The sequence below is a fragment of the Chenopodium album genome, chromosome 19, assembly GCF_948465745.1.
Source record: "Chenopodium album chromosome 19, dcCheAlbu1.1, whole genome shotgun sequence".
In the NCBI taxonomy this organism is placed as follows: Eukaryota; Viridiplantae; Streptophyta; class Magnoliopsida; order Caryophyllales; family Amaranthaceae; genus Chenopodium; species Chenopodium album.
In genome coordinates, this window is record NC_137852.1 from 16981544 (window position 1) to 17039574 (window position 58031).

A 58031-nucleotide genomic window follows, 5' to 3' on the forward strand; every position below is an offset into this window, starting at 1 on the left:
TAATTAGAATAATCATTCTATAGGTTTACATTACAACTAAATCAATATCAAACACAATAGGAACTCCTTTCCTATATTTAATCAAAGCACCTACATCTACTTGAACATTAGAGAAATCAATGAACTTATTAACACCATTTCTAATGGAACATTTACTGATTGCTCCCCGTTTCTTTAAAACTTTCAGCTGCACATTAAACCGAGTATCGACAAGCTGAAGAATGACATCGGTAGTTTCAGGGAAATCAATGAAATGTCGTTTAGCAAAATCGAATGGAATATTCGGTCATTGAAAATAAAACACAAAATCAAATAATTATGCCAAGAGATAGAATAATAGAATGGAAAAAAAAAACTTTAAGATAGTTAACAAAAATCATACTATAATTTCTTGATCAACATAAGCTTTGGTAAAAGTGAATAAGAAATGATGTTCACGACAAGCAGCTGCATGCTTGGCAAGGCAAGCATTAGTTTCGATCATTTTAGATGAGAGCCTTTCAATAGCAGGTTTCCTTCCACGCCTTTTACCTGAAGTACCAGAACTTCCACCATATCCATTTTCCTCAACTCTCTTACCTCCTCTAGGTCTGCAGATTTCAACATCAAATGAGCTTTTCCCTAAATAAGTAAATGTCAAAGCATCACCAGCATCTACACCATTATCCTCTACAAAATCAGACCACCTAGCTTCAAGATATGTTCCCCATCCACTACCACACTCTTCATGCACTAAAGTAACAAACCGTGACTTGTCATTACCATCCAATGACAACTCTATGTTAAAAAAACCATCGTCCTGGACATCCCTGAAGCCATCTGGAATACGCTATTTAGAGGCACACAAAAACACATACACCACAATACAAGCACAAAATCAAAATCCAAAAAACTAATCATCAACAAATATGAATTAAATAGCACAAATTAGCAATAACAATACAACTACAATAAACAAAAACAGAAACAAGAATGCATACCAATTTTTCATGTTGCTCAATAATCATTTTCATACAGAATGGTAAACGAAAGAGAGATTATGTCCATGGAAATTTCTAATGACAGAATACTTATAACTCAAAAAAAATTATAATGTAAGTATATATAATAGCTTAACTCAAATACTTCACATCCTTCACAAGATTATTCAATATATAGGCTAAGTCAAAACTTTGAAACTACAACACCATATATTAAATTCAAGTCTGAACTAAAACTTACACTTCTTCAAGTAACCTTTACAATACAAATGTAACTTTAGATTCCATTTCACCAATAATAACAATAATAAAAACATAAAGTCAAGTAAATGCCATAAAAGTTAATTAAATTTTCATTTAACTTACAATAATACAAATAAATGCCATAATCTGTATTCATGGAAAAATTGTGATGTGAGATTCAATCAAAAAGAAATTACAACATTCATACAAAGAAGAGCAAAAACACTCCTTGTCAGCACATTCACACACAAATCACACAAAACAATCTAAATCAATGTTATTTTTTGTATAAAACTAAGAGTTCTGCACTAGAATTAGAAATCAAGGGTTACCAAAATCAACTCTTTTAAATTATCTTCACACTCAACAAACCACTAATGTGTAAAGCAAATTGACTTTACAAATTCGAATCCCTTTTTTAACAATCTTTTGATTAGGCCTCACACTCTAATTATCAAGCATACATTTCTAGCATTACCTATCAACAAGCTTTCCATTAAGCTTAACACTCTAAACTCCTTGTTAAACTTATAGCTCCTGACTACTGCAATCAGACAACATATAGAGGAGCCTAATTTGAAGATATTGACACCTTTGACAAGTTATTTTAAAGACAACCCAAACATTAATGTTATAGATGTCATCTAAAATAACCTGAATATTTGAAATGCTTTTAATATTTCACTAAGTTCTTTCTAGATTTTTGCATGCATTTATATCACCGTCATATATATGAGTTCAATATACCAATTTATCAGAAAGTACTCAGATTTGCTGACCTTAGATTCTGCAAGCTAACAAACTAACAAACCACAATAGGTACCATTCAGCCACCATTTTTCTGATATTATACTTTCTAATCCTAACATTTCTGAGTTCTTACTTACCGGTAACCAACTCTGCCTTCTTCCCCTTGCTATCTTGATGTTGTGGATGATCAAAAACCCCTCAATATGTTGATGTTCCATTAATTCTAAATTATCACTAAATCCCTCCTTTATCTCATGACCTCTTTTTTCTCCTGGACCATCACTACATCTCTTCTTTTCTTTATCTCACAACCTCTTTTCCTTCCTTTATACATTTCTATCTCTCTAAATCTCAAGTTTTCTATGTAATTCGAAACTTAATTTAAAACAACTCCTATTTATGGACAGAAAAAACAAATACTACAATATGAACTGTAAAAAAAAGGATAAAAGCTCAAGGCATCCATAACTTCGACCAAAATTATTCCAAAATTTAAGTCGACATCTTACATTGAGAACAAGTCATCTAAATACATCCTTGTCAAAGTTGTCAATAACTTCACCTAAGTCCCTACTATCAATCTTGCCCTATTTGCACCACTCATCAAATGTAGATTTGCCTCATTTGCGCTACTCATCAGATGAAGAGAGATGCCATGACAGTCAGCATTTTTATCATTTTGACAACAACTAATCACTTAAATTAATTTGATATCAAATAGTTTAATTAAAGCCATTAAATTTTAAAATAGACCAAATATTTACAAAGGTTGACATTCTATATCCGACATTGATTTCAATAGCTTTAACATCATGCTAGCAAAATCTTGAAGTTGACCTATCACTTAATCTTGATATATTGTCTCCTTAAACATAAAAGGGCACACCAAAAAATTATTTCAAATGTTAATCTTTCAAAGCCTTTAAAATCTAACTTTTCTCAATTTATGAACACCATTACACAACTTTAAATTACGTCAACACTAATATTCCATATTCAAAAACTTAAGTGTAAAGAACCAACTTAAAACAGTCACTCTAACACAAAAATAAATCCAAACTTAATCAACGATACAAATTTTGCTTTAAAAACAGAATCAACATCGATATTGCTAAGTGTCTAACACAATAATACCAAGAAATGGAAGACATTCAAAAAACAACAAATTGAATACTAACTATAATTTCATTAACTTCAATTTTATAATTACAACGAGCTACTTAATATAGCTACATATAATTACAACTACAACTATTTCAAAAGCTACTACTGAGTATCAACAACAAACTAACCCCACATACTTACATTAAAAACCCCCTTAATAAAAACAGAGAAAACCTAACACCTTAACTCCTAACAATCACTAAGGCGAGGGAAACTTGTAAGCTTCATAATCTACATTAGAATCGCCAGGGGAGTAGTGATATATGTTACCACCAATTTCATCCTCGGAGTTGAAATCCCACTCCCCGAGATCCGCTTCTTATCCTTCATCATCCCACCCCCCGGGATTTGCTCCTTCGCCTTCATCTTCCTAATCCCCAGCCTCTTTTATCAAACACTTCCCCCTACACTTGCCCCACTTCTTGTTCATTCTCCCCATTCTCCTCATCTCCACCCTCTTCTGATTCACCCCCCTCATCCCCCTCATTTTCTTCTTCCTCATTTTCTGCCTCATCTTCATCCTCTTCCTCATTCTCCACATGTTGCTCTTCCACTTCAGGCTGCACTTCCTTGTGAACCACCAATGGTTCCTCGTGAACCAACACACCAGCCCGTCTATCAACTTCTCCTTGCACCTCCTCGATGACTCGATGAGGCACCTCTACAACAAATTTAACATCCTCATCATTTGTAGAAATCTCCATATCAACAACCCCACCCTCCGCATTAGCCACTACACCAGATTTCTCCCCTATGTCACCCACAGACACAGCTTCCTTAACTTAGAACCAACTTCCATCCCAACATCTTTATCGCTATCAATTTCAATAACACCAACACATTCACTATCAACCCTAACCCTTTTATGTCCTGTAATTTTTTTTCTACCATCCTTAAATTGAAATAATTCAACCTCCAACTTCGCCAACTCCTGCTGTAAAAACTGACATCTCTGATCAGCCTCTAAACAGACATGCATACTCACGGCTAGAGAATCTTTGAGTTCGGATTTTCTTCTAGACAATGATTGAAAATATGAGTTCTGATGTTCGCTTTGAAAACCAAGATACTTAGACGAAGAACCACCATTAAATTCGGCCATTTTTTTTAAAGGAAAAGGAAAATTGCGAGCAATTTGAGGTTATTTCTCTTTAAACTCGCTTTTACAAGGTATAATTTGATGAAGAAAATCGCTTTGAGAAGAAATAGAAATCAGATTGAAACTAATATATCACTTTTATGCGGTGCTACCATCAAAGGGTTTGTGTGTCCACCAATATTAAGCCTTAGCTACTGCCACTTCTAGTGTTCATCACCATCATAAGTCATGCACCCATCACTAATGCTCAAAGCTTTGAAGAATCGAAGAAACCCAGCTAGGTGCGGCCGCACGCGCGGGTGGTGCGGCCACACACTAGGGTTGTGCGGCCGCACACCATGGTTGTGCGGGCGCACACCATGGTGGTGCGGGCGCACATCCCCTGTTGTGCGGCCGCGCCGCCGTGGGTTCTTTTCGCTCGGTTTTTGACGATTTTGCACCTTTATATATATCTTTTAGAACCTAATTTTTGGAAGCAAGTTTCATATTACAATTAAATCATAATCTTAGCTTAGTTGAGAGCTTCTCTCTCTAGATTTAGGGGGTTAGTTTTAGGAGTAGATTTTAGAGAGAGAAAGTGAGGAATTTCAATGGTGATTGAGAGATTGAAGATTCAATGGTGACAATTGTATTGGAGATCTTCTCTATTATCAATGAGCATTTCTAAACTCTATCTCATTTATTGTTTTGTTTAGTATTCATGTTTGGATTACTTGATTTTGATTGGAATTTGATGATTTGATGATTGATATTTGATATTCATGTTTGTTTGGTTTGATATTGATATTTGATCTTTGATTAGTGGATTTGTTCTTCTTAGATTGTTGATTGTTGATTTTTTTTAGTTGTTTGTTGGTTTGATGATGATGTTAGAGTAGTTGTTTGGTTAGGGGTTTGGTGAAGCTTATATGAGGTAATGTATTGATGTAATTTGGGGATAATTGATGGAGTTGATGATGTGATTAAACTTGGTTGATTGATCATGTGCATGTGTGTGATTAATGAAAGAGTAGCTAACTTTGATTATTGCACTAGATTGCATTGTAAGTTCACATTGATACGGACCATTGATTTGTGGCTTGCATTTACACGATTGATGTGTCTTGTGATGTTTCCTAGCTAGAGTTTATCGTAGTTGACGCTAGTTAGACCTCTAGGAGAATAGCTTGATATGCTCTTTTGGTTGCATGATTGATTTTCCCTCACATTGCTTGACTTAGTCGACTTTCCTATTCCAATTTTCTATGTTCATTGTTATTATTTGCGGATCCTAATCCCTAGCTCTTTATTTGTTTGGTTTCTTCGTCATAGTAGTTGTTAGAGTCACCTTTTACCCTTTGTCTTCGACCTAGCTTAGGCACATAATTGGAAGCACCAGACATTACCGTTCCTTTGGGTTCGACCCTTGACTTACCTCTATACTTGTATTTAGGTTCATTGAGTGTTTATAAATTTTGTTTGGCTTAGGGAGGATTAGTCCAACGACCTAGTTCACCCCACGTCAAAATGGCGCCGTTGCCAAGGAACGGTGTCTATGTTTGAGTGTTTTTGATTGCTTGAGTCTAGGTTTTTGTGTATACTTTTCTTTTATTTGATTTTTGCTTGTTTTGTATAAAAATGGGAAATACCTCGTTTCCTCAATTTGAGAATGAGCCATTTTGGGTTTACTTTAATAGAATAGAGGACTTCATTAGTTACCATGGTTATGATCTTTGGGAGTCTTGCGGGATTTGTTATCATAATTTGACTAAGCAAACTAGAGACATTGTTGAAAGCATGTTTAATGGTAGATTTCGGGCATTGTCAATTGATGATGCTTGGGATTTTTATGTATGGTTTGCTAGAGATAGTTATAATCGTGGTCATGGTTGTTCAAATGCTTCTATTGATGATTGTTATAGTCCATGTTCCATGAATAATGAATCTTGCATGCCTTCTTGTGCCCCCACCCCCCATATTGATGATGCCACTCATATCTCTAGTGTTGATGCTCGCATGCTTGCACATAATTCTTTTCCTTATTATGCTCCTCAACTCTCTTCACCTTTGAAAACTTTGGAGTCTAGCATTGAGTCTTCTCATGATCAAATTAGATATTTGGAGAATATGGGAGGCCAATTGGAATTGTTGAAAAGGATGGAAGAGAAAAGTGAGGACATTCTTAGTAGAAATGAGGCGATGAGAAATGAATTGTCATCGATGTTGAATGTAATGAAGTTTCTACTACATTTGTAGATATGGAAGATGAAGATGATGATTGTTTTGAGAGGCCTAAGGTGTGTGAGGAGGGCGTTAGAGAGCCTATGAGTGAGGAAAAGGGTGTAGAGATGGATGTTCCAAGAGAGAGTTTGCACTTTGAACCTCCTTCCCAATTTGAATTTCGTTCCATTGACCCTTTAGATGGAGTTGAAGAGAAACTAAAATGGTTGGTTTCTCTTAAGTTTGAGGAAATGTTATTTCAAGTTATGAAGGATGGGACATTGCAATTGTTGAAGAGTGGAGAAGTTGTGAGGAAAGAGAGTGAGGATGAGAAGGATGAAGTAGTTTCATGGGAGATTGGATGTTTGAGGGTGATGAGAACCAAGAGGTTTTGACTGTTGAAAAACCAATTGACGAGTAAATTTCCCCACCCACCTCCCTTGATTGCAATTTCATTCCCCCATTCCTTAATTTTGAAGACCAACCTTCTTCCACCCCATCTCCTTTGTATGATGACCATGGTTGCTTCGAGGGTGAGGCCTTGAGCTTAGATTATTTTGATGAAGAAGAGGTTCCATGTGATAAGGTTGAGGAGGTAGAGCTTACTTTTAATGATTATGAAGATGAGAGTGAAGTGTTTGGTGAGGTTAAGTCTCCAAATCCTATCTCAAATTTTCAACCATTACCCTCCTCTTTCACCTTTGATGACCCTTTCTCTTCTACATTTTCCACCATTGAGATGGATGAGGCCTTTTTAGAGGGAGATTGTACTTCTCATGATTATTTTGAGCTACCTCCCAAGTTTGACCCTCAACCCTTTGATGAACTTCCTTTGAACCTTGATCATGATTTGAAGCTTTTGAGAGCTCACTTAGGGTGTGAAGTTTATGAGGAGGATGTGATTGAGAATGAGCTTGATTTGAATGATGATGAGTTGGAGGAGAGCCCTTTGGATGTGAGTTCATTGGATGAGAGAGCTTGTGTTTCAATGGATAGTGATGTAAGTGAGCAACCAATTCCTATTCCTTCACCTTACACCTCATTTTCAAGAAAGCTTGATCTTGTTCCCTCCTATCCCATGTCATTACCTTCTTTTCTCATATCCCCTCCTCTTGAAAAGCCTTTAGTCCCCCAAGTGCCTCATTTGATGACTTTTGAGGATGATGGTGGGATTTCCAACCAAAAATATTTTGTTGGGAAGAGTATGCCTTCTTCTTTTTCTTTAATTTCTCTTCTTTTTTCTTATATTCTTGTTTTTCCCTTCTCTCCTTCTTCTTCTTGGCATACTTCTTCTCAACTCTATAGGTGTGCACTAAGCTTGTTGCATGCCTTTATTTTGTCATGTGCATACTTGCTCTCATATGAAATGTGTAGTAGTGCATTTGACAAGCTCTTGCGATCGTTGCAATATTATTTTACTAGAGCGGTCAAGCTTGGACCTTAAGCAAACCTTTCTCGGGAAGTAACCCGTGTTTTAGATTAGATTTTCCTTTTCTTTTTATAATAGATTTTCTCTGATGGAAATGTTTGTGTGCCTTTTGTTAGGTACATGACTTGATATACTTCGGTGCTTCGATTTGGATCAAGAATCAAGGAAGTTTGACTCTTATTTTTGCTAGCATATGGAGACAAGGTTCAATTCTTGAGAAATTAGCTTTGAAAGGTTTAATTTGGTCATTTGCGGGTATTCACACCCACCTCAAATCCGGTAATATCTTTCCTTGCTTTTTCTCTATTGGTTGGAGACTTGTTGGACATATGTTGGTTTGTTGGATTGATCTCCTTGTTTTCCCCTCCCATGGATTATTTGATTTATGATTTGAGTGTAACGTCTCATTCAAGCTTGGGGGAGGGTATTCTATCATGTTTGGTGGGATGTTGATCCATATGTGTTATGCACCTTTGTATATGCTTTTCCATGTTTCTTATATCTTGAAAAACTCCAAAAAGATTTTTGTTTCTATCAAGGAAAATTTGCAATGTGTTTTGTTTTGTTCTTGCTTTTGACATAATAACATTTGGACTTGTATAATTGAATGCTTTTCTTCTTAAATGGTAACGGTGTGCACAGTTTGAGAGTATGCTTGGTTGATTCTAGGATAAAGCATGCTAAGGTAGTTGGTTAGAACTAGTGGGAACATGAAACCGGATTCTACTTATTTGTGGCATGTTTGGTAGTTGCTTCCTATAGTCGATTTGACGCCAATAGTGAGTTTTTGCTATATCCGTGTGAGTTCTTTGTTTTTCAAGCCTTCTACCTATATTTGCATTAGCGACATGGATCCTTGACTTTTTGCAAACCTAATCTTGAAACTTAACTTATAGATCTTGAATCCGAGACCGAACCATTTTGGGAGGACAAAGGCACCTTTTTCGGGGTGGTATTTTTCTATTTTTAGGTTAGTTTTATTCATTTTTGTTATTTTTGGGTTTACATTTGCCTTATTGCTAACGAATTTGAGCCTACACCTTTCTTTTCTAGCCACGTACTTAGATTCTTGAGCCTTTTGTTTCTTTTCGTTCCATTTTTTGTTTTTGTGAAGAAAATGGTCATTTTCTTTTGGAGTTGTGGTGTTTAAGTTTGGTTTTGGTTCTTAATGGAAGCATGTTAGTGTTTTGTATATATTTTGTGAATAATGGCAAATGAGTATGAGTAAAAGCCGTCCTACATTATAAAAGGCAAGGATAAAATAAGTGCAAAATCGGAAAAGTCGTCCAAAGTTAAAAGAGGCGAGGACAAAGCACTATTGAAAAATGAAAAAAAAAAAGAAAAAAAGTGAAAAATGAATAATTCAAAAAAAATTTGATGTGAGTTTTCTCCCTTTTTGAGCATTGAGGACAATGCTCCATTTAAGCTTGGGAGGAAGCGTTCTCACGCTTTTTGTGTATATGCTTGTGAGTATAGCTTCGAATAAGCTTGGGGGTGTTAGTTTGTTTTTGTTTGGTGACTACTTGATTGTGATCCTAAGAATTGGCCATTCTTTTGCTTCATTGATTAGGAAAACTACCAAATTTTAAATTTTAGCCTACCTTCACCCTTTTGCCTTAACGCTACAACCTTTGGGAAAGACCTTTTGACCTAAGTGGTTGAGTCATTCATCGGTGGAGAGGAATGTGAGTTTTATAAATAGGGAGAGGGGATGCAAAAGTCAAGATTTTGAGTAGCCTAAAAATTCTTTTTTTCCGGTTCCTTCGTGGAATCATTGTGATGCTCACTAGAGGTTGATTTGAAGCTATTAGGAAGAACGCGGTAAGATCGTTTGGGATGAAAGTGGATTGTGAAAGCTAGTTCCTATGCTTAGCATATTTATGTTTCAATCAACCTTGGGTATCTTGGAACGTGCACTCCCTTACTTGTTTAGAAAGATTTGCATTTACTTGTGCTTGTACATTTGGAAAAGTCCTTTCATGAACATGTGTTTGTTTTGCTTTTCACTTGATTTCTTTTCATGCTTTGCCTTGTTTGTATTATTATGAGAGTTATGCGTTAAACTCTTAGGATACCCTTACGAGAGCATCACTCGTTGTAAACACCCATTTGTGTCTCCCCAAAACCAAACCCAGTGATGAATACCTGTCACGTCAAAACATAATCAAATGAGGTAAAAGTGTGAAAAGTCAAGTGTTGCGGTTAGTTTTTATTAAAAATCCTTCTTTCTGTTTTCGAAAACACACTCTATTTTATGAAAACGTCCATTCCAGTTTAGTTTGGTCCATGATAAGGGTCAAATAATAGTGTAGTTGGATGGGGCTTGAAAAGACCTTTCCAACGATATACTATAAGTCCAATTCCGATGAATAATGAGGAAGTTATGGCCAAAATACTAAACTGGGCCCAAACCGGATTTTACCTACAACCCAATGATCATGAGGAGGGTCCAAAGGTTTTATCCTATTCCTAAACTAATTAGGATTGATTAGAACCTTCTATAAGATTCTAAAATATCTTAATTATCCTTTTTGAAAAGATAAGATTAAAGAACTTGATTTGAATATAAACTTTCCTTTTGAATATAAACTTTCCTTCTTTAAAAACTTTCCTAATTCTATTCGAATTTAAACATGTTCAAAGACAGGCAGATTTTATTTTTGTGCCTCATATTTTTTATCCAAATTTTATATGGTTGGATAGATCTTGAAATTATCTTTCCAATGATATATTATAATATTAAATCCAAGCTATAACGAAAAAGATATGAAAGATATACGAAACTTTATCCAAAACTGACACCTTTCCACTATTTCGGCCATATCTTTTTATCTACAAAAGATTTTAATCTGATTCTAATTGCATTGGAAAGTAGACTTCAAGATCTTTCTAACTACATATTATATGACTTATTTGGACTTCTGGATCAAAAGATATGATAAAAACAAAATTTACAAAAACTGCTGTCTACGAGTTTTATTTCGATTCGAATTCGGATTCTTTTCTTAATTCTTCGACCCTCTTTTTTCTTATAAATAGAGGTCTTATCTCCCCTTTTTTAGTCATCAATTCTCTCAATCAACTCTCATCTAGAATTACATAATTCTTTCTCTCTCTCTTTCTAAGCTAGCTTTTTACAAACACAATTTCGCATTCACAAGATTTAGAATCACCTAGCCAAGTTCGAAGTTGCCTTCGCCCTAAACGTGCAAGGTTTAATATTTTTTGAGGGTTTGGTCCAAATCTAGTCAAAACTTTATTTAATTTGATTTTAATTTAATTCTTTAATTCTTTATTATTTTCATTGAAGTTTACTAACTTGTGTATTTTGTTATTAGAAAGAGGTACGAGGCTTCAAAGTATGTAATCTTATTACTCTCTTTCAATGTAGAAAGCATGTTTATTATTTATTAATTCCGAGTATCATGTCAGGATGTTATTTATGCTTTCTAGTATCATGTTTAGGGTGCCTTTTATCGTTTCTAATATCATCTTAGTACCATGTTAGGATTAAATTAAAGCTTTGATCTTTATTATTTAGTGACATGCTAGGATTTGTTATTAATTTTGTTAGTATCATGCCTAGGATCTTGCTATTATATTTAAGTTTTATTATTAACATGATTGTTATTATGATTATTATTATAATTATTATGATCATTATGATGATGATGATTTATGTTGCTTGATATTATATTTTATTGTTATTGCTTGATCACGCCTTTTATGCATGTTTAAAGGGAATTTGTACTTGAAATCACGCTTAATAAGATAATTAATAATTTGGTTTAGGCTAATACGATTTTAATTCAAGTGATCGCCAATAATAGTTTTATTTGTGCATTAATATTCAACCAACATAGATTAAACAGGTTAGGGTTAACCTATTGTTTGCATGTTAGTCGAAAAGCGCACATGAATACGAGTAGAACAAAGTAGAGGCCTATTTTATAGGGCGGGTCCCTTCTTTTGTAGATTGGATTCGTACCATCATCCCCGAACCCTATTTGGTTCCTGACCTTATGGAGTTGACGATCTCCTAGATCGTTTTTGGGTTTACAAGTTCCTAAAACTTGTTGGCGACTCTTTTGCTCTCTTTTCTTTCCCTTTGGAACGCCACCATACTTTAGTGTATGATCACAGTGGGGTTCAAGCTTGGGGTTATAGTGCTTGAAATATTCCCTACACTCGTCCTCTAGGGCGATCTAGGGGTTTAAATGGCTTGTCTTTAGTTGCTAAAATTGACCGTGATTCCTACGAAAGTGAGTTAGTGTATATTATTGTCTCCTCTTTTCTCTAGTTTGTTTTAATAAGCTCGTCACTTTCACTCCTTTGGTTTTGTTTTGCTCGAGGACGAGCAAAAGGTAAGCTTTGGGGTATTTGATGTGTGTCATAAATGACACCCATTTGACGAGCATTTAGGTCCTTTTTATCCTCTTTTCATGGCTTTCATGCTTAATAAATGCTTAGTTTTATGCTTTGTTGCTTAGTTTTACCTTTCCTCTCTTATTTTGTAGTTTTCGTGGATTTCGTTGGTTTTCTAGCCTTTTCTCCTTTATTTGCTCTATTTTCGTGGTTGTAGGTATTGAATGAGGTTCAGGTCGAAGTCTTGGCTCTTCTCTTGCGCTAGCATGCGGTGCTACCATCAAAGGGTTTGTGTGTCCACCAATATTAAGCCTTAGCTACTGCCACTTCTAGTGTTCATCACCATCATAAGTCATGCACCCATCACTAATGCTCAAAGCTTTGAAGAATCGAAGAAACCCAGCTAGGTGCGGCCGCACGTGCGGGTGGTGTGGCCACACACTAGGGTTGTGCGGCCGCACACCATGGTTGTGCGGGCGCACACCATGGTGGTGCGGGCGCACATCCCCTGTTGTGCGGCCGCGCCGCCGTGGGTTCTTTTCGCTCGGTTTTTGACGATTTTGCGCCTCTATATATATCTTTTGGAACCCAATTTTTGGAAGCAAGTTTCATATTACAATTAAATCATAATCTTAGCTTAGTTGAGAGCTTCTCTCTCTAGATTTAGGGGGTTAGTTTTAGGAGTAGATTTTAGAGAGAGAAAGTGAGGAATTTCAATGGTGATTGAGAGATTGAAGATTCAATGGTGACAATTGTATTGGAGATCTTCTCTATTATCAATGAGCATTTCTAAACTCTATCTCATTTATTGTTTTGTTTAGTATTCATGTTTGGATTACTTTATTTTGATTGGAATTTGATGATTAATATTTGATATTCATGTTTGTTTGGTTTGATATTGATATTTGATCTTTGATTAGTGGATTTGTTCTTCTTAGATTGTTGATTGTTGATTTCTTTAGTTGTTTGTTGGTTTGATGATGATGTTAGAGTAGTTGTTTGGTTAGGGATTTGGTGAAGCTTATATGATGTAATGGATTGATGTAATTTGGGGATAATTGATGGAGTTGATGATGTGATTAAACTTGGTTGATTGATCATGTGCATGTGTGTGATTAATGAAAGAGTAGCTAACTTTGATTATTGCACTAGATTGCATTGTAAGTTCACATTGATACGGACCATTGATTTGTGGCTTGCATTTACACGATTGAGGTGTCTTGTGATATTTTCTAGCTAGAGTTTATCGTAGTTGACGCTAGTTAGACCTTTAGGAGAATAGCTTGATATGCTCTTTTGGTTGCATGATTGATTTTCCCTCACATTGTCTGACTTAGTCGACTTTCCTATTCCAATTTGCTATGTTTATTGCTATTATTTGCGGATCCTAAATTCTAGCTCTTTATTTGTTTGGTTTCTTCGTCATAGTAGTTGTTAGAGTCACCTTTTACCTTTTGTCTTCGACCTAGCTTTGGCACATAATTGGAAGCACTAGACATTACCGTTCCTTTGGGTTTGACCCTTGACTTACCTCTATACTTGTATTTAGGTTTGTTGAGTGTTTATAAATTTTGTTTGGCTTAGGGAGGATTAGTCCAACGACCTAGTTTTCCCCACTTCAATATCGCGCCAAAAATTCACTCAAATATTTTAAACTTTTATTTTTTTATATTATACAAAAATAGATTTCGTACATTTCCACTCTTGGGCTAATTAAAACTAACAAATAGTTTACAATTACCCATAACTAACTTACACATTATTAGTTCGACCATAAAAAAACTCCCTCCGTTTCATAATATAGGTCCCGTATAGAATCAATCACATGAAATAAGAAAAGATGAATATTTGGAATCTAACATTAAAGTAAAAACTAATTCATAATTAATTTACCTTATTTAATTTTTTGATTATTTTTGGAAAAACGTAAATTATAATTGCATAATTCAAGGTAGATATTTCCACAATCAATATATCCCAAAAAAAAAAGGTTAAAAATGAAACATTTCCAAATGGGTATAACTTTTTGAAACGCCTAAATTAGTATATGAGACTAACATTATCAAACATAGTAGGTATCATTATTGTCACGTTACTTCCTTTTTTACGACTTTATAAATAACAATTCTATGGCTTTTAAGAGCATAAAGTTACCTAAAAATTAACATAACAAAAAATCTTTTCTGCAACTTATAAAAGCAAAAAAAACACATAAAATTCTATAAAATAAAGTAAAAGCAAGAAGTTGCAAAAAAAAAAACGTAACCTTTCTCATTTCTTAAAACAAAACTATCTCACTATATCTTTCCTTTATTAAATTAAAATGTTTGTACCTTTAAATAATTTAAATAGGCAAAAATTATCATTCACATATACATTATTGATTGACTCTTTTACTATAACCCTTACAAATCAATTGAGAATACAAATTAAACACCGTATCTATAGTTATGAATTACAATTTCGATATCAAGATCCTTCTCATTAATTCACTTTAAATTCCAAGCCATAGGAATGCAATAAAAGATTTCATTTACCTTAAGTTCCATAATTATTCCTACAATAAAAAAAAAAGTAAAAACAAAAGGCAAATTATATACTATAAACTCATAAATAATAATATTTTAACATTTCCCAAAAAAAACAATACATTGCTATAGCATGAACTTTTGATATCAACAACCAATATTTCCCATATTGAACTTAAATCATTCCAAAATTTTCCATATTCTACTCAACTTTACAAAAACTAAAATCTATTAATCATTTCAAAAATATACAATACCAAAATAAAGCTTTAACCGAGAAATCCGATAAACACTATCGACACCCGATATTTTCAATATTGGCCGATCGCGCGTCTGCGCGCGATGGGACGACTAGTGTATTTAAAAACACAAACCACCATTCCCATCATACCATATGTAAACTTTGTTTTTCACCAATGCCACATGTCACCTCATATTTTCATCAGTTAATCCCCCTTCTCATTTTTTTTTTAAAAAAAACACTACTCCCTCCGTTCCTAAATTACATTCCTATTTCTAGCATTTATTACTCACATAATAGAGAGAAACAGGAATGTAATTTAGGGACGGAGGGAGTAGCTTTTATGCAATATATTTATGAATGTTGTTTGATTCACTTTCCCCCAACTTAATATATATCTTCTACAATTACATTAAATTTTCACCCCTTCTTCTCCTTTATAAACTATTCATTTTCCAATTAAAACATAGTCCAGCCGTCCCTTAATTAAATTCCTATTTCTAAATTTACACGGGAATTAAGGAACTTGGAGTAACCTTAAAACCCATTATTAGAAAGTACAATGGGAATTACAAGACATTTATTGTTGTCTTTGAATAAAACAAAGATAGAATGATATTAATATATTGAAGCACATGTCATCAATCCTTTGAAAAGAAAAAGGGACCAATCACATTTGTTTATGAAAAATAAAAGGACCAATCATATTCAATTATAATGCTGCACATGGATTCAAAAATGTTATGAGTGAGAAAATATGAGTGAGAAAATTATGGATTCTGAGCAACCAATAATTGCTAAACAGAAAAATAATTAAAGTAATGTCACATCACAACTGTTTCGATATTTGGTAAAAAAATCACTTACTAAAAAGGGAAAGTAGAAAAGTAATTTTGAAACGCTCAAAAAGGAAAACAGGAATGTAATTAAGGGACGAAAGAAGTTTGTATACCTATAAACATCCCATGCATTGCACGGGCTAGAAGGCTAGCTGGCTAGTTCACTATTGAAGGCTAAAACGATGTAGTGTAGATGAGGGTGTAGGGAGAAATGCATAAACTAGAGTCTAGGGAAAAATTAGGGTACTTGGGCTTGCTTAAGACTTTATAAATAAATTATATAATAGAGAAGTTGCCTATGTTTTTACAAGTGATCATAACTTGACTGTGCACCAAGCAAACAAAAACCCTAACCCTCTCTCTCCTCTCCTCTCCCCTTGTGTGTGTGTTGGTGTGTGGTGGTGGTATAGTGGCCGCGTTTTTCCTCCTCTCTGCAGAAGGTGTGGTTCAAAGTGTTTGTGCCCGATTAAGTAGCATTAGTGGAGGTTCAATCATAGTCGTGAACCAAGTAGAAGAATCGTGCTTGAGGATCTTATTTTCCTAGTGTACGTAGTTAACCGCTTGTGAAAATCACGCATCAAAGGTAGAATTATGTGATTCTTTATGTGTTATGCTTGTAGATCCTGATTAGGTGTAAATGAATTTGATTTGTGAAATTCCGCAATATAATACCTAATTCCCTACAATATATACTCTGTATATGGGATTCAAATTCCTTTGTCCGAAATGGTTTTAACCGACAGTTTTAGGCCATCAATGACATCGACTGATCTTAAAACCATCAGTGTTTAAAATCATACCGGTGGCTTTTGACAGTCGATGTTACCGATAGCTCTAAAACTGTTTGTAATTTACGATAACTTTCTAAACTGTCAGTGGTAAAGGTCAAATCGACAACTTTTTATTTTCCAACCGCCTTATAAACAGTCTTTATCCCAAGAATCACTGATGGTTTTCTTTGACTGTCAATGAATAACTATTGGTAAAACGCTTGATTCTTATATTGAATAGAAATTACTTTGTTATTTTACAAGCAACCACTTTAAGTGCTAAGTAATTGTTTAGATTATCGCACACACTCCGCCCACTACAACGTCGTAATAAAATATCAAAATATCGTCAAGTAGGCTGGGAATATCCGACCCTTGAGCATCCGGTAAAGTCTAGGGTTTTGTTCACCCCCACTAGTGCACTACCCAGCAATATAAGAGCAGCTGTTTCACAAAACCATCTCTTCTTTTTCCTCTTCGTTTTATTTTCTGCCCTCTTTTGGATCGCCAACAAACCCTAAACCGCCTTCTAGTCGGCGGCATTTCTCTTCTTCTTCTCAGGTAACTTTCGCAATCTTTGTCTCTCTTCTCCATTGTTCATGATGAAGCTGTTGTCATGGTGTATTGATTAATGTTTTTCTATTGTATCTTTTGGTTTGTTTGTTGAACTGGTCGGTTGAAATTGGATTGTCTGTTTTTGAGCTTATTTGATTGCTTTTGTACTGGTTGCTTTGCTGATTTGATGTGATATTAGCTTTGGAGTAAATTTTTTGGATTGTGTATTGCATGAAAGATCCATTGTGTATTGCATGAAAGATCCATTGAAGTTTGTAGCTTGAATTACTTGATGATGGAATTTATTTTATGAGTCTGGATTTGATGTTGAAATGTTATGAATCTGGGTTTGATGTTGAAATTTTTTGGGATCTGGAATTTTTGTTGCAGTTATATATTATTCTTAAACACATAAATTTTTATGAATACATTTTAAATAGTCAGGGATCTTGTTGAATTTCTAGCAATTTGAGGCTTATATAGTTAGATGCTATTCTTATATCATTTGGAATTGTGTTTAGCTTAATTTTTACATTGATTGTATTATAACCGTCTTGTCATTTTTCATCTCAGTCTGACCCTTAAAATTGATGTGCAGGGTTTGATTAGGAGAATTTCATATCGGCGAGCTGCCTGTGATTTGTTAGAGTATCGAAAATGGTATGTATATGTATTTACTGAAGCCTGTTGTAGTTAAGTAGTTGGTTGATTGAGTTGTTGATGTATTGACTTCATTTATACTATTTTTGTGTTTGCAGGTGAAGTTTACAGCCGATGAGCTCCGCAGGATTATGGACTGCAAGCATAATATCCGTAATATGTCTGTCATTGCCCATGTTGATCACGGTAATGAGCTATATTCAGATATTGTTATGTTGTTTTTCTGCTTAATAATTCTGTTGGTTCAGTCAGGTTCATCATGCTTAAAATTTTGCTAGCATGCTGCTAATTTGTGGGATGACATGTAATCATTTCTGCATTGAATTTGATGAAATGTTCTTTCTTTTTTTCTGTGAAGTTTTTGTACTCATGTTTTGTTTAATACTCAAGTGTTTGTTGCAAGTTCTTGTGTGTTATCCTGCTGGCACCTTTATAGGTGCAGTTAAGTTGTTCATAAGCTCAAAAAAATATGCAACTGCTGAAATGTTGACGTATTTGTAACTGTGTCATGTTTGTCTTGAACTGGGATGAAATTTTGCCATATTGTTATGTTGTGAAGATCCTTAATATTTGCTCATGTGCTGGTTGCAAGTCCTTGTTATTTTCCCTGTTGATTATTTCTATTGTCATCATCAAGGATATTTTTAAGTTCAAAAAATATGAAGTCTGCTTAAACTGTTGATATGATTGGTAAAGATGTCATATCTGTATCGAACCAAGCACATTGTTGATGCATTTTTGTCATGATAACATATTACCCTTACACCTCTTTGCTTAATTCTTATTTTCAGGAAAATCAACCCTCACCGATTCTTTGGTGGCTGCTGCTGGTATCATTGCCCAGGAAGTTGCTGGTGATGTACGTATGACTGATACTCGTGCAGATGAAGCTGAACGTGGTATTACCATCAAATCCACTGGAATTTCTCTGTACTATGAGATGACAGATGCAGCTTTGAGTGCATTCAAGGGAGAGCGTGACGGCAATGACTATTTGATCAATCTTATTGATTCCCCCGGGCACGTTGACTTCTCATCAGAGGTTACTGCTGCTCTCCGTATCACTGATGGAGCTCTTGTTGTGGTTGACTGTATTGAGGGTGTATGTGTCCAGACTGAGACTGTCCTTCGCCAGGCTCTTGGTGAGAGGATCAGACCTGTTCTTACTGTTAATAAGATGGACCGTTGCTTCCTTGAGCTCCAGGTTGATGGAGAGGAGGCTTACACAACATTCCAGAAGGTTATTGAGAATGCTAATGTCATCATGGCTACCTATGAAGATCCCCTTCTGGGTGATGTCCAAGTTTACCCTGAGAAAGGAACAGTTGCCTTCTCAGCTGGTCTCCATGGGTGGGCATTTACTTTGTCCAACTTTGCTAAGATGTATGCATCTAAGTTCGGTGTTGATGAGGCTAAGATGATGGAACGTCTCTGGGGTGAGAACTTTTTTGACCCAGCCACCAAGAAGTGGACCACCAAGAACACTGGGACAGCTACATGTAAACGTGGTTTTGTTCAATTTTGCTATGAGCCCATCAAGCAGGTCATTGCTACTTGCATGAACGATCAGAAGGATAAACTGTGGCCCATGTTGACAAAGCTTGGAGTCCAGTTGAAGGGTGACGAGAAAGAATTGATGGGTAAGGCGTTGATGAAGCGTGTCATGCAGACCTGGCTCCCAGCTAGCAGTGCTTTACTTGAAATGATGATCTATCATTTGCCGTCACCTGCAACGGCTCAGAGATATCGTGTGGAGAACTTGTACGAGGGGCCCATGGATGATGTCTATGCCACTGCCATCAGGAACTGTGACCCTGAGGGACCTTTGATGCTCTATGTATCAAAAATGATTCCTGCACCTGACAAGGGTAGATTCTTTGCTTTTGGTCGTGTCTTTGCGGGAAAAGTTTCAACTGGTATGAAGGTTAGGATTATGGGACCAAACTATGTTCCTGGTGAGAAGAAAGATCTTTATGTTAAGAATGTCCAGAGAACTGTCATTTGGATGGGAAAGAGGCAGGAAACTGTTGAGGATGTTCCATGTGGAAACACTGTTGCTATGGTTGGTTTGGATCAGTTTATCACAAAGAATGCCACACTTACAAACGAGAAGGAAGTGGATGCTCACCCAATCCGAGCCATGAAGTTCTCTGTATCACCCGTTGTCCGTGTTGCTGTGCAGTGTAAGGTTGCGTCTGATCTTCCCAAGCTTGTTGAAGGTCTGAAGCGTCTGGCAAAGTCTGATCCTATGGTTCTTTGTAGCATTACAGAATCTGGAGAACACATTATTGCCGGTGCTGGTGAACTCCATCTGGAGATCTGTTTGAAGGATCTGCAAGATGACTTCATGGGTGGGGCTGAAATCACCAAGTCTGACCCTGTTGTGTCCTTCCGTGAGACTGTACTTGAGAAGTCAAGCCGCACTGTGATGAGCAAGTCTCCCAATAAGCACAACCGTTTATACATGGAAGCTCGTCCAATGGAAGATGGGCTTGCTGAGGCCATTGATGAAGGGAGAATTGGCCCAAGAGATGATCCTAAGGTTCGTTCCAAGATCCTGGCCGAGGAATTTGGCTGGGACAAGGATCTTGCTAAGAAGATCTGGTGTTTTGGTCCAGAAACTACTGGTCCCAACATGGTGGTTGATATGTGTAAGGGAGTCCAGTATCTCAATGAAATTAAGGACTCTGTTGTTGCTGGTTTCCAGTGGGCTTCAAAAGAAGGTGCTTTGGCTGAAGAAAACATGAGAGGTATCTGCTTTGAGGTTTGTGATGTGGTTCTTCATGCTGATGCCATCCACAGAGGAGGTGGGCAGGTTATTCCGACTGCTAGGAGAGTCATGTATGCTTCCCAGCTGACTGCCAAGCCCAGGCTGATGGAGCCTATCTATCTTGTTGAGATCCAAGCTCCTGAACAAGCTCTTGGTGGTATCTACAGTGTTCTTAACCAGAAACGTGGACATGTGTTTGAGGAAATGCAGAGACCTGGTACCCCGCTCTACAACATCAAGGCATACCTCCCTGTCGTTGAGTCATTTGGATTTTCAAGTACCTTGAGAGCTGCAACCTCTGGTCAAGCCTTCCCCCAGTGTGTGTTTGATCATTGGGAAATAATGACTCAGGATCCTCTGGACCCAACATCACAAGCTTCAGCCCTTGTTGCAAACATCCGTAAGAGGAAGGGATTGAAGGAAGCAATTACCCCACTTTCCGAGTTTGAAGACAAGCTGTGAGGAGTTCTTGAAGTTACTCTTGGTAGTTTTTTTTTTTTTTTGGTGAAAACAATTTATGGATTCACTTGTTGGTTACATTTTCAAAGTACACTGTTTCCTTGTCTGGGATGTTTTCCCCTTTTTTTTTTTGACGTTGCAATTTTGTTGGTAGTTGGTCTACTAAATGAACATCTGCCGCTGTAGTCTCTTTTGCCAGTTCTTAAATGTAATGAGTTCGCGCTTACTTTGGGTAACTGAGATGTCTTATGGTATTTGGTTTATTTTCATTGCCTGTGTTGTACTGCTGTTTCCTATCTGTGTATATTGTTGCAGCTTAGCCCGCTCACTTTTTATGTAACAGTTGCAGATTATGCAATTTGCATGAGAATCATTTGATTATTCACCACAGGCATATAGTAAATTGAATATCCTCAGTATTAGTCTGGTTACCGAGACTAAATATGCAGCATGATTTTATGCTCTGTTTCCGTTATTGTATGAGGTTGAATGAAGTGCAATTCCAGAGGTAAAACTCCCTTTGCAGGAAGTGAAATAGAACTGGAAAGTTAGTTTAGTTTCTATTACTCCTGATACGTAGCGCGAGGGGTTGTCAGAACCAGTAAACCCCTGAGGCATTAAACTTATTGTCTGCTGTATAATTCATGGGTTGAAGAGCTGAAGCAATGTAGCGTGAGGGGATGTCAGAACCAGTGAACCCTGAGGAATTAAGCTTATTGTGTGCTGGATAATTCATGGGTTGAAGAGCTGAAGCAATGTAGCGTGAGGGGATGTCAGAACCAGTGAACCCCTGAAGCATTAAGCTTATGGATTGCTGGATAATTCATGGCTTGAAGAGCTGATGCAATGGTGATGAATTCGCTCGAGCAAAGAAGTGCTCAACCAAAGTTGATGAATTTGCTCAAGCAATTGCATATTACAAAAGAAAGGTCTTAGATGGCCAATATATTAGCTAAACAAATTTGGTGAACACTTTAGTGTCACATATCTAGTATGCCTAGAGCTGTCAAAAACCGACCCGAACTGGTGAATCCGAACCGTTTCGAACTGTTTCGAAAAGGAACCGAACCGCTATAAACCTGTTATTTTAAAACCGTAAACCGACCCGACCCGATTTTTTAAAACCTGAAACTGAACCGATCCGAATGTTTGAGAACCGTTAATGAACTGTACCCGTTATTAAGCCGAACTGATACAACCCGAAACCGAGAACAACCTGAACCGAGTACTTCCAAACCCGATAGCAACCCGGCTCATTGTAAACCGAAACCGATTAAACCCAACAAAAACCTGATAAACCCAAATCGTTTACAACCTGTAACTTAAAGACGAACACTATATTGTATTAAAAAAAATCTGAATCAAAAGCTAACTCTAGATTTGTTATTATTATTTGATCTTGAAAATCTTTATGCATAAAAGGGACTTGATTAAAGCTAAACAACTAATTAATACTCCATTTGATCTATTGGAATAACTAATTATAGAATGTTGAGGATATACTAGGATATATACGTTAACGTAACCCGTTTAAAACTGGCAAAACCAGCTGTCAAACCGACTATGTTCAACTCGAGCCAATTATGACCTGAACCGATTACAACCCGACCTGATATGTTTTGACCCAAAACCCGCTTTTGACTGACAAACACCGTTTTTAAACCGAACAACTTTAACCCGAACCGATTATGACCCGAACCAATTATAACCCGACCCGATTAGAATCCGACCCGAAAAGAAACTGTAATAAAAACAAACCTAACCAAACCGACCCGAAATTATTTAAAACCGATCCGAACTGAACCGATAATAATTCCAACCTGTTAAAAACTGATCCGTTGTAAACCGAAAACCGATAAACCGAACCGCAAAACCGATTGACACCCCTAAGTATGACAATTGACAAACGTGCGATATCTTTTCCTAAAAAAAGTGATGATGAGTCGATGATGAAATGAAATTTGATGAAAAGCTTGTAAAGGCTAAATGTTGTCCACTTTAGTAAGGCATCACATTCCTCTAAAGCAAAACATTTTCCTCGTGATAACAATGAATACTGTGTAAGATTCTGAAAGTTCAGTCTTGGATGACAACATAAAACCTCCTGAATTCCAAAGAAGACGAGGAGCGTTAATTTTGCAGTTGAGATTGAACAACAAAACTAATCATTGTACAAGCAGTAACTGCACAATATTGTGTATAGGCTGCAACGACGTATTATAACAACCAAGACTTCAATTCTTTAATCGCAGTATCAATCAGGAAAAACCACCTATTCATGCCACTTAAGGAGTGACTACTCATACATACTCTAAATATCCTGACTACTCTAAATATCCTGACTACTCATACATGACTGGGCCAATGAGACAACAAACACCCAATGTGTAGATGGCTTCTGTTCTTTGATGGGCTAAACATGCATGGATCAACAACCAGCCATTGATGCTCAAACGCCAATGACTCAATCAAAGGTGTAGTGACTGGCTTACGCACTATTCTTCGGAGTTGATCCAACTTCCTGGTAGCCTGTCATTATTTTGCCATCAACAATATTTTCAAGCATGTGTATGAGCACTGAATAAAAATAACTAAATAAATATAATAATATAAAAACTTAAAAAAAAAAAAGGGACGATGAAGCATGAACGGAATAATATGTATGCTTTTGTAAGTTTGTTTATTTCATAGGAAAAATTAGAAATAATAATCCTAACTTTCATCAATTTTGGTAAAATAATCCTAACTTTGGATTATACTAGAATAATCCAAACTTTGGGGTCATCTTTTTTTTCAATCCCTATCCGGTCAACAAAAGTCAATGACCTATTATATCAGGTAACTTGACACGTGTCAAGTCTTGATTGGTCCAAAAAAAAAACCAAAAACAAATAAAAAAAAAAATCAGAAAAGCCAACCAACCTCCCCTCCCACACCGTCCCACCCTAACCTGCACCAGACCACCACCACTTCCCAGTCCGCTGCCGATCGCCGACAGCTGTTCTTCCCACGTCGATCACCTATTCCTCAAGCCGTTTTCCCCCTTCCCCGAAATACCCCCAAACCACTTGAAAACCCTTAAAACCTCCTCCATCTATCCCGAAAATCCCCAAAAACTCCTCATCCACCTCGAAACCCTAGCGACTAGGGTTTTCAATGGTGGGGGAGGAGTTTTTGGGGATTTTCGGGACTGAGGGAGGAGGTTTTAAGGGTTTTCGAGTGGTTTGGGGGTTTTGTGGAGGTCGAGTGGTGGTGGTGACCGGAGTAAGTCGATAGTAAAGGAGATTACGAGGTTTGAGGGAAATTTGAGGGTGGTGGTTCCAGGGGAAGGACGACTGGGGTTTTCTGGGATTAGTGGAGGCTGGACGGCGGGAGGAGGGTTGTGGATGGCAGGAGGAGGGTTATGGGATAGTGGTGGCTACTGGCTAGGGTTTCGGTGGGTAATGGGGCTGGGCTTCTGATTTTTTTTTTTTTTTTTAATTATTTTTGTTTTTATTTTTTTTTTTTTTTTTTGGCTAATTAGCTCGACACGTGGCATTTATATATATATAAAAAAAAATTAACCTATTCAACAGGTAACCGACAATTGGGATTGAAGAAAAAAAAGACCCCAAAATTCGGACTATTCCAATATAATCTAAAGTTGGGATTATTCTACTAAAATTGATGAAAGTTGGGATTATTATTACTAAGTTTTCCTATTTCATATCAAATATTCTTTACTCTTATTACACAAACTCTCAAATTTTGTGTCTCTCTCTTTCATGACACAAACTTGCAAGTATTAAAGTTTAAAGAACTGAAATTAATCATTTGGGTATTCTAATAATAAAAAAATGAACAACTCATACGACAATGTAATTTAGTAGTTGGGATTCTTTACGTTTTCCTTAAATCTACTTTAAGCCATAAACAGTCTTACATATGCTGTCATTTGAAAAAAATTGGAGAGGTTGAGTTCATTCTCCATCAGTTTGATGATAACACAAGTTCTCTACCAATCCAAGATCATCCTTAGTGAGTTTTGTGATTTTCAATCACCTCCATTAACAATTACAAGTTATTATACATTGTACACTGATCCATATCCTTCTCCATCTAATAAATTAAACATCTACTTGCTGCAATCAATCAAATACCACCAGATCTTCATTACTGATTACAACGCCTATCAAAAACAAGCTGCTACAGCCATGCTGATTTTTCTAGCTGATACTACACATGAAAGTACACTACTTACATGTAATGATTGTATCACAACTTCCTATTGAAAGAATTTTACCCTTTCCTTCTATTGCTTATTTGATTGCCCCTCGAACAATAAGTCGATCATTTGGGTTGACTGTCTAAAAGTTATAATGTTGGTCCATATCCTATAAGTAGCTACAAGATGAATTTTTATAATGTTGTGAAGCCCTTTCCAACATGCCACTCTTTGAGTTAAAGGTGAAAAAATGAGCGAGTTGTGGAAGTGTCATAAATTCAAACCAGAGTGATTATCTGCAAGACTCAAAGACAAAATTGCCAAGTTGAAAATTGAATGTAGGAAATAAAAATTGGAATTGAGCTGATTAAATGGTACTAGTCAACAATTAAAGGGTTGAGCAGAGCTTTTGATCTTCAACTTGCTGAGCCAGGGAAATAAGTGATTAAGATGGCTGCAGCCCAGGAAAAGCTTGAGGACAAATTTGTAGCAGCCGTTTCATCAGACATGCTTGTGCAAATAACCCAGCATGCGCAGAAGACTCAGGTTAGCTTAACAAATTAGACACTACGATGTGCAAGAAGGTGAAGCTGAAAACATACAGTTTAAGATTTAGACTAATTAAGAGAAATAATGGATAGACTAATTCACACACTGGGTATGTACCTGCGTTTAGTTTGGCTTCACTCCTCACTGAGTCACTGACTGACTGCAGGTCTGCAGGAGCTGTTTACATTATGAAACACCAAATAGGGATTGAGCATTTTCACACCTGAAGCTAGAGTATAGCTTTCCGCACACTAGACTCAATAGTAGCAGTACAACTCATCCTAAAGAAGAGAACCACTCTCAAGTGTAATGCATCCGAATTAATAACTCTACAGGTTTCTATGTCTAACAGACTGTAAACGAGGTTCTATAAGAGTCACTCTCTACTGTAAAGAGTACAATCCGTTCCCACCTCTTTTACCGAGTTCCTATTTATATTTCCCCTAACTTCATTATGAAGACTCTCTACAGCAGATGAACCCAAAATTCCAAGGTAGATAACCAAGATATCATTATGATTTATGAGGATATTAAAATGCATGGTTTTTAATTTAGTAGGGTTTCCTTTAAATGTTTACTAAGCTTTCTCCTTTAGATAAATTGGTTCTCCTTTTTCAAGAGGTAGTTGGTTTGCTAAGAATCCACAGTTAGGTAGTGTAGTGATAATTCAACTTCTAACAAGTGCTGTCAGAATTTAGCAGCCAAAGCTTCCTTAAGACTAAATGTAAGGACCTAAAAAAGCTTGATGGATGCCTCTATAATTAACAGCTTCTCTTCTTTCTGCTTTAACCTGTACTTTGAGTTCCAGGTCGTAAGCTACATCTTCCAGCTTGTTGAGATTGTGGTAACAAGCCCTGCCTGATGTGTGGAGGTAGAAATATGGGTTCTTCTGAACTCTTCTTTAAGATATTTTCCTTATTAGTCATAAGGCCCCGTTTGGTTTGATGTAAAACATTTTCAATGAAAAATTAGTTTTCATGGAAAACATATTTTCAAGGAAAACCACACTTGCAAAATAGTTTTCCTTTGTTTGGTTCTTATAAGGAAAGCTAAAGAAACATAAAACATAGGAGTGGAAATGTGGGGATGGATAAAAGGAAAGTAAGCAGGAGATAAGCAGAAGGAAGGAAAATGTGGCTTCCCTTGTTTTGTGAAGGAAAATATTTTCCACCATTATGGATGAAATTTTCCACCATTGTGAATATTGTTATTCACCCCTTCACAAAGCAAACAAAGGAAAATGGAAAATAATGGGAAAACCATTTCCATGAAAACATTTTACATCAAACCAAATGGGGCCTAAATCTCATCCATTTCTTCCATTTTCTCCACTTCCAGTTTTTTCTCAGGTTGTTGTATCCTAGCTTAATTTTACACCTTTGTTGCCTCTTAAACTAACCAAGGCATATGCCAGTATGAGCATGGTCTAAAGGATCGAGATTCTCATATATTTTTATTCTAGCGCTTCAATTCAGTTTGGGTGGTCTCTGCTCTTGACTTGGCTTGTTCTACCTCAGTTACTTGGTTAAAAAGCTTGTGTTGTCACTTAGACAATGCACATTAGTTTTAGTTTATACTGGTGTACTTAATTTTTATAATTCTTATGGCTCTTTTTTAATTGCTCAGGGAAGTTATTTCAATACTATTGAGAGTGACCCATTTGATCCAGTTCAATCCAGGGTTACCCCCTCATTTTCATTTGTTGCAGTATTATTTTGTAGTCCTGTTTCAGGAATTATGTTTCACAGATTGTTGATTGCATACATGAACCTTCTTTGTGGAAACTTGAAGTAAAAGGTACCCCAAATTCTCATAAGAATCAGGGGCCTACAACAGTTTTTCTGTATATTTTCTAAGCTTCTCAAAGCTTGTTTCACATTACCCATAGAAAGGAAAAGTCGACGATTTATAACTTTACATTTTTAGATCATTAAAGATTTAAGTTTTCACTCAACCTAATTTGACGATTTAACCAGCTTCACATCTCAATGATTATTTTATTTCTTCTACCTATACAATAACAGGTCCTTGGAGCTTTTTTTTTCCTGACACAAATATTCATAAGAACCAGGTTCTCTTTAATGACAGAAACTGACAAGAGATGTCTGACCATCACGACCAGAATTAGTGTTGATAAATTCAAACAGTGTACAAATATTTCACATTCATACAAAACTAATACAATACATGAGATTAGAAACTTTGCGTCTGGCAGTTTTAAAAAAGTTGGGAAAGGTTAGAACATTTACCGTAATAATGATTAGAAGTAGAACTTCATTGATCAACCTTCGTGCTCAGGAAAAGCAGGATGCTCCATATACAACTGTAAACCTAGAGGTTCAGAACTCAAGGACTTTATAGGAGTTATCAGTGGAGCTTTCTGCCATTGCTTTGTGTCTGTTGGTATCCATAGCTCCAGATCATTGCTTGCGCCAATCTGAGCTTCAGAACGGAAGAAAGCGGTTACTTCCCACCTGCAATCTGGACCCACAAAAGCTTAGAGATAAAAAAAAAAAAAATTCCTAGCCAAAAAGACAATGAAATAAAAGTAAATAAATTGTAGAAATGTTGAGTTTCTGAAGTAAAAGAACATTGACACTTATATATAGGCAGGCAGACTTCTCAACTCATACCCCTAGGGAGAACCCTAACTAGGTCCTTAGACAAAGAGAGCTTGACAAGAAATGATCTAAGAGAGAATTCAAGGTCATCTTCTTCCACATTCGATCCATAAGATTGATTCACTTGAAGCTTGAAATTATATCTTTCCAATGGATTGCCCTCGCAATCAAAGAATATAACTGCTACTCTGTCAACAGATCCCTAAAATGCAGAAAGAGCTTAGTTACTGACTTAATGATGTTGTATTCAAACACACACTTTTTTCAAACAACTTTAACGACCTGTTTGGTAGCAGGTAATAAATGCTGATAATTGGAATGGATTTGAAGTGTAAATTAGGAAGAAAATTTACATTGTAATGCAATTTCATCCTCAAGCATGTATTTTAATCATGATTTTAATTACCATCCATTACCGCTTGGGGAGGAGGTATTAGGTACGAATGAAAATTTATATATAAAAAAAAAAAAAGGACAATTTAGGGGTGAAAACTAGCATTATCACGAGAATGAACCTTGGTGTTCCTTACAAATTTACATACAAATTCATTCTCATTCCCATTATTTAGGCCACCTACCAAACGGCGGTCAAAGGCAAAGTAAATACATAAAATCAGAGAGAAACCTTTTCAAGGAATGGAAAGAGTCCATTAACAGCAGAGTGAATGTACTCTTGCAGTTCAGGATGCTTTGCTTTATGAACCACCATATTCAAGTATCTTCGTCTTTCGAATGCTCCTATATCATTCAACACAACCATGAAAAGAAAAGACTTATACATCAAACAAAATAAACCATCATTCCACATAATACAGATTACAAATGCATTCACATAAGTAAAACCATCATTCCACATAATAAAGATAATAAATTTGTTCAAATAAATTAAACCATCATTCCACATAATACAGATTAGAAATGCATTCACATAATACAGATTAGAAATGCATTCACATAAATTAAACCATCATTCCACATCAAACAGATTACAAATTCATTCACATAAATTAAACCATCATTCCACATAATAAAGATTACAAATTCATACACATAAATTAAAACATCATTCTACATAATAAAGATTACAAATTCATTCACATAAATTAAACCATCATTCCATATAATAAAAGATTACAAATTCATTCACATAAAATAAACCATCAATCCACATAATACAGATTACAAATGCATTCAAATTGACTAAACCATAATCTCACATAATACAGACTACAAATGCATTCAGATTTTCAGAAGAATGTGATTAATTATTGAAATAAATATCCTAGTTAAGTAACTTATTTCTTGGACAACATACCAGAAGGGTAAACACCTTTGTGGAAAACAATGGAAGTAATGGCCACTTCCAGAAAATCTACCAGAATTCGAGCTATATGTTTCGGGTCCATTTTTCGTGCTAAATCAATGGCTTCTGTTATCACTTCCCAAAACCCTTGGCATACTGCGGCTCTTCTTCAACCTCTAAAGTCTAACCATTGTAAATCAATGGCTTCTCTTTCTCTCTATTCATTTTCTTTCATTTCTAATTGCTTTTGATTTTTCTGTACCAATAACACGGGCTGCCCTATTGATCTTTTTATTCTTTTAGATTATAACAACAATTTTTTATTTTATTTTTATTTTTTATATATATACTAGACAACTTTACGCAAACCAAGGCAAAATTTTTGTAAGGGGCTTTAAGGGACAATGTCACAATGATACACATATATTACCAATAAAAAATTGACAGCTCATAAAGATGTGGAGTTGGCTTGATGGTAGCACTCCCATCTCGGATCCTTGCCCCCAGCATATGCTCAGCTCATCATTAGCTAAAAAATGAGCGGGAAAATTGAGAGGGAAAATTTTTTGGTTTTTGACGCCATTTACTATAAGAAAGCGGGAAAATGCTCGTTTACCCTCACTAATCGTCTCCTAAAACTATGTGCCTAAAAGGTGTGTTGCAAGTAAAAGAAAATGGAGGAAGTACAATTTTATTACCAAGAAAATAGCATCTTAGGCAACGTCACTAATGAAGAGACATGTTTTTTTTTATAAGAATGGAATAATACTTCATTTGACAATATTTAACAAACTACAAATCAAAAAATTATTATAAAAAAACTAATAGAATTATTTTTTGAAGATCTTTTTATAGACATCCATATCGATATATTTTTAAAAAATTTATGAGGTTGGACAATTTTAACCTTACTATGTTTGTTAATTTTTTTAAAGAAGTGTTAGTAATTTGTCGTTATTGTTACTATAAAAATTTCAAACATATCAAAAAGTACAAATTATTTTTATTACATATAAAGAATTATATAAAATTAAATAGGTGTTAGCTACAATTATACAACTATCAAGTGTTGTACGGATTAATTCATACTTGGATGGTTTAATTTTATTCAATTCTTGAAGGTTTTTAATCAAATAATTTAGAGTTAACATGAAATCACAAAGGCTAAGGTCACACACAAGTTATTATCACTTATTGCTAAATACTCCTGTAATACCCCTCATGATTGCTTTAAAGGAGTTTGATATACTACTCATATCAACAAGATGCATCTTCCTTTTAGGAAGTTCATATGCTAAGAATACTCCATAGTTAAGCGTGCTTGGCTGGGAGTAGTCTTGGGATGGGTGACCTCCTGGGAAGTTTTCCCGGGGTGCGCATGAGTGAGGACAAAATGCGCCGAAAGGACTTGTATTGGTTTGTGGGGACAGTTGTTGGCCCTCGATGCGCATTTCGTGACAATAGGCCCCTCCCTAATTTGTTTGGGGTCGGGGTGTTACAAATGGTATCAGAGCAACCTTGCGACCGCGTGCTGACCGTGGATAATTGATCCTATGTCAGTCGTCTAGCGGGGGAGAATTCTGGGGCCATATGGCCATAGCCAGACTGGATGTAACACTTTGGCTACCCAGTTGCCATTAGGCGTAATACTGGAGTCCTCAGGCGCAACGGGGGCGTTGCCGTTCTCAAGTGGGGGTATATGTAATACCCCTCATGATTGCTTTAAAGGAGTTTGATATACTACTCATATCAACAAGATGCATCTTCCTTTTAGGAAGCTCATATGCTAAGAATACTCTATAGTTAAGCGTGCTTGGCTGAAGTTTTCCCGGGGTGCGCATGAGTGAGGACAAAATGCGCCAAAAGGACTTGTGTTGGTCTGTGGGGACAGTTGTTGGCCCTTGATGCGCATTTCGTGACAATAGGCCCCTCCCTAATTTGTTTGGGGTCGGGGTGTTACAACTCCCATGTGTTTATAACTTATCTTTTATATTTACGTTACTAAATAAGTTGGTTTAATTTTGTATTTGATTTTATCATATTTATGTACACTAGTTTATTCATATTATGTTTGAAAAAAAAAATACCCATATTAAATATGTAGAAAAAGACTAGTTTGCTTATAGTATTAATAAATACAAAGTGTTAATAAAAACAAGTAGTGTTAGATACAAAGTCTTAATAATATATATACAAAGTATTATTAAAAAAAGGATTTTTTTTTTTTTAGAAAAAGGTTGAATTATATGCTTTTAACATCAAAACTGAAACATTATTGAGGCCTTTGAGAGTTACAATCTAAGTGCAGTATATTTACATTATAGATTTAAATATAATAATTAAGAGTTTAAATCGAATCATGATTGGTTACACACAATATAATTATTGTCACTTATTGCTAATTAAATATCTCATGTGTTCACGACATATTTTTTTAATAATAAGTTATTACTTTTTGTTTTTTAAATAAAGGTTGGTACTAAAAAAGTGTCATATACGAATAAGATATATAGTTTCAAATACTATATTTTTATTTTTTTTGTTACCATATAATTATGTGATTGAGGAAACTATACTTAAAAAACCCGCTGTGATTAAGGATGAGATACGAACCCGATACCAAATTTCGAGTATGTAGGATTTTTTTTTTTTTTTGGTTAATAATAAGTAGTGCTACGTCTCTTATATTTGGTTACCAAACATAACTGCTTGTGTTACTAAACAATCTGCTTGTGTTACTAATTAAATTAGTAAGTTAAAGTGTAAAATATTACCGAGATTTTTTTTTCCATTTTCGCCGACCTTGTATCTTTTTCAGCCATTGTTGAGGTCATTACTACTACAAAATAGGCCAAAGAGACCTGTCCAAATAAGCCAAAAAGACTGCTTTTTAGGGGTGGTCCCTAGAATGAAAAAGTGAGACTGCCTATTGAAGAAAAGCGGTCTCTTTTTTGAGAAAAGAGAGACCGCTTATTGAAGTTAGGCAATCTCTTTTTTGATAAAAGATAGACCTTTTTTCTTTTCTTTTATTTTTTTATTTTTTTTAGAGAATCAAAGACCGGTTATTTAATAAAACAGGTCTCTCTTTTAATAATTTTTTACTAAAAAAGTTAGGAGAGACCTGTTATCTTCAATAAAGGGTCTTAATTAATTTTTGACTCCTAAAACTACTACCAAAGAGACCCGTTATTTGTAATATTGGGTCTCCTGAATCACAGAGACCGGTGTTTTGGGTGTTTTTAGTCCCTCAGGAGAGTTACAGCTCGAAGATTGGTCCGGTGCGGCCTGTACCTGCAAAAAACGGAAACTCCTGTTGGTTGGAGTTCCGCCTCCGACGATCAAGTTAGAACGTGTAGGAGTGAGTAAAAAGTGCGGAAAAAGATAAAGATGAGATCTTTACAGATCCCGAGATCAGGTGTTTTCTCTGATGTGAGAGAAATGCAGGTGAGGTAATAAATGATTGAATAATCTTGTCCCCATAATGGGGAATCTCTCCCTATTTATAGGGTCATGGGAAAATGTGCCCTTATTCTAGGTCAGGTGACCTAGATTTGGTGGGCCATAACAAGTTTATGGGGAATTGGGCCTGAAAGCCGCCATTCCATGACATGACAGTGGGGTCCACATGTCAACATTCAATTGGTCTTGTTTAGACCAATGATGGGCGGACAAGTGTCCTAATCTCATGCAACCACGTGGCAGGGTAATTTTACCCAAAACAACCGGTTATTGAATAAAATGGTCTCTTAGTTTGGGTCCCTTTGACCATTTTTGTAGTAGTGATTCGACTCTCCATTTTTTTTTACTAACGAATACGACTTTGACCACTTTTGTTACATTAATATACTCCCTCCGTTTTTAAATACTTGCTCCATTTCTCCATACGCGGAGTTTTAGAAGAATTGGAGAAAATAATAAAATACGGAGATAGTGTGATAGTTGAGAGAATAAAAAATTGTAAAAAGCAAAAGTAGTGGAAAAATAGGAGGAGATAGAGTATTATGTTAGGTCCACTAAGTGTGAGAAATGAATTAAATATTCTAAAAGCTTTCCAAAAAAGGAAATGGAGCAAGTATTTAAAAACGGCCAAAAAAGGAAAGCGGAGCAAGTATTTTAAAACGGAGGGAATATTTTATTTCTACACAATTCCAAAATTCAATAGAAAATGGGAAGAAGAAGAAGCAGATGACCAATTTCAATTAGACCCATTTCCTTAATTAGAGACGATTAATGGAGGAAAAATAGATCATTGTAATTGCAAATAATTACACTAGTTTCCACAATTTCGTTCTCTTTCTCTCACCTTTTTTTTTTTTTTTTTTGGCTGCTCTGAATCTTTGAACTTACTTAACAAATGAAATATACTAAACAAATGAGATATACTAAACATTAGCATAATAATTAATGGCAGATGACTAGGCCATTAAACTGTGTGATAAGCATAAATCTGATCTTAGTAGTATAGGACACATACGGATACGACCACATACTTAAAATTCTTCAAACACAACTACACGTACATAAGTAAGTTAATTGCCAAGAAGAAAACATAACAAGAGAAATTAGAAAGCAATCAAATTAAAGGTAGAACAAGAGAGAAATGAACAGTTTTTTTTTTTAAATAAAAATAATAATATATTAAATTACTAGCTTTGGAAACGACAAAATATTTGAATTTTAAACAATACATTAAATCAGAAATTTCAATTCAAATTTGAATGAAAATTCATAACTAGTGGAGTTTGGGGTTCATATTAACTACCAATAAAATGCTGCCATGCAATAATGTATGTGTAGCTTTTTCAGGCCTTTAAGCATGTGTAGATTATGTAATTAAGGGAATAAAATAGGAGGGAAACCATGTGGTCCCTTTTTTTTAATAAAGTAGAAGTAGTGGGAAAATTTGGTGAGGTGGACATTTCCCACCCAAAAAATCTTACTTTTTACATGGGTCTCCTAATTTGACTTGGGTGGTTTTTCCCTCTCTATTTTTCATTCAAATTTAGGAGGGAGTTCCTTCTCTTTTTGTTTTTTTTTTTTTTTTTAATTTTTTAAAATATTTTTTTACATTTCACACAGATTCCCTCCCAAAATTTCAAGCCAACTTCAAAAAATTTGGCTAGAACCCCCAAATCTGTACTTTTAGTAGCATTCAAACCACTTCCCCCTTCTACATAGAGGAGTTCCAAATGACATCACAATTTGTTTTGCAACCAAAATAGAGATTAGGGAGGGGTTAGGGGGGGTTATAGGGTTGACAATTAAAGTTTTACACAACATATTCCCTAAAAATTACAAAAGCCTACAATTAGTTTTAAATTAGCCTAAATTCACATTGCTAAGTTAAGCAAAAGCAGCATCCATGTTCAGTTCTTCTAGGCTCCGTTGAAGACCATCCAAAAAATTCCAGCCACCACTTCATCACCTATAGAAGGCCTGTAAAAAAAATAAGGAACTCATGGCAGAGTTCTTTGAAGAAGTCTTTTTTTATGAACATCAACTATACTATGAGGAGCAAACAATGGCAGCATTTCACAGATGAAGGCTACTTTGAACCAGAATCAGAAGATAACAGCAGCAACTCAAAAGAAGAAGCTAATTATGATGCTTTAAAATTATTGTAATTGTTTCCAAATTAATTATGATTTCGAAGCTACATTACAAGACTGGTAATGTCTCCCTACTAACAATAGGGAACATGTCTTATTGTTTACAAGGCCTCTCTAAGAGAGAGACTGTGAAAATGCATGGCCGTACTCAGATGGATTTTAGAAATCATCTGTTTATTGACAGTCAAACTCGGATTTCGAGAAACTCTTCTGGACGTAATAGGGATAACGAATAATCTTACCCTTTACTTCATGAAGAGACATGAAGAGACATAGGAAAGGGGCTATACACTAAATGTTCACTTGTCCGGAAGGACAAGTGGGAGATTGAAAGGAATGGTGTCCTTCGGACAAGTGTATTATTCTGATAGTGGGTTTAGAATTATTAGAAAGCTAATGTATTCAGTAAGGTTGAGTGATCGGAATGCCTGGGTGGAGGCCGCTTCCGATCAGTAATATTAATGCATATTTAATATTACAGCATAATCTTGAATGAACCCTTCGGGTCACACCCAAGCAAATTAACGAACCGACTCGACGAATTAATTCGGAAGAAATTAATGAGTCGCCTGAGTATTAAATATTTAGACGTCGGAAATTCGATCTTAGAGCGTCGAAACCGAGCGTCGGAATTCGAGTAAAAAATAGTAAATGACGAGACGCGCAAAATAATAATAAATCGACAATATTCCCAAAATACCCCTAGCATCGGAATGCCCCGAGCATCCGAATGCTAGGGGCATAATATGCTAGCACAAGAATGCTCTAAACCCTAAACCTAATCATTCCCTATAAATAAGACCCTAATCCGAGGCTTCAAGACACAGAAAATTAACCTAAACTCTGGCAGAATACTTGTGAACTTGTGCATCCAAACCCTCTTGTCCTAAACACTCACCCTTTTCGATATTTTGTTACTACGGTGGAGGTTCCCCAACAAGAAGGAGTCCATAAGTGTTCTAAACGGAGATTTAGCAAAGAGAAGTGGTAAATTCCCGAGCACTTAGTTAAATCACCCTTTTGTGTTTATATGTTATGCTTTGTGGTTTTATTAATTGCGAGTGGATCCTTGGCTCGGGTTTGTTTCCGCGGTGAGTCGGACACACCAAACCCCAACAATATATATATGAATATGCATGCCAAGCATTGTAAGAATATTTTGCATGAAAGCATATGAGAATAGATTCAAACTTCAATTGACTGTGGTTTTAGAAGCATCTAATATAATGTTCTTATAACATGTTATGAACCATGAATGAAATCAAGAACTTAGACGTTTATTTATATGAGTATCTTTAAAAAAATATTTACTTTTGAATATTGCAACATTGATGAGATATTATCCAAAACTCTAAAAATATTATTTTGGACTAAATGCATGACATCTCAACCTGAAGTTTGAGCATGTGAGAGCAGTAATGTTTTATTCTCAAGAGAACTCTCAAATTAAATATAAAATGTATAAAGAAATGCAATTATTGAATACTTCTCTATGTGAATAATTTTGTTCTGGTCCGGAAGAACCAGAAGTGATGCATTGAGATGATTCGTGTTACCGATAATTCTTATTTGACAATTATGATATCTATATGTTTTACGAGTGCTTGATCAAATAACAATAAAATTTTCAACTATTTATTAATGACCTCTAGAAGAAGGTAAAAGTACGTCAAATATATAAAAATAAATAAGAACCATAATTTTTATATATGAGGATATGTGCTATTATCATGATATACGAATTTGAAGATTTGTCGAAATGTTGGTACATAAGAAAGAGATTTATACATCATTACATTCTATGTGTATTATCATTCTCAATGTCAGATGACAAGAAGATAATTTAGTGATTCAAGTGAAGACTTAAAGACTCAATTTAAATTTAGAAAATTAATCATCAACAAAGAATTTGCTGCTACATAGGATAACTTGCTTGTGTCAATATTGGATTCATTCACTGAAGATCTAAAGTGATGTAAAAATCACGAGTAAATACGCGATACACTCTTTTTCCCTTAACCATGGTTTTATCCCACTGAGTTTTCCTGGTAAGATTTTTAATGAGGTAGCTTCTCGAGCGTATTATGAAGAAGAATGATGTACTCTTTTTTCTTCACTAGGTTTTTATCCTACAAGGTTTTTCCTAATAAGGTTTTAACGAGGCACAATCTTCAATAATGGACATCCAAGGGGAAGTTTTACGAAATACAGTTATGTATGTCCATTATATCTTTGTAACTCCCTAGCTTTATTACTTCCTATGTAACCCCCGAGGGGCGGAGCTACAGGGGGCTGGTAGGGGAAAGATGTGTAAAAATATATATATATATATATGATTGTTATATGTCCTAAATTGTTTTCTGGAAATCTTTTGAAAAAAAAGGAAAAATATTTTGGTGATAATTTTAGATATTTGCTATAATATAAATGGCGTATTTTATTATATTTTATTTTGTATGAAAAAAACATAGTGGTCAAATGGGAAGATTGTATTATAATAATATGGTAAATATAATTTGAAGAAAATTAACGAATAAAAAAAAAGGTTTTGGAGGGAAAAAACAGCACCAGGAAGTGACACATGTCATTTTTGGTGTCTGTTTTAATATTATGTTATTGATTATCAAAACATTCGAAACACTAATTAAAATTCTCATTAAGCTAAATCAAAATTAATTAGATAAGTAAGAAAAAATAATTAAAATGACATTCAGCTATTCACAATTACACTAAATCGACTAAAATCAAACAAAAATTGAAATTTAAAGTATAGAAAACCAAATAAATATTCTATACCATATAAATAGAATCCAAATTTATTGAAATATAAAAAACGAAAGCATGAATAGTAAAAACCCTAAGAAAAGAAGAAAGAGGAAATTACGCGATAATAAGATTGAGGTCTTTCGCCAAAATAAGGGTTTTTCTATACAGTGCCCCTGAAGTATTGACTTTTTCAAGCTGTGCCCACCCATTTTCAAAATTCTACGCTGTACCCCTAAGGTACCTTTATTGTCTACGCTATAACCCTACCCTAATCCTTCCGTTAACTAAAGTTAACTTTTCGTTAACTTCAAAATAAATAAATTAAAAAAAAAACAAAAATACCCAAAAACACCTGTAGGGAATATTTCAAGCATTACGATAACCCCAAACTTGAACCCCACTGTGATCATACACTAAAGTACGGTGGCGTTCCAAAGGGAAAGAAAAAGAGCAAAAAGAGTCGCCAACAAGTTTTAGGAACTTGTAAACCCAAAAGACAATCCAAAAGGACCATCAACTACTCCATAAGGTCTTGAACCAAACAGGGTCCGGGCATGAGGGTACGAATCCAATCTACAAAAGATAGGACCCGCCCTATAAAATACGCCTCTACTTTGTTCTGCTCGTATTCATGCGCGCTTTTCGAATAACATACAAACATTATATTAAACCTACCCTGTTTATCTATGTTGGTTGAATATTAATGCACAAACAAGACTATTATTGGCGATCACTTGAGTTAAAATCACATTAGCCTAAACCAAATTAATAATTATCTTATTAAGCGTGATTTCAAGTACAAATTCCCTTTAAACAATCATAAAAGGTGTAATCAAGCAATAACAATAAAATATAATCAAGCAACATAATAATAAACCAATAACAATAATGATCATAATAAAAATAATTATAATCATGAAAAGGCATAATAAAGCTTAATAATAATAGCAAGATCCTAGGCATGATACTAACAAGATTAATAACAAATCCTAGCATGTCACTAAACAATAAAGATCATGGCTTTAAACCTAACATGGTACTAACATGATAACATAATACTAGAAAGCATTAAAAACATCCTAACGTGATACTAGAAAGCATTAAAAGCATCCTAACATGATACTAGAAATTAAACATTAATAAACATGCTTTCTACATTGTTAATAAAATAGGAAGTAAGCTAATCTACTTACTTTGAAGCCTCGTACCTCTTTCTAATAACAAAATACACAAGTTAGTAAACTTCAATGAAAAATCAATAAAGAATAATTAAAGAATTAAAATCAAATTAAATAAAGTTTTGACTAGATTCGGACCAAACCCTCAGAAAATATCAACCTTGCACGTCTAGGGAGAAGGCAACTTCGAACTTGGCTAAGAGACTCTAAGTCTTGTGAATGCGGAATATTGTATGTAATAAAAGGTAGTTTAGAAAGAGAGAGAAAGAAAAGAATTAAGTAATTCTTGAGAGGGAATAGAGAGAATTGAGAAAGATTTGATGATTGTGAATTGATGATTAAAAACAGAGGTTCGTACCCTATTTATAAGGAAAATAGTCCGGAAAAACATAGAATTTGATAAGGAATAAAACTACACGATGTCGCCAGGAATCGACTCTGTCGCGACGCGACAACCTGTATTAGCGCGTTTTCTTCACGCGGAATCCGATCTTTAATCAACTTGATCTACGGAATCCGTACAGAAGATAAAATATGTATTTTTAAGATAATAAAACGATATTTTACTCCAAATAAAAGTCTATTTTAAAATAATTAATTATTAAATCTAATAATATTAGAATTAAAAAGAACTTTCTAGAAACTTCCAGAAAATTATAATTAATCCTAATAATTTTAGGAATAATAATTAACATGGGCCCTCCTCTAGATCATTGGGCCGTATTTAAATAATTAACCAGGCCCAGTTTAGTATCTTGGCCATAACTTCCTCATTATTAATCGGAATTGGGCTTATAATATATCGTTGGAAAGGTCTTTCAAAGCCCCATCCAACTACACAATTATTGGACCTTAATTATGGACCAAACTAAACTGTATTGGACGTTTTCATAAAATAGAGTGGGTTTTCGAAAACAGAAAGAAGGATTTTAATAAAAACTAACCGCAACACTTAACTTTCGACCACTTTTGCCTCATTCGATTATGGTTCGACGTGACAGGTATTCATCACTGGGTTTGGTTTTGGGGAGACACAAATGGGTGTCTACAACACCTAAACACCTCTATCTCCTCCCTAGTACCCACCACTGCACCACCGCCGCACCTTCTGCCGCACTTTCGATCCAGCTGCACCGCCGCACCACAGTGGGTCGCCCTTCTCTCCTCGACCCACCACCGCATCATCCTCCTCCCTCCTTCTCTCTCACTTCTCCTCTTACTACCAGATTTTCGACCAATCAAACCATATTCGTGCAGATTTTCATTGGAAAAATCAATTAGACAGCATCTATGTATTTAATCTCAATCTAATTGAACCAAAATTGATGATTTAACAATTAAAATCAAATTGGGGGAAAAATTAGGGTTTGGTGTCGTTTGATTGCGGTGGTGCGGGACTGCTGTTGTGGTGCGATTGTGGTTGCGCTAATGCAGGGGTTGCTAGTGTTTTGTGATTTTAGAGGCTGAGGTGAGAGGAGAACCTGGTCGGTGGTGTTTGTTGGTTCGTGAGGTGAGTAGGGTTGTGGGTTTTCTGGTGCGGGAGGGGATTGGGTGGCTGGTATTCCAGCGGGCAGTGGGCGGTCGAGGAGAGAGGGGTGAGCCACTGCGGTGCAGCGGTGCGGCTGGAGGTGTAGTGGTGGCTGGGGGGTAGTTGTGACTTGTGAGGGAGGAGAGAGGTGGTTGGTTTTGTTTTTTTGTTTTTTTTTTTAATTATTTACTAGATGTAAGCCCATGCGATGCACGGTTATTTTATACATTTCTAAGAAAAGATAACTTTCTTAGTTAAATCATATAATATTTTAATTAAAATACTATTGTATATTATATTAGAAAAGATATTATTATTTTTATGTAATAATGTGTCTTTATTTTAATTAATTAAAAAATAAATATTTTGATAAAATTATTTTTTGACTATTAAAAAAGATATTTTTTACTAATTTATGTAATTGAAGCTGCCTATGTGATGCACGGGATTTAGTTATTTTTAAATTAAATAAGTTATAAAACTTGTGTTTTTCTATCCGATTTGTTACTTTATTTCATCAATGATAGATACAACTTAATGCGGTGTATAAATAATCAAGAGTAGTGTATTTTTCTGTTTTGGGCGACACTCCAATTGATTTTAATGTAAAACAGTAAATCAGTTTTTTATTTTAATTTTTTTTATTTATTTTTTTTGTGCCTCATGTTGAGATATTGGGATAGGATTGTGAACTATATTAGGGAAATAATTCTCATTTCATTTAAAAATATTTTACCTACAAAAAAAAAGTAATTTATGATTAAAGTTTAACTATATACAAAAATTAACACTTATATAAACAAATTTATTAGTAAAATAATTTAATTAATTTAATATCTTGATGAAGCCACTTAAATCACAAATTCTATTTTTGTTTACAAAATAAATTAATAAAAAAAACTAAAGAGGTTAAGGAAAAATTTAATTAATGTAAATAGTTCATAAAAAATATCTTCTCGTTTAATAGGACTATATCGAAACATATTAAGTTATCTTATTTGCAGAAGTTTAATATGTCAAACAGGCTAGAAACTCGTACGTAACGTATCCCAATAAACACAATTTAAGTAATACTTAAAAATGTAAATATAAACATGAATTTTAAATATCAAGCTAAGAATTAAATCGTGACCTAAAACTAACACAAAATTCACTTGATGTGGATTTGTATTGATATAAAATTTTGTTGGTATCGTATGATGCGTATTTATAATGATAGGTGTTCCAAATTTTAATTTTTTAAAAAAATTTAAATCATGATTAAAGAATAATTTTTATTTTAATCATAACATATCAGATTTTATCTTATAAACTTATGCGCATATCTTTAATTTTTTTTTACCATTACTATATAAGATAAATTTCTTTCAAAAAAATTTATACAAAAATTTGATTTGTGGTTTTAATCCACGTGGCATTAAAATTCTAGATGTCAAATATAATTCGTTACTTTTATCTAGGTGTCAATATAATTTTTTTTATCATTCGTTACTTTTTCTTAGGTGGCAAGTGAATTTTTTAATTCTAAAATAAAATACAATTCTAATTTCTAATTTGTCGAAATAATACCTTTGCTTATGTGGCGCGCCGAATGTTCTCCAAAAATGCCTACTTTTTTTTTTTTTTGAGGGGAAGCAAAGCATTAATCATTCAAAGAAAGGGTGTCCATAAGTACATACGGAGCAATTTCAGGAGGAACACAACTGTCCCATATTTGCTCAAAATCATTCGGAAGAAACTTTGATAAACTATCAGCTACAACATTGCCTTCTCTTTTAACATGCTTCCAATGTAGACTAGTAAAGGAGCTTCCCAAAAGAATAGCATCACACAAGATAGAGTCAAGATCTGTAATATGCGTAGCACCCTTCTGCAGCCTGCATACCGCAACCTGACAATCAGTTTCAACAATTATGTGCTCCAACGCGAACCTCTTCCCTAGTCTCAAAGCCATTTCAATTGCTTTTGCTTCAGCCACTTCAATCTGCCACCAAGTCTTCATTCTTCTGGTTGCTGCAAAAATGACCTCTCCATTGCAATCCCGAGCTACTACGCCCAACCCCACCCAACCTTCACTCGTAACAGAGGCGTCACAATTAAGTTTGACAACTCCTTCAGGAGGTGGCTGCCATACCTTTGAGCTGGGCTGCTGGGCATTTAGGGAAGATAAGTAGATAGCCTTTTCATATTTATCATACTCATCCACCCACCTGAAGACACGTTCCAAGAGAACAGAAGCCGGAGTTGAAATCTGGTTGAAAACTTTATTGTTTCGATCAAGCCATATGCCCCACATCAAATACATACCACGGGTCTTAACATCATCCTTAACCTCCTTCCAGCGTTCAATAAGATCGCAGGGCGATCCCACGAACCCCCCCTTCAACATCTCCATTCAACCAATTTCATACCACAACCCCCTCACTTTCTCACACTCAAAAAAAGCATGAACCCAGGTCTCATCCTCCTTTTCACACCATGGACAGAATGCAGATTCAATAAGGTGGCGTCTATTCAGAAGAGAACGGACAGGGAGTGTTTCAGTGCAAAACCTCCAAAGAAAATTACGAGCTTTTGGACATACCTTGGCTTTCCAAATTTCAACCCAAGCATAGTGGAACATGTCAAGATCGCTGCCTTTTCCGAGCATATAAGCTGTTTTAACCGAATAATCTCCATCCTTCGAAAATGCCCAGCCCATTACATCATTTGGCCTTCTTGAACTTAGGGGAATTGAAAGAATGCAGCGTTTATCACGATCATTGAAATATCTATCCACTAGTTGTTCATCCCAATCCATAGTGTCAAAGTTTATTAAGTCACTAACCTGTGATATTTCTGGATTAGGAGTGCTCGTGACAAATCGAGTGTGGTCATCAATTAACCAAGGGTCACTCCATATTTTAATCGCTCCACCATCTCCAACCTTCCAAAGCATTCCCTCTTTTATCAAGGCCTTCGAACCCCATATACTTCTCCATGAGTAGCTTCCTCCTTGGCCCAAGAAAGACTCTAAAAAATCGCTTCGGGGGTAGTATTTTGCTTTCATGACACGACTAAGAAGAGAATTTGGCTTCGTGGCTAGTCTCCATGCTTGTCTCCCTAGAAGAGCTTCATTAAAAACTGCTAGATCACGAAACCCCATTCCACCTAGACATTTTAAAGTACATAAATAATCCCAACTCTTCCAATGGATTCTCTTCTTGTGTTCGCTTTGACCCCACCAGAAACGAGCCAATAAGGAGTGAATTTTTTGGATGACTTCTACAGGTTATTTGAAGACACCCATTAAGTAAGTGGGGATGGCTTGTATGACAGATTTCAAAAAAATTTCTTTTCCAGCCTGCGAGAGTAGCTTTTCCTTCCATCCTTGAAGCTTCTTCCACACCCTATCTACCAATGCTTGAAATACGGCTCTCTTTGAACGACCCAAAATACTCGGAATCCCAAGATATTTCTCATGGCGATCCACTTGTTTCATTTTAAGAATCCCAATAATCTCTTCTCTTTGCTCCGCCCTCACACCCTTACTAAAGGACACTTCCGACTTGTCATAATTAATTTTTTGCCCGGATGCTGCTTCATACTGGTTGAGAATTTCAACAATAACTGAGCATTCCCGTCGGTTGGCCCTAGTAAAAAGTAGACTATCATCTGCAAAAAGAAGGTGAGAGATTGCTGGACCATTCCTGCTTGCTTTCACACCATGGATATCTCCTGAAGCAACTCCTCCCTGAATCATCTGAGAAAAAGCATCAGCTACAATAATAAACAGATAAGGAGAGAGTGGGTCGCCCTATCGTAATCCACGAGACGGGGTTACTGAGCCGTATACACCTCCATTAATAACAAAGGAATATTTCACCGTTGAAACAAGAGTCATTACGAGGTTCACCCACCGGCCATCAAAGCCCATCTTTAGTAAAAGTTGCTTAAGGAAGCCCCATTCAACTCTATCGTAGGCTTTACTCATGTCTAATTTCATAGCTATATGGCCCTTTTTCCCTTTACTCCGATTCTTCATCGTGTGAAATATCTCCATGGCCACTAAAGCATTATCCATATTCAATCTCCCTGGAACAAAAGCACTCTGATTTTCAGTAATAACATCACCCAAAATGCCTTTTAGTCGGAGCACAACACACTTGGACACAAGTTTATAGAGGACGTTGCATAAACTGATAGGACGATACTCCGATGCATTTTTTGGCTCTTTCACCTTCGGAATCAAAGCAATATTTGTTTTATTTACATATTCAGGAAAAGGATTACCATTCAGAATTCTCAAAACAAAACTTGCAACATCATCCCCTACTATGTGCCAAAACCGCTGGTAGAAGACGGCGTGCATTCCATCCGGTCCGGGAGCCTTACTTGGGTGCATGTGTTTTAAGGCAATATGAACTTTCTCCTTCGTGTATGGCCTGTTTAAAACTGCATTCATATCTGCCGAAATTTTCCTTTGGACAAAATCCAAGACCACATTATAATCATGGGTTGTAGGAGCTCTAGAAGTGAAGATCTCATCAAAATAATTGCAAATGATCCCCTCAATCTCTTCTTCACCTTCCTGCCAATTTCCATCCGCACCCCACAAGCCTACAATATTATTTTTTCGTTGTCGTTGAGAAGCCTTATGATGGAAATACCTCGTATTTGAAAGGAATGGTGTCCTTCGAACAAGTGTACTATTCCGTTAGCGGGTTCAGAATTATTAGAAAGCTAATATATTCAGTAAGGTCAAGTGATCGGAATGCCTGGGTGGAGGCCGCTTCCGATCAGTAATATTAATGGATAATTAATGTTACAGCTTAATCTTGACTGAACCCTTCGGGTCACACCCAAGCATTCAACAAACCGAAACGACGAATTAATTCGGAAGGAATTAATGAGTCGACCGAGTAATATTTATTTAGACGTCGGAAATTCGAGCTTAGAGCGTCGAAACCGAGCGTCGGAAGTCGAGTCGAAAAATAGTGAAAGACGAGACGAGAAATAGTAATAAATCAACAAAAGACCAAAATACCCCTAGCATCGGAATGCCCTAGCAAACCGAGTGCTAAGGGCGTATGGCCTAGCATGGTGGCTAGCATGCGCACCAAGCCGAGCCTAGGCTGGCTGGTGCGTGCTAGCGCACTCAAGCTAGCATCGCAAGGCTAGGCGCTGCCTAGTGCGTGCTAGCATGCTAGGCGCAGCCTTGTGCGCGCAATGGCTAGCAAGCCATGCCGCAACAAGCTGCTGGAGCTAGCACGCTAGGCGCGCTAGCTCGCCACAGCTAGCAGCAGCATGGCTAGGCCATTGCTTGCTGTCTAGCAGCGCTGGCCAAGGCACAAGGCCAGCAGCAGCAGCCCGCACAAGCATGCTGGGCGTGCTGGCCAGCAGCAGCAGCAGCCTGCATGCAAGTGCTGGGCTTGCTGGACGTGGCTGCCACGGACAGCAGCACATGGCAGCCCACCTTGGCTGCCTTGGTGCCCAAGGGTGGGTGCCATGTGGCTTGTGGTCCTAGAGTGTGTGGGGAGTGAGGTGGCCGGTTGTGGGAGAGGGAGTGGGGAGCAAGTTTGGTCCCCCCCCCCTCTCCAAATGGTCCTCACCTAACCACTCACATGAGCTTGCCACTTGTTGATTTATTACTAGCTTGATTATTGATTTTATTTTAGCTTTAAAATAAAATGGAAAAATCATACTATCCCACATTGATGGGAGAGTAAATGATACTCCCATCATTTCCTATAAATACCCAAGTATGGGCATTGGGAAGGATGCTTGAGTAAGAGTTGGAAAAGGCATCACAATTAGTGAAAACCTTTGAACTCAATATTATTACTCGGGTTTTTTTGTTGGTCGGGTCTTGCTAACTCCAAGACATTGGACCTAGTCGGTTTTGTTGGTGCGGGTGGACTTCGTTGGAGGTCTCCGTGCGAGCGGGACTTGAAGCTTTCAAGTAAGAGCTCATTTGGAGCGAAGCACGCGTCAAGGGTAATTAGCTTATCTTAATCTTGTGATTAATTTAATTATGCTTATGGTTTTATTTATTGCGAGTGCGGTCTTGGTTTTGGGTTTGTTTCCGCGGTGAGTCGGACTCACCAAACCCCAACAGCGGTATCGGAGCCTCGCTCGTTTATTTTTAAAATCATATTTTTTTTTCAAGGTGTCATTATGGCTTATTTTTTCTGGTTTTAAGTTGCTAATTATATTAGTAACTCGTTTTTCAAATTTTACCTCGTATTAGAGCTATCTTCAGCCCCCGAACCCAGATTTCGACCCAAAAATAGTGAATTTTGGGTGGAAAAGGTGTTCTGGAAATGGTTTTTCCCTTCTAGGACTCGGTTTTTAGCCAGAAAACGACCAGAAATGCATTTTTCGAGGGATTTTTCGTTTTGACGAAAAATTTTAAGTCTTTCTAACCTTAAAAATTGATTGCATATTTATGGTGGTTATGTAAATGGTTCTTTCCTTATTTTATATGCAATTTTAGACCACTTTAAGCATGATTACTTGGTAGTAATTGGTGCTTGAAAGTTTGGTTTTATTTTTCACATAATTGCAAATTAATTGCATTGAGTGTGAAATAGTTGTTCTTTGATGCTTCCAAGTATTAAAGATTCAATCTTTACTTATGATAAGTGATTGAAACTTTGAGTTACTAAATTCCATGAATTTTGGTTAAACTTTGTTGATTTAATCATTTTTTAATTGATTGGAATCATAAAGTTTAAAACTTGTGATAGAAATTGGTTTATCTTCATATTGGAAGATATAATTTTTCATGAAGTCACAAGTATTAAAGTTGGAGTCTTTATTGAACTTATGTTCATTTTTCCAACTCCCTTTTATTTTGTCAAAATCTCAAGATTAATTTAAAGTGATTAAATTAATAGTGAGAAATGCCCTAATTTATTTTGTTACACCAAGTTAAACCAATTTTATTAAAGAATGATTCTTGGTAATAAATTTGGTTAATTGCTTTGGATGAATTATTTAAGTTGGACTTGTTATTTTTCATTTTTCCTCAAAATTGATTCTAAAATTAATTTAGAATTGATTTATAATGTCACACACAAAATTCGATAATTTTCGAAGCATTAGCACGCAACACGAGGCCTAAGAGCCCCGAGCCAGCTCTCGGCCAGCTGGGCTGCTCACGCAACCCATATGTGGCTGCCGAGGCTGCTGGGTGCTTCGTTCTTAGGTGCGTGGTGCTGTGCGTCTGTGTGTGCGAGGAAGGGCGTGGGCTGCTGCTCGCTGCCAGCCACATAGCGCACCAGCCAGCAACAAGCAGCAGCATGGCGCAGCAGCAGCATAGTGCTGTGCGCGCTGTGCGTGCTGCTACGCTTGGCTTGGCTGGGCGTGGCGTGAGCGAGCACAAGCAGCCCATGGGCATGCTTGGTGTTGCGGGAGTGCGAATGGGTATGTTACGAGCTTGTTGTACGGTACGTACGATCCCATAATTGGCACAATAACCCCGGGTTATTAAGGCGATGCTATTTTAAAGTTAATTTTAGCATTGCTTAATATGTAAATAAGGGTAATTTTGGGTTCCAAGTCTTAGTGCTAGGCACTTAGACATTATGGAATACGTAATTTTGCTTAACTTGTCGTTTTTAATTATTTTAATTATTTTGTTTATTTAATTAAAATTTTGGAGGCTAGGCCTCGGGTTTTTGAGCGACATTTGCAAAATTAATTTTGACAAATATTTGGGTTCACCGACTTAATTAATTGGATTAGTTAAGATTGGATGCGGAATTTAGTGGGAGCGTCTCTTAGTCATTACCATAACCGGTTAAAACAACTTTGACTAGTTTAATTAGGCGTGTTAATTGAATTAACCACCTAGATTAATTACTAGTTCTCGCGCGGTTTTATGCATTGTTACTTGTTTGATCGTTGTAAAATGCATGGGCCATTCACAGATAGTGAATGGATGAATGGAATGTAAAATTCTCTCACAGGTTTTATGAAATGGCAACTAGTGGGGCCCGATTAGGATAGAAAATACGGACTGTGATCCGTGATGTATTTTTGTAAATCTAAATACGGTCTGCGAACCGTTGAGTATTTTTGTACCTTAATATTTAGATTAGTCCTAATCGTAGATACTAGCAATTATATTTTTTGGTCAAGTCTTGAAGACGGGGTTCTTAGAAGACGAAGCCATGAAGTTGCAAAAGAAGACCTTTTGAAGACTTGAAGATCTCAAGGGGTCATGCTAGTTGCCAAATGCATCTCTATTTATGTTTTCGATATATATTTATGTTTATATATTTGAATTATATGTTAGATGCATGGCTAGGATTTCGAATGTTGAGATGATTAATTAAGTTCACTTAAATCAACATAGAAACCCTAGGTCCCTTAAAATTGAGTAAAACTTGCCATTCCAAAACACACTTACCAACCGAACGAGGGTAGTGGTGGGCTACGCCAAAGCGAGGCATCACTACTTCTCCAAGGAACGTAAGGCATACTAGGTATGCAAGTGGTTTTGGTTATACTCAACGATATGAGTGATGGAGTCCTAACATGTCGTGGCAAAGTGAATAAATTGTTTAGAGAGCATGGGATGCGACGATTTATTCAACCAAGAGTGGCTTGGAGCCATTAGCAAAGAGTTGCTTACCTTAGGAGATTGAGTGTTAAGACAAGCCAAAGCATGCTTAACCACTCTTTGTTTCTTTGGATCTTGGAATCGACTTATTCGCACCAAAATTGGGGACAATCTTTAATGTGTGAATAAGACGTTTTAAATAAGTTTGATTAAAATGCATGATTTCAATCTTATTTAAGTATGATAAATGGTTTTTCATTTTAAATTCTTTCAAATGTAGAATCATGTCTTCAAATAACTCGAACAACCAATTCTCGTTACGCTCAATTCTCGACAAGGAGAAACTGAGTGGGCCAAATTTTCTTGATTGGAAAAGGAATTTGCGAATTGTTCTCATGCAAGAGCAAAAGGAATATGTCCTTGATGAGGAAATGCCCGAGACTCCCAATGAGGAGGTAACTCAAGCTGCCCTAAATCGATGGCAAAGTGCCAATCGAGATGTCAAATGTATCATGTTGGCCACAATGTCTCCTGAGCTTCAAAAGACTTTCTTTGAAAAGGAGACGGCTTTTGAGATCATTTCTGAATTGCAGAATATGTTCCAAGAGCAGGCCCGAACTGAAAGGTTTGAAACCCACAGGCAGATCCTTGAGAGCAAGCTCAAGAAAGGAGATCCAGTCAGCCCACATGTACTCAAAATGATTGGATTGTTTGAAAACATGGGAAGGCTTGATGCGGGGTATTCAACCGAGATGGCAATTGACATCATTCTCCACTCGCTGCACAAAGGCTATGATCAGTTCAAGATGAACTATAATATGCACAGCATGGAGAAAACCCTCACCGAGCTTCATGGTATGTTGAAGCAAGCTGAGCAAACGCTCAAGGATGAGGGAAAGCATGATATGCTCATGATTAAAAAGGGCAAGCCGTTCAAATTTTCGGGCAAGAAGAAGAAAGGCGTTAAGGGGAAAGGTAAGAAGAAAAGTTTTCCGCCTAAGTCTAAAGCTACCAAGGATAAGAGGGTAGCGTCTTCTAAATCTGATTCCGAATGTTTCTACTGTAAGAAGAAGGGACATTGGAAGAGAGATTGCCTCAAGTTCAAGGAAGATAAGAAGAACGGAACCGTTGCTTCTGAATCAGGTATATTCGTTATAGACTTTAACTTCACTAGCTTAACATCATGGGTATTAGATACCGGATGTGGCTCACACCTTTGTTCCAATTCCCAGGGACTAAGGAACGCTAGAAGGCTAGAGAAGGGAGAGATTGAACTCCGGGTCGGCAATGGAGCCAGAATTGGTGCCGTATCCGTAGGAACTCTCAGTTTGTCTTTGCCCACCGGGCTAGTTTTGGAACTCGATAATGTTTATTATGTTCCTAACATTACCAAAAACATTATTTCAATTTCGGCGTTGGACGCCAAAGGTTTTGAATTTCGAGTAAAGAACAAAGAATGTTCATTTTATCTCGATAATGTTTTATATGGTATTGCACATTCTGAAAATGGTCTTTATGTGCTTTCATTAGACAAACAAGTTTATAATGTGAATAATGATACCAAAAGAGCTAAGACCATGGAGTCAAATCAGACTTACTTGTGGCATTGTCGTCTTGGCCACGTTAACATCAAACGCATCAAGAGACTTCTACAAGAAGGTGTTCTTGACTCTTTCGATTTAGAATCGTTTGAGAATTGCGAAGGATGTCTATTAGGCAAGATGATTAAACAGCCATTCTCCAAGTTGGGAGAAAGGGCAAGTGACTTATTGGGTCTTATACATACCGATGTATATGGACCAATGAGCTCAACCACAAGAAATGGACATCGATATTTCATCACTTTCACAGACGACTATAGTAGATATGGCTATGTCTACCTCATGTCGCACAAATCTGAATCATTTGAAAAGTTCAAAGAATTTCAGAGTGAAGTTGAAAATCAGCTTGGCAAGAAAATCAAAGCCCTTCGATCGGATCGAGGTGGTGAATACTTGAGCCAAGAATTCGATGACCATCTGAAAGAAAAGGGTATACTTTCAGAATTGACACCTCCAGGAACTCCACAATGGAACGAAGTATCCGAAAGGAGAAATCGGACCTTGTTAGACATGGTACGATCAACAATGGGTCTTAGTGATCTTCCTATCTCTTTCTGGGGACACGCACTTCTAACTGCGGCACTAACACTGAACCGTGCTCCATCAAAAGCTGTAGAAAAGACTCCATATGAATTATGGACGAAGAAACCTCCTAGGTTATCTTTTCTAAAGATATGGGGATGCGAAGCATATGTTAAGAAATTGATCTCTGACAAACTTCATCCCAAATCTGACAAGGTTTACTTTGTGGGCTACCCAAAAGAAACCAAAGGGTATTACTTCTACAACAAATCGGAGAACAAAGTGTTTGTTGCTCGCGATGGTGTCTTTTTGGAGAAGGAGCACCTTTCCAAAATGACAAGTGGGAGGAAAATCGAACTCGACGAAGTTCGTGAGGATGAGCAACAAAATCATAATGACAGTCAAAGTGCTCAAACAGCATCTGTTGACGCAGGTCAAAATGATCAAAATGTGCAAAGTCGAACCGACAATGCAAATGCTCAATCCATTACCCTACGTAGGTCTCTGAGGCCGAGATCTCAACCTGATAGATATCTTGGTTTAGTATTAACCGAGAATCAGGACATCCTGATTATGGATGGAGATGAACCAGCAACCTACAAGCAAGCGATGGCAAGCACCAACTCTGCTAAATGGCAAGAGGCCATGAGATCTGAAATGGATTCCATGTTTGAAAATCAAGTCTGGGACTTGGTTGACTTACCCGAAGGTTATACACCGATCGGATGTAAGTGGATTTTCAAGTTGAAAACCGACAAAGATGGAAATGTATTCATTTACAAAGCTAGATTGGTGGCAAAAGGTTACAGACAAGTTCATGGTATTGATTACGATGAAACCTTTTCACCAGTTGCAATGCTTAAATCCGTTCGGATCCTCCTAGCGATTGCTGCATATTACGACTATGAAATATGGCAGATGGACGTCAAAACCGCCTTCCTTAATGGTTATTTGGAAGAAACTGTGTATATGACACAGCCTGAAGGTTTTGTCGACCAAAACAATGCTAGGAAATTTTGTAAGCTTAAGAAGTCCATTTATGGATTAAAGCAAGCAAGCAGAAGTTGGAATCTGCGTTTCGATGAAGCCATCAGTAAGTTTGGTTTTATCAAGAATCCAGATGAATCTTGTGTTTACAAGAAGGTCAGTGGGAGTGACATCGCCTTCCTAGTCTTATATGTCGATGACATATTGCTCATTGGAAACAGCATTCCGTTGTTAGAGTCTGTAAAGGCCTGGCTTGGAAAGTGCTTCTCAATGAAAGACTTGGGAGAGGCTCAGTACATACTAGGCATCAAGATCTATAGGGATAGATCGAAAAGGATGATTGGATTGAGTCAAAGTACTTATATTGATAAGGTACTTGCTCGATTTGGCATGGAGGAGGCCAAAAGAGGTCACCTGCCAATGTCACATGGCATAACCCTAAGCAAGAAGCAGTGTCCATAGACACCTGATGAGCGGGTAAGAATGAATCAGATTCCATATGCTTCGCTTATTGGATCTATCATGTATGCCATGATATGTACTAGGCCAGATGTGTCGTATGCCTTGAGTGCTACGAGCCGTTACCAATCAGACCCAGGAGAGGCGCATTGGACTGCGGCCAAAAATATCCTAAAGTATCTGAAAAGGAACAAGGATAAATTCCTGGTGTATGGTGGCACAAAGGATTTAGTTGTGGAAGGTTATACCGACGCAAGCTTCCAGACAGACAGAGACGATTTCAAATCGCAATCTGGATATGTGTTCTGTCTAAATGGAGGGGCGTTTAGTTGGAAGAGCGCAAAGCAGAGTACAACTGCAGATTCTACAACTGAAGCCGAATACTTGGCAGCTGCTAAAGCAGCCAAGGAGGCTGTTTGGATTCGTAAGTTCGTTGGCGAACTTGATGTTGTACCCTCTATAAAGGGTCCAATAGCCCTATATTGTGACAACAATGGAGCTATTGCTCAGGCCAGAGAGCCTAGGGAACATCAGAAGGTCAAACATGTCAAGCGGCGATTTCACATGATTCGAGAATGGAAATCAGAGGGTGAAATCAGAATTTGCAAAGTTGGAACGGATGACAATGTAGCCGATCCACTTACTAAACCTTTGCCTCAAGTGAAGCACAACAAGCACGTTGAGGCAATGGGAATCAAGCATGTAGGAGACTGGCTTTGATTTCCTTGTTTAGTGTTTTAGTTAATTTTGAGAAAAGTTAATGTAAGACACTAAGGAAAACCATTCATGTTTTGGAGTAATATAAAATTTCATGCAACATTTTATTACTCCGTCATGCTATTTAATTGTGGTTTAGGATTAAATAATGAGTCCATTCGATTCTGAGAATATTCAAAATAGGGTATCAAGACCAGTCTTGGTAAGGAAACACCTATTAAGTGAACATTGAATATTATAATCGAAAATTATCCATAATCAAGGTCATTTAAACGATGGACGATTAATGACCAATTGAGATTAGTGTGTAGTCTGATTTATAGCACCGTTTCATGTGCTACGAGGACATGATTGTCGTAAATCATTTGCACAGGTATTGGTTTAGAACCATACTGGATCGACCTATGAGAATACTTTAAGAAATTAAAAATTTTTCATAAGTATACTTCTCATTATGGCTATCGGAACCTATTTCCTCGACCATGAGTAGTGTGAGTTCTCTTGTTTGAGTACTAGTTCGCTTTGATGTTGTCAAACGTCTGCCGTAATAGGGGATTATAACGGCAACACTCGGGCGACTAGGTCCTCTCAGTAAGAGGAGCTACATTGCAAGACTGGGAATGTCCCCCTAGTAAAATAGGGAAGATGTCTTTGTTGTATACAAGGCCTCTCGTAGAGCGAGACTGTAAAATGCATGGCCGTGCTCGGATGGATTTTAGAAATCATCTGTTTATTGACAGTCGGACTCGGAATCGGGAAACACTTCTGGACGTAATAAGGATGACAAAATAAATCTTACCTTATAGTTCATGAAGAGACATTAAGCGACATAGGAAAGGGCTGTACACAAAATGAGCACTTGCCCGGAAGGACAAGTGGGAGATTGAAAGGAATGGTGTCCTTCGAACAAGTGTACTATTCCGTTAGCGGGTTCAGAATTATTAGAAAGCTAATATATTCAGTAAGGTCAAGTGATCGGAATGCCTGGGTGGAGGCCGCTTCCGATCAGTAATATTAATGGATAATTAATGTTACAGCTTAATCTTGACTGAACCCTTCGGGTCACACCCAAGCATTCAACAAACCGAAACGACGAATTAATTCGGAAGGAATTAATGAGTCGACCGAGTAATATTTATTTAGACGTCGGAAATTCGAGCTTAGAGCGTCGAAACCGAGCGTCGGAAGTCGAGTCGAAAAATAGTGAAAGACGAGACGAGAAATAGTAATAAATCAACAAAAGACCAAAATACCCCTAGCATCGGAATGCCCTAGCAAACCGAGTGCTAAGGGCGTATGGCCTAGCATGGTGGCTAGCATGCGCACCAAGCCGAGCCTAGGCTGGCTGGTGCGTGCTAGCGCACTCAAGCTAGCATCGCAAGGCTAGGCGCTGCCTAGTGCGTGCTAGCATGCTAGGCGCAGCCTTGTGCGCGCAATGGCTAGCAAGCCATGCCGCAACAAGTTGCTGGAGCTAGCACGCTAGGCGCGCCAGCTCGCCACAGCTAGCAGCAGCATGGCTAGGCCATTGCTTGCTGCCTAGCAGCGCTGGCCAAGGCACAAGGCCAGCAGCAGCAGCCCGCACAAGCATGCTGGGCGTGCTGGCCAGCAGCAGCAGCAGCCCGCATGCAAGTGCTGGGCTTGCTGGACGTGGCTGCCACGGACAGCAGCACATGGCAGCCCACCTTGGCTGCCTTGGTGCCCAAGGGTGGGTGCCATGTGGCTTGTGGTCCTAGAGTGTGTGGGGAGTGAGGTGGCCGGTTATGGGAGAGGGAGTGGGGAGCAAGTTTGGTCCCCCCCCTTCTCCAAATGGTCCTCACCTAACCACTCACATGAGCTTGCCACTTGTTGATTTATTACTAGCTTGATTATTGATTTTATTTTAGCTTTAAAATAAAATGGAAAAATCATACTATCCCACATTGATGGGAGAGTAAATGATACTCCCATCATTTCCTATAAATACCCAAGTATGGGCATTGGGAAGGATGCTTGAGTAAGAGTTGGAAAAGGCATCACAATTAGTGAAAACCTTTGAACTCAATATTATTACTCGGGTTTTTTTGTTGGTCGGGTCTTGCTAACTCCAAGACATTGGACCTAGTCGGTTTTGTTGGTGCGGGTGGACTTCGTTGGAGGTCTCCGTGCGAGCGGGACTTGAAGCTTTCAAGTAAGAGCTCATTTGGAGCGAAGCACGCGTCAAGGGTAATTAGCTTATCTTAATCTTGTGATTAATTTAATTATGCTTATGGTTTTATTTATTGCGAGTGCGGTCTTGGTTTTGGGTTTGTTTCCGCGGTGAGTCGGACTCACCAAACCCCAACAGTATTTCTATCACCATCACGAACTTCAGCAACCCTTGCTCTCAAATGCCAGTAAGCCTCACTCTTCTCATTAAGATCATCAAGGAGTTTCTCTAACCTCACACATTCATCACAGCTAGCAAGAGACGTGGGTTTTGCTTGTGCATCCTTCAAAGCTAACTCAGTCGCATTAATCTGCTTCCCAAGCTGATTAAATTTTTCCTCACTCCATGCTGCAAGCTTTTTGCCAACTCCTGCAACTTTGTCAAGAACCCCCCTTCCCATCGCATCTTCCCAGGCCTCCCTGACAACATCTTCACAAGTCTCATCCAAGAGACAGCAGGTTTCGAACTTAAACTCTCTCTTTTTCTTTCTTTTTTTCTTCTTTTTTACTGTACAAGAGAGTAGTAGTGGAGTATGATCGCTTTTGCACCTAACAAGATGTTCAACTGAAGCATGAGGATACCGAGCACACCAATCTTCCGAACCCAAAAATCTGTCAAGTCGTTCCCTAACCCGAGTCGAGGGGTTACGACCTCGTTCCCAAGTATACCAGGAACCCACATAACCTAAGTCACGGAGCCCAATCTCATCAATAGTCTCTTTGAAATTTCCCATTTCCCTTCTTATACCACCAGCGCCTCCTTCCCTTTCCTCATAAGAGAGGATTTCATTAAAATCTCCCCCTATTAGGATCGGTATATCATCATCACAAAGGTGTTTAAGAAGCTGCCATGTATTGCCTTTTTCTTCAGCTTTTGCCCATCCATATATACCCACGAATCTCCATCTCCATCCATCAACACCCCAGATATCTCCACAAATATGATGTTGGGAGTAGGAAAGGATTCTAAAATCGACATCTTCCTTCCAGTACAAGAAAAGTCCTCCGGCTTTACCACAACTTGAGACACCAAAAGCATTATGGAAACCAAATGTTCCCTTTAAATCTTCTACAATCTTCTTGTTAACCATCGTCTCAGATATAAAGAGCAAACTCGGGCAATGATTCCGAACCCATTTTCGGAGATTACGAACCGATCGGGGGTTGCCCATCCCCCGACAGTTCCAAGCTAACACATTCATTGGGTTTGGCGGGGTTGGCTATTCCCAACCTCCGCCAATGGTCCCACACCATTCGAAAAAGAAGTATAAATGATTTTCTTTGAGATATGTTGGCCATGATCCACTTCAACTTCACCTTCTTCTCTGCCACGTTTCCCACACTCTGTATTCTTTAGCTTTTGGTTTCTATCCTTTCCATCAGCTCTAATAATTCTCTTCCACTGCCTAAAGCCCCCCTTTACACCAACATCATTAGGAATACCCTTCGATTTTGTTTCATGTGCATCATCTCCACACCCCATCTCCTTCTCCCCCAGGTGAAAGTCCCCTGCCAACTCCACTATACTGTAATCACTCCTCACATCCCCATGCCCAGCTTCTGTTCTAACATCCTCAAGACTCTTATCCTTTTCATCACCCCCCTCTAAGATTTTATTGCTCTCTCTAGATGCATCACAAAATTGCAGTCCCCCTATCTTGCTTCTCCCCTTCTCACTGTCTTCTTTATCTTCCTCCTTCTCCATATCATGATGCCTCTGGCTTATGCAAAGCAGTCAAACGTCTCTGCCTACTTTATTTATATATACTAGATGAAGCCCGTGCGATGCACGGTTTGTTTGATTATTTTTTTATTTTGTATTTATTAGCTAAAATTTGTTATATATTTAGATAAAATTCCTAATATTAAAAGATAATATTTAATATTTAATTATTTTAAACTTGAAAATCTCATTCGTTAATGTTGCTTACGTGACATTTGAATTATTTAATTCTTAATAATCTCTTATTTAATTGGCTATTACCAAGATTTATAATCTTACATGGCGCGCTAAGAAAATTAGATCCTATGTGGCTCTCTAAAAACTCGGAAAAAAGCTCCCCTTTATATATATATATATATATATATATTAGATTCTTTCAAAAAAATTATACAAAAATTTGATTTGTGGTTTTAATCCACGTGGCATTAAAATTCTAGATGTCAAATATAATTCGTTACTTTTATCTAGGTGTCAATATAAT

The 58031-nt window shown here is 36.9% G+C and overlaps 3 protein-coding genes across 3 annotated transcripts; 1 reads left to right on the forward strand and 2 right to left on the reverse strand.

The window, feature by feature from the left end:
• The first annotated feature begins 17050 nt into the window (after positions 1–17050).
• Positions 17051–21320, forward strand: LOC145593492 (elongation factor 2-like). Its single transcript, XM_081649742.1, has 4 exons — positions 17051–17168; positions 17761–17822; positions 17921–18008; positions 18614–21320. The coding sequence occupies exons 2-4, from the start codon at positions 17820–17822 to the stop codon at positions 21052–21054; spliced, it is 2532 nt and encodes an 843-aa protein (XP_081505868.1). The 5' UTR covers positions 17051–17168; positions 17761–17819; the 3' UTR covers positions 21055–21320.
• Positions 21321–23138: 1818 nt separating this feature from the next.
• Positions 23139–30032, reverse strand: LOC145594793 (DNA polymerase zeta processivity subunit-like). Its single transcript, XM_081651125.1, has 5 exons — positions 29741–30032; positions 29051–29163; positions 28438–28627; positions 28054–28285; positions 23139–23580 (listed from the first exon to the last, which is right to left on the reverse strand). The coding sequence occupies exons 1-4, from the start codon at positions 29829–29831 to the stop codon at positions 28086–28088; spliced, it is 594 nt and encodes a 197-aa protein (XP_081507251.1). The 5' UTR covers positions 29832–30032; the 3' UTR covers positions 23139–23580; positions 28054–28085.
• A 12419-nt stretch (positions 30033–42451) lies between these two features.
• LOC145594112 (uncharacterized) lies at positions 42452–43204 on the reverse strand. The gene has a single exon (XM_081650448.1). The coding sequence runs from the start codon at positions 43202–43204 to the stop codon at positions 42452–42454; it is 753 nt and encodes a 250-aa protein (XP_081506574.1).
• Positions 43205–58031: the final 14827 nt, after the last annotated feature.

Coding starts and splice junctions, on each gene's coding strand:
- LOC145594793 (XM_081651125.1), bottom strand. CDS start 29,831: ATGGACCCGAAACATATAGCTCGAATTCTGGTAGATTTTCTGGAAGTG. Junction 29,164..29,740: donor CAAAGGTGTTTACCCTTCTG/GTATGTTGTCCA, acceptor TGAATGATATAG/GAGCATTCGAAAGACGAAGA. Junction 28,286..28,437: donor AGTTAGGGTTCTCCCTAGGG/GTATGAGTTGAG, acceptor TTGTGGGTCCAG/ATTGCAGGTGGGAAGTAACC.
- LOC145593492 (XM_081649742.1), top strand. Junction 18,009..18,613: donor CATTGCCCATGTTGATCACG/GTAATGAGCTAT, acceptor TCTTATTTTCAG/GAAAATCAACCCTCACCGAT.
- LOC145594112 (XM_081650448.1), bottom strand. CDS start 43,204: ATGGAGATGTTGAAGGGGGGGTTCGTGGGATCGCCCTGCGATCTTATT.